Below are 72,089 nucleotides of genomic sequence, written 5' to 3'. Positions count from 1 at the left end.
CACCCTGGCCACGTCCCTGACCATGCCCGCTACATGGAGTATGCCCAGCTGTGGCACCTCTCACCTTTCGTGGCCTCCCAGCCATGGCACAGATGGAGTGGTGCCGGCACAGATGGAGTAGTGCCAATGGGAGGTGTACACGACAATTTTCCTGGGCAATTGGGGTGAAGGGGGTGGGATACAAGATGTTAACAGCACCCCACACTCCTGCCCCCCCAGAGCCCCGCGCACACTCCCACCTGCCATCTGCTGCTGACTGCCTGCCTGCTGGCCACGTGCCCTGCTATTTGGTGCCTGCATGTCAGCCATCTGCAGGGGTCCAGTTGCTGTGACCAGCCCTACTGGAACAGAAGACTCCCGACTGGTATTCCATTGCTCCACAGCCCAGCCCCAGGACCTAGTTGCCCACCCACACCTGCCTCGGGGGTTGCCATGTCCGACACAACACCATCTGGCACCACTGGCAACCCCCAGCCAGAGAGGCAGAGGGCTACCAGCTTCAGTGCAGCAGAAGTTGGTATCCTGGTGGAGCATTTCCTGGGGCATTATCATGCCCTCTTTGGAAGTTCACGTGCCGATAATGAAGGACGGAAGGGGATCTGGAAGGACATTGTGGCTGCCATCAACGTGGAGGGGGTGGCAGCCCGCGACATGCAACACGTCTGGAAGCGATGGGAGGACTTCAGGTCCAGGACCCTCAGCAAGGCCCGGCGCCTCTTGAAGGCAAAGCATGCAGAGGGGTGCCGGGTCCGCCTTACCAACATCCAGATGAGGGTCCTGGAAAGCATAGACCCAGTGCTCCAGCTCCAGATCCTTCAGAGGCAGACCCATCCGGAGTGGAGCGGTACGTGTCCATGTGTACTGATTGGAAGCTGTGCATATTGAGGTGTGCTAGGAGTGTGCAGGTTGGACATATGTCTTGGTAGGTCCATGTATGGATGTGTATGTACAGGGACATGAGCCTGTCGCATGTGAGTCCAGTCATTTGTGAGGCACATCAATGACGTATGTGTTGAAATGCATGCTGCCCAAATGCATGTGTGGGTGCACACATGTTTAAATTTCTGTGTATGTACTGTGGCCTGGTTGTGGTTTGACACATGGATGCTGGTTCCACCTTCATGTATGTGCACAATGTGCATGTGTGTGTGTGTGTGTATGAGACATGTGTGCCACTGTGTTACACCATTTATGCATGTGACGGCGACATGTAGGAGGCTGATTAGCAGTTGTGACTTGGATGCTGATGATTTCACTGCGACAGGTGGGGTAGATGTAAAGATGCATGTATGTCTGGTGGCGTGTGTGCATGTGTTCGGCACTCCCCCTGTTGCATGTGCGTCAGGCCATTCTTTGGATGCTCATGCTGTTGTATGTGTATGGATGGTGTTGCTTGCTACAACATTCCTGTTCATTTGCGCATCTGTGTGGCTTCAAATGATATGTGTGTTGGGGAGTGTGATGCCATATGGGAAGTTTGACACTGCCACTCATGTGCAACTGTCATGTGTGTATCAGCCCATTGTACAGTGCCCTGATGCCTGTGTTTTATCTCTCCCTGTCTGCAACGTCAACTGATGAATAGGGCGGTGACAATGCTATGGAGCACAGCAGCAGGGATCCCACCGCCAGCCGGAGACGCAAGACCCAGCTCCCCTCCCATGTTGTCATCTCGTTGGGGAGTGAGGAGTCTGGTGCCGCGTCCGCGGCCGCAGCTTAGCGGGGTAAGTCCAAGAGGCGGAGGTCGGAGGTGGACTCCTCGGCAGCCGAAGGGGCAGCTGAGACCCCACAGGGGCCTATTGAGGAAGATGGCACGGAGTCATCCAGGTTGGTGGAGGCTTTGGTTGAGGAGGAGGCCATGGAAGGCCCACGCATGGGACTGCAGGGGGGATTCCACTGGTGCTGGTGGTGCAGTCCAGGGGAAGGGACAGGAGGCAGCACAAGCGGCAGGAGAGGTGCCTGTGTGTAAGCCTGTCCCCGATCCTGTGACTGCATCATCCCGCACCAGCAGGGATGCCTTCGTCCACACCCGTTTTCAGGGAGGGGATGCACGCACATCAACTGGCCTTCCTCTCCCTGCGGATGTGGCAATCCAGGACCGTGTTGAGCCTGCCCTGGCTGGGGTGGTGTTGCGTGTGCGTGACATTCGGAATGACGTACAGGGTTCTCGTGAGGACAATGCACATCATTTTGGATGCCTCGCAGACTGCGTCAACCTACTAGGACGGGTCACCAGTGCTGGGTTCCTCCGTGTGCTGGACCTTCTAGCAACCCCCCCTCAACTGAATCCCCTATGTGCCAGTCGTCCTCCATGCCATCTTCCTGCCCAAGTATCACCTGGGAACCCTGTGGAGCTGCCCCTGACCCAGCGGCCAGGCTGGTGGAAGACACATCCCTGCCACAGTCAGGAGTCAGAGGTCCAGCAGGGGTGGCCACCCCAACAATTGAACCCCAGCAGGAGGAGGACGTGGAGGCAACAACAGGCAGGGCACATGCACGGCAGCAGCAGGCTCAAGATGGGAGCGATGATGGCTCGCGGCCATCAACATCAGTGGGGCAGGCATCGGCCGGAGGGCAGGAGGACCCTGGATTGGGAGTGTCTTCCGTGTGGCAGCGGTTGGGCCAGCAGATAGATGCAGAGCGGCGGCGGACGGAAGAGGCACGGCTCACTATGGTCAGGGTGGAGAACTCCATGCCCAGGGCACTGAGGCGGGCTGAGTGCCTTGAGGCAATTCGTAGGGAGTTTGAGGTGGACATGGCATTATCCCTGCGAAACCTCGGGGCCATGGAACAGGCCAGCCTCCAGGACGTAGAGCAGGAGTTTGATGATGCCCTGGCCGGGGAAATCAACAAGTGAGCCGCAGGACTTTCCAGCCGCCATTGTATGTACTTAATTAGTGTTAGGTTTCCTTTCTTTTTTTCTTTCATTTGGGGTGCTTGGACTATGCCCCACCTTTATGTATATAGTTGTTTATTAGTTAGGGTTTTTTGTAGGTTTCCTTTGAATTGTTGGGCTCATGGACCCTGGATTTGTACATTGTATATAGTTGAAGACTGGATGTGACTTCACTTTTTTATTATTTCCCATAGAGCAATGGATTTCTCTTTCTTTCTCCTTTGGATTTGGGTTGATGGACGGACACTTGGAGCAATTTTCATTTGTATTTATTTGGATTCTGCAATGATATATTTTTTTTTTCATTTTTTTGGACATCCAGCCTTTTGTTTGTTGTTATTTTCTTTTATTCCATTGATTTTGTATTTAATACATTTGGTATCCTCTCATTGGTTTCATGCATGTCAAGATGTGGGTTTTCACATTCACTTGCACCCATTGTGTGTGTGTGACAGACATGTACTGATGTGCATACTTGCCATTTGGGATGAATCATCTAATGGGGATTTCAATGTGGGGTGGACGGAATACTTGGTTTGGTGTTTGGACTGGGGTGGCGTGGGGAGGTATTTGGGTGGCCATAAGGGCCATGATTGTGGATCGTGATGAGGTGGGTGGGGTGCAGGGGGACATGAGTCGGGGCCAGCTGGCAGGTGGCCGTCACTGCTGGTTGGGTGGGGGTGCATGGGGACATGAGTTGGGGCCTGCTGGCAGGTGCCCGTCAATGCTGGGTGGAACATGTGTTGGGGCTCACAAGTGCATGGTGCCATATGGGCAGCCTGCAGGGCATGCCCAGGGTGGATGGGCTGCCTCCAGGGCATGGACAGGGGTGTAGGGTAGTCCCCTGTGGTGTGGGCTGCCTGTAGGGCCTGGGGAAGGGGGAGGGGGCACACCCGGGAGGACCCACACTGACAAATCACATTTAACACTCCCCGCACACCCTTCAGAATACACGTACCCCTCTCGCGCTAGTGAAAACGCATGTAAAACTCCATGCAAACCCCTCAGAATACACGTACCCCTCTCACGCTAGCAAAAATGCATGTAAAACTCACCACGCACCCCTCAGAATACACGTACCCCTCTCGCACTAGCAAAAACACGTTTAAAACTCCCCAGGCACCCCTCAGAATACACGTACCCCTCTCACGCTAGCGAAAATGCATGTAAAACTCCACGCAAACCCCTCAGAATACAAATACCCCTCTCGTGCTAGCAAAAACGTGCGTATTAGTTCCCGTGCACTCCCGAAATGCACGTACCCCGCTCGCACAGAGCCTATCACGTGTGAAACTTCCCGCGTACCCCACAAATACACATACCATACTCGCACAAGGCCTATCACATGTGAAACTCTCTGCGTACCCCACAAATACACGTACCACGCTCGCTCAAGGCCTATCATGTGTGATACTTTGTGCGCACTCCCGAAATTCATGCAGGCTGCCCATCCACCCTCCCCATGCCTCACAGGTAGCCCATCCACCCTGGCCATGCCCCACAGGCAGACCAAACCACAGGGGGGACTTTTTCCACGCTATTTACCTGGCACGAGCGGGGTTCGTGTATTCTGAGGGGAGCAAAGGGAGTTTTACACACGTTTTCGCTAGCGCGAGAGGGGTATGTGTATTGCGAGGGGTGCTCGGGGAGTTTTACATGCATTTTCTCTCGCGCGAGAGGGGTACGTGTATTCCGAGGGGTGTGCGGGGAGTTTTACGTGCAATTTCGTGGTTGGGGGCTGTATGCTGGTCCACTGGCCTTTGCGCTATGTACTGGATTTGTGCGCTGTTCATGGCGCACAGGGCGGGGTTGGGGGTGTAACTGGTGCTGCTGCAGGGTCGCTGCACCACTCTGTGCCACAGCTGGTTCTGGATGTGGAAATACATGAATACACTGTGCGCTGAAATGGGTTTTGGCGCACACAGCTGGCGCAGACTGCCGCACGCGCATACTGTGCACCAGCTGTGTGCGCCACTTGTGCGCTGATTTCTATGAATTACCCTCTTCATCTCCACAATATTTTGCTTTGCTAGCAGTAGCATTGCAGAGTTAAACTTGTTACACTCTGCAAGTGTGCACAGCAAAGCAACATCAAAAATGTTTCTTTCTTAAGAGTCAACATGACATCAGATGGACTGCAATATGCATGAAACATGTTAGATATGAGTCTTCCCTTTAAGGCTGCTTTCACATTCTCCTCAACAACACCTGTACAAATCTCATTAAGCATTTCTGCATACTCTAAGTCTGTAGATTGCCTCATATTAATGGTAAATTCCGGCAAGGCTACCGCTGAACTTGTAATGTGGCCCATAGTAGTCAGTCTTCAAAACCTCTTGGATTTCCAAGTGAATGAATGCTAGCATCAAGTTAGACATCGGGCCTCATTACACGGTAGGTGCTAAGGGATTACCGGCACCGGTAAGGTCACCGGTGCCGGTAATCCATTAGCGCCCTACTCCGAGGTCCCCTGGTCTGACCAGGCGTTAAGGATGGGACCCGCTGAGGGACTTCAGAGCTAATAACGGTACAACTGCAAAAGACAAAAATAAAATAATTCCTTTTTCTGTGCAAGACAGTCTCACTGGACAATCAATATATCCAAGTACTTTAAACTGTCCTCTGTCACTGTTTGCTTCAATATTTCAATATGAATAGCATTCTGCTACTTCATATAAAAAAGATCCTCCAACGCTACAGATCAATTTGGATAATATGTATCAATCAAGTTTGTTTTCAGAATCTCTGTACTGTCAGGTACTACTTCCGCTAACTGCTGAATTTCACTCAAAGGCTCCAGTACCAGATTTCTAGTAGTAGCTGGGCCAAGACTTAACCAAAGTACATTAGTGTTAAGTCCATACAGAGGCCAACTAGTTAGCCAATCTGCAGCGTCATAGCTACCACACTCTCAATGTGAGAGCATCTTCAGACCAAAGCTTAGTAGTTTTTGAATAAAACATTTATCTGCTGATAAATCTGCCCACACTTCAGCTGCATTGCTCTTTTCAGCTGTTCTCATGTATGCTGTAACATAATGAGCAACCGCTGGTGTATCATCAGCAATATACTGTACATCAGTATTTGCATTCCAAAGTTGAGCAATGACAGGTTTGTAATCATTAATGCATTGGCATTGCTTATTTCTTTTTAAATGATATGTATTTCTTGGTGACTTACCCTTAGCATGGTATTGAATAGAAGACATCAACCTATTCACTCAACCAACTGCTGTAACAGGCTTTGGAAAGCCAAATCTGCACTGAGTGTAGTACTTGTCTTTACTTTTGTATTTTCTCTGACAGTAATTTCCACATGAGTGCCTTTGAAACCTTGCTACCTTGCTACCTTGTTTCATAGACCAGCATTCACATGCTGAGCAGGAATGGATCAATTAACATATTTTTCTATGAACTCCATCACAAAGCATATGCTCTATTTACCAAACTGAGGAGCATCTTTAATCCACAAAAGCATATGTATATGTGGAGCGCCACAGGCCGGGTACTCTTTCCTCCAAAAGAAACTGTTGCACAGTGCCTAATGGACCATTTTATTTATTACATATAAGATATACAATTGCTAAGGGTCCATGGAACAAAATTCTTCTGGTGTCATATGTTCCATGTCTTCTTTCTGTGGATTACTTTCACAAATCCACTCTGCAAGATAATCCCAACCATACTGAGTGCAAATTAAAGTCACAAATCAAGTTGGAGGGCCCATGTTTCTGATCATGCATCTAACCTCAGAGTGTCTCCTATACGAATATTCCTCGGTTCCTCTCATTGTAGCAAGAATATTGGTAAGTTTACCCTCTAAAACATCATTTTTTCTTTCACCTGTTGCAGCATCTCACATGCAGAAATATTTTGAAATCTAGTTCCGGTCTAAACTGTCACCCATGACTTTACGTGAGTGTAGAGGATGAATACTGCAATCTTCATACAAACGATTCCCTTCCGCAACAGATAGACGTTGAAACTGAACTTCACTGATTTTGTTTGTTGAATGAATATCAAGCATAGATAAGTCTGGTACAGACTGCCTTTGTATAAATCATTGTGCTCCAATAGAAATACCAATGCATTATTCACCTTTCCAATATCTATAAGCTGTTGCCAAATGCTCTTATCTTTAGCGGCAACACCATTTACTAAAACAAACAAAGAATCTGCAATGTCACGGTTGACTCGAATGTTCACATTTTCTTCCAAATTGAGAGGCAAATACACAACTTTGCCTCTCACACCTTGCACTAATGATTTTTTTGCCAAATTTGACATCTTTCTTTCCAATCTAACAATAACTTGGAAAAGATGAACAGTTTGCAATGCAATCACTTTAAACATGTTCAATTTGTGAAGCACAACAGAGATAACAGGCACTACAATGTAATTCAAGACACTTCTAGGAGGAAACCTTTGATTATATATCCCCACACAGCGTCTACATACATAAAGTGGATCACTTGTTTCAAATCGTTTCAAATCGTTCTTCTACAATCAAATACAGATAATGTTTTTTCCAAACCTCTTCTACATTGTCTTTAATTTTCTCCTCAATGTACACTAATTGCACTTGAGAGTTATAAAAAGTGTGTCGACAAGATACGCAAACAATGACAGGGCTTTCAGTAGAAGACAACTCAAACATTGCAATACTTCTGTTGTACTTTTGAAGAATCAGATCCTTTGAAAGCATAGGATCTTCATTTCCACTTCCTGTAAGTGTTCCATCTTTGTACACATACTCCTTTAAATGCATGATATGTATAATAGCACTGTAGAAACTAAACTTTCTACAGTTCCAGTGAGAAGTGTTTGATTTAAAAGTGCAAGAGACATACTTTGGGGGTAATTAATAGAATTCAGCGCTCAAGTGGCGCACGCGGCTGGCGCACAGAGTGCGCGTGCGGCAGTCTACACCAGCCATGGCTTGCAGGCAGCCCATTACCCCAGTCCATGTCTCACAGGCAGCCCATCACCCCAGTCCATGGCCCACAGGCAGCCCATCACCTCAGACCATGCCCCACAGGCAGGCCACATGGCACCATGCAGCCAGGAGCACCGACACATGTCCCCCCCACCCCCATTGACGGGCACATGTGAGCATGCCCCGACTCATGTGCCACCACCCCCCAACCAGCCCCATTGATGGGCACCTGCCAGCAGGCCCCGATTCATGTCCCCCTACCCCCATCCACCCCCTTTGACAGGCACCTGCCATCAGGCCCTGACTCATGTCCCACCACCCCCCCATTGACGGGCACCTGCCAGCAGGCCCAAACTCATGTCCCCCCAACCACCCCCATCATTGACGGGCACCTGCCAGCAGGCCCAAACTCATGTCACCCCACCACCCCCAACCACCCCCATTGATGGGCACCTGCCTGCAGGCCCAACTTGTGTCCACCCAACCCCCCAACCACCCCCATTGACATGCACCTGCCAGCAGGCCCCAACTCATGTAGTCGCACCCCGCCAATTAACGGGCACCTGCCAGCAGGCCCTGACTCATGTCCCCCCACCCCCCACATCCACCCCCATTGATGGGCACCTGCCAGCAGGCCCCGAATCATGTCCCCCCACCCCCCAACCACCTCCATTGACGGGCACCTGCCATCAGGCCCCGACTCATGTCCCACCCCCCCCATTGATGGGCACTTGCCAGCAGGCCTCCACTCATGTCCCCCCACACCCACAACCATCCCCATTGATGGGCACCTGCCGGCAGGCCCCGACTCATGTTCACCCAACCACCCCCATTGATGTGCACCTGCCCACAGGCCGTGACTCAAGTACCCCCTGCCCCCCCATTGACGGGCACCTGCCAGCAGGCCCCAACTCATGGCCCCCCATCCCCCTAACCACCCCCATTGATGGACACCTGCCAGCAGGCCCCGACACATGGCCCACTAAACAACATGTCCTAACAAAACAGACCCATGGCCCTAATGCCAACCCAAATCCCCCTTTCCCCCCAGTACAAGCATGCAACCATACACTGCACCCACTCCCAAATTATCCATGCCATGACAGTCTTTAAAGAACCACCATGCCCATGCATAAATGCACAACAGAGCCGCACAGTGGCAACACATGACTGCGGCAATGTACATTGAGACATACACAAAACCAATGATAGTACACAACACCAATCATGAAGTTCGAATAAATGTATTAAAAACATAATAAAATAACATAAAAAAAATCAAACTTGCAAATTAATAAATAATGAAAGCTATTACCAAAAAAAATAGAAAATCCAATGAAAAACAAAAATCCACAGCATGAAAAAAGAAAAGTGGTCCATCGACAATGTCACCATGAATTAAATAATCAAAAAAAGAAAACCATTGATCCATGGGAAATGTTAAAAAAGAAAGTATGTACAGGTCTTCAACTATATACAATCCAAGTCCAAAGGGTACATGATCCCCAAACCAAATGAAAACTACAAAAAAGTCCTATGAATAAAAATCGATATACATGAAGTGGAGCAAAGTCTATGAACTCCAAATAAAAAGAAAAAACAAAGGAAACCTAACCCTAAAGAACTATGTACAAAGGTGGCGGACAAGTCCAACGGCTCACTTGTTGATGTTCTGGCCCAGGGCATCATAAAACTCCACATCGATGTTCCGGACGCATGCCTCTTCCCTGGCATCGAGGTCTCGCAGGGATGCAGCCATGGTCTCCTCCAACTCCCTCCGAGTTGCCTCGAGACACTCAGCCTGCCTCAATGCCCTGCGCATGGAGTTCTCCGCCCTGACAACAGTGAGCCGTGCCTCCTCCGCCAGCCGCCGCTCCGCATCTATTTGCTGACCCAAGCACTGCCACATGGAAGACACTCCCAATCCAGGGTCCTCCTGCCCTCCGGCCGATGCCTGCCCCTGTGATGTTGCTGGCCCCGAGCCATCATCGCTCCCACCGTGAGCCTGCTGCTGCCGTGCTTGTGTCCTGCTTGTCGATGCCTGCACGTCCTCCTCTTGCTGGGGTCCAGTTGGTGGGGGGCCACCCCTGCTGGACCTCTGACTCCCGACTGTTGCAGGGATGTGACCTCCACCAGCCTGGCCGCTGGGTCAGGGGCAGCTCCACAGGGTACCCAGGTGATACTTGGGCAGGTAGATGGCACAGAGGATGACTGGCGCATAGGGGGTTCAGTTGAGGAGGGGGTTGCTATACGATCCAGCACACAGAGGAACCCAGCGCTGTTGACCGTCCTAGTAGGCTGTTATGGTCAATGAGGCATTCGAAATGACGTGCATTGTCCAGACGACAACTGTGCACGTCATCCCGAATACCTCCTTGACACATCGCCACCCCAGCTAGGACAGGCTCAATCCAGTCACGGATTGCCACGTCCGCAGGGAGAGGAAGGCCAGTTTTTGATCGCGCATCCCCTCCCTGAAAACGGGTCTGGAGGAAGGCATCCCTGCTGGTGCGGGATGATGCAGTCAGAGGATCGGGGACAGGTTTACACACAGGCACCTCTGCGGTGGCCTGTGCTGCCTCCTGTCCCTGCCCCTGGACTACACCAGTAGCACCAATGGAATCCCCCCTCCAGGCCCCATGCGAGGGCCTTCCACGGCCTCCTCCTCAACCAAACCCCCCACCAACCTGGATGACTCTGTGCCATTTTCCTCCATAGGCCCCTGTGGGGGCTCCGCTGACCCTACTGCTGCTGAGGAATCCACCTCCAACCTCCACCTCTTGGACCTTCCCTCGGCAGCTGCGGCTATGGACGCCGCACCAGACTCCTCACTCCTGGAAGAGATGACAACGTGGGAGGAGAGCTGGGCCTTGCGTCTCCGGCTGGCGGTGGTATGCTTGCCTCTGTGATCCACAGCACTGTCTCCACCCTCTTCATCAGTCGATGCTGCAGACAGGGAGAGACAGAAAACAGGCAAAAGGGCAATGTACAATGGTCGGATACACACGTGACAGTTGCACATGAGTGGCAGTGTGAAACTTCACAGATGGTATTACACTCCCCAACACTCATATCATTTGAACCCACACACATGCACAAAAGAACAGGAATCGTGCAGCAGGCAGCAGCATCCATACACACACACCAACATGAAAATCCGAAGCTTGGCATGACGTCACAAGCAACATGGGGAGTGCCGAACACATGCACACACGCCAACAGACAGACATGCATCTGTACATCTCCACCAAACTGTCACAGTGCAATCATCGGCAACTATGTCACATCTGCCAATAGGGTTCCTACATGTCTGTGTCGCATGCATTCATGGTGTATCACTGTCGCACACATTTGAAACACACACACGCACATGTATGCCGTGCACATACATGAAGGTGGAACCAGCATCCATGTATCACACCCAAACCATGCCATAGTACATACACAGAAATACTAACATGTGTGCATCTCCACATGCAGTTGTGCATCATGCTTTGGAACACATACACCATTGATGTGCATCACACATGACAGGACTCACATACAGCACAGTCATGTCCTTGCACATACACATCCATAAATGGACCTTTTCAGACATATCTCCAAGCTGCACACTCCTGACACACCTCAACATGCACAGCGTCCAATAAGTACGCATGGACACTTACCGCTCGACTCCGGACCGGTCTCCCTCTCAAGGACCTGGTGGTGAAATGCAGGGTTAATGCGTTCCAGGTCCCTCATGTCGTTGGTGCTAAGGTGGATCCGGCACCCCACTCCATCCGCTGCTTCCAAGAGGCGCCGGGCCTTCCTGAGGGTCCTGGACCTGAAGTCGTCCCAGCGCTTATGGACGTGTTGTATGTCGCGGCTTGCCACCCCCTCCACGTTGATGGCAACCACGATGTCCAGCCAGATCCTCTCCCACCCATCCTTGTCGGCGCATCTTCTTCTGTAGAGGGCATCATAATGCACCAGGACTTGCTCCACCAGGATGCCAACCTCTCCTGCTGAGAAGCTGGCAGCCCTCTACCTCTCTGGCTAGGGGTTGCCAGTGGTGTCTGATGGTGTTTCCCCCGACATGGAAACCCCCGAGGCAGGTGTGGGTGGGCAACTGGATCCTGGTGCTGGGCTGTGGAGCGTTGACTTCAGTCGGGAGTCTTCCGTCCAGCAGGAGTGGTCACAGCAACTGGACCCCTGCAAATGGCGGATGTGCAGGCACCAAATGGCAGGGCACATGGCCAGCAGGCAGGCAGCAGGAGATGGCAGGTGGGAGTCTGCTCTGGGCTCTGGGGAGCAGGAAAATGGCCTTCTGGGCAGGAGTGTGGTCTTCCGTCTGTTGTCTTGTGGCCAGCTTGATAGTGATTTGGCATGTGAAAAAACAGTGTGTCAGCATGTAATTCAAGGAAAGGACCTTAGCGCGTAAGCGCATATGTGACATGATCCACGTGTGCATTTCCCTCGTCACGGGTACATAGTGATTCAACACGTGAAAAAACAGAACATCCACGTGTTCATGCGTGTAATTTGAGGAAATGGCCTAAGCATGTAAGTGAAGTGACGCGTGCGGGCGTTTCCCTCAGCACGAGTTTAAGGTGAGCGGGGCCAGCAGTTCACTGTACGTGCCTTTTGTGGAGTCCGACGCGTGTGTTGCTACTTCTGGTTGCTTCACGCACCATCACAACTTCACAGTGGATCAAGGACGTATCTCTTACTTTGGCGGGGGTATTGGCTACGCGTGTTTTTCATTACCACGCTAGTCAGGCGGTGAGTCGCGCATGGTATTTTTCATTCAGTGGGTCTTCCTGTGTATCGCGTACCCATTTTCGAGGTCATAGTAGCCTGCGTGTCCCACGTGTATGTGTTTTTCGTGTACCTGGGTGCCACCGCGTACTGCAGGAGGTTAATTCCACACACGTGGGCTACCTGGGGTTGCATGCACGGTTTTGGGGTGCCTGAGCATTGCGTGACTCGTCACTTTATCACCAGGGTCACATACAGCCTTGCAGGTGCACAGGGGTGCTGTTAACATCTTGTATCCCACCCCTTTCACCCCAACTGCCCAGGAAAATTGTCGTGTACACCTTCCATTGGCACTACTACATCTTTGCAGGCACTACTACATCTGTGCCGTGGTTGGGAGGCCACGAAAGGTGAGGGGTGCCTCAGCCGGGCATACTCCGCGTGGTGGGCATGGTTAGGGACATGGCTGGAGTGACCAGGGAGTAGGGGGACTCCAGAGTATCCAGGGTGGCTGCAGAGGGGGGAGAGGCAGGGGTGTGCCACTTCGGCATGATGTTGTGCCACGTGTTGGTGCAGTCATGCCACCACCCCCTGTGGTTCTTGGAGATGCAGCTCTTGCATCTGGCACTGGCTCCCATGTGACCCGGCAGTCCGTTTCATCGACTGCCACGGGCCCAAGGGTAGTGGTAGCTGCAGTTGCAGCTGTGGACACCAACATCCAGGCTCAGGGTCGGCCAGCGCATGCTGCGTTGGCACATGAAGAGTCCCAGGATTATTTCCAGGAGGTCAGGAGGCACACAGTACGTGCACACAGGGCTGCCCTGACCAATGCACATCCCTGGGGCCGTATTATCATCTGCTGCCCCGAGCAGCCAGGTGTTGGCAAGTGCATTGGCAGATGCAGCCGACACCACCCCGGTTGTGAGTCTACCATCCAGGAAAGTCCTGGTCAATGACCTTGGCATAGCAGATGTTGCAGCACAGGGTCCAGTCAAGGGCACCCAGCAGCCACTGACGCAAGTCAGGGCTTCCGTCCTTGTTGCACCTGCACTCCCTCGGTTCAATCCACCAGCACCACTGCCCCTACTGATCAGGGCGGTATTTGCCAGTCAGGGTCCGGACTACTGACCAAGAGGAGGAAGGTTGCAACTGCAGCACAGCACCCCTGACACGGCTACGGCCACCGGCACATCGAGGAAGAAGCCTTTCTGCAAGCAGGAACTGGACTTCCTTGTGGACTACATGTCGGGACATGACCGTGATATGCTAGTGGGCCCGAATCATCACACTACAGCTGCTCAGCATTTGTCCCACTGGAAGCATGTTACGGAGGGTGTCAGTGCAATCGTACATGAGGTGCGCACAGCTCAGGAGTGCAAAATCGTTGGGATGGCCTCCGACGCTCTGATAAGCTAAAGTGTCCCTCTAATTATAACATGACTCTGGTGACTGGCAGTAGGCCATCACCTGAGGAGGAAGATCTCATTTCGCACGAGTCAGTCGCTGCGGAGTTCATACCGGAAGAATTTTACGAAGGAGTGGGAGAGATGCTGGACGTTGATGCCCCGTCCAGTGAGTGTTGTCACGTGTTTGTCCAGACCATGTGTGGTTTGCTTGTGTGATGTGTTGTGCTTGACTGCCACTACATGCTATGTGTACATGGTTCTCATGTGGGAGTCATGCAATGCTTCACTGATGCATGCCTGCTGTGCAGCATGCTGGACATGTAGAGCAGACAGGGACTGACCTCATCACCACACTTGTACCCTACTCACATGCTAGTCACCCGGCTGCCCCTCCGGTCCATGTTCCAGCTCACTGGCCCTTCTGCATATAGCCTGGGGTGTCTTTCCACTCAACACTGGGTCTATGTCATTCCATGACTGACGTACATGTATGTTCTGCCTGCATGTGGGTACTCCACGTAGGCATGCTCCCTTGCCCCACCATCCCTGCACCCAATTTCAGCATGGCACTGGTGGGAATCATGTTGGACTACTGCAATGGCCTGTTCAATGCTCCTGTGTACATGCACACTTCCCCCTGCCAACCTGCCAGACACATTCAGTGGGGTACATCCTTTGTCCTTGATGCAGGGTGTCTCGTCTAGGGTTGCATATAGTAGCTGCCCGCCAGAGCGGTCAAGTGAGCAAAAGCGTGACTTGAGCACTCCGAATGTGTGCTCCACTATGCCCCTGGTTGCAATATGGGCAGCGTTGTATCTTACCTGGGGTGGTGTGGTGGGGTTCCGTATTGCATCATCATGTGGTTGCTCAGAGGGTAGGCACTGTCCCCTGGGGAGGTCATAATGGTTGTGATTAGTTGGGTTTGTGTATTTGTCTGTGTGTGACATGCATGCATGTGCACAGACATTTGTACTCACCAATGATCCATGTGTCGCCATGCTTCCCAGCTTCCAGGTCGCGGCTCAGGGCAGACATTCTGTATATGAAACTGTCATGGGTAGACCCAGGATAGTTTGCATAGACAGAGGTGATGATTCCATGGGCATTGCATACAATCTGTATGTTGATGGAATGCCAGTGCTTGCGGTTTTGATAGATGTGTTCAGTGGCCCTAGGTGGACGCAGGGCCACATGGGTGCAATCTATGGCACCGAGCACTTTGGGGAAGTATGGCACCCTGTAAAAGTCCTGGACCACGGCCTGCCTTTCTGCATGTGTTCTGGGCATGTATATGTGCGTGAGGACTGAGGGGTGTGCAGTCATGATTGCCAACACCTGGTGTAGGCAGCGTGACTGTGTGGCCTGTGAGACACCCCCAACTATGGCAGTTGTCCGCTGAAATGACCCAGTGGCCATAAAATGCAGGACATTGAGCACCTTTTCCAAGGGGTTCAATGCTTGGGAGCACAAGGTGAGTGATGTAAGATCATCCTCCCACTCCCTGACCAGGATGATATGGGGTGGAAACCTGTACCTGCCATAGACCTGGTCATCAGGCATCCCAAAAAGGCTGCTCTTGGGCAAAAAAATGCGGGCCCTGGCTATTCTCCTCCTCCTGCGGTGTCCCAAGATCAGTGCTTCTAGAAATGGTTTATCATCGTAGCTGTATTTACGTGTTTGTTGTTTGCACGCACTTTTATACTGCGCAGGGACACTTCCGCCTGCCTTCGTGTGGCGGACGTGTTTCTACCTGTGCATGTCTTTTGGCGTGCGCTGGTTTCCCGTATTCAATTCCATGAATATGTGTTGTTCGCCCGTGTGTGGGCGTTCTGTGTATTTCCCAGAAGTACTTCCCCAGTTACACCTTCATTTTCACGCGTTGTTCCCCATTCCGCGTGTTCCGCCCCCATTTTGGTGTGTGCCCTTTCGCTGTGTGCGTCGCACACAGCGTTCGGGATGTTGCAGTGACGTGTGCGCTCGTGTGCACCATCCGCCAATTTGGCGCACATTCCGGGGAAAACATGCGCAGGGCCTTCCATGAATTTCACGTGTGCGTTTGCTTTTTCACGCTTGTGCCAGCTTGCGCCACTAATTTCGGCACACATTTCTTCCATGAATCAGCCCCTTTGTGTTTTGCACTTGTACAGTTTAACTAGAAGGTATCTCATTTTAGTATGATGTGCAGCCAGCATCTGTATATTATATGATGAAACTGACCTTTAGTCTACTTTTATCAAGACAAGCTAGAGCGTGACCCAGAAGTCCTGTTTTTTCACAAACTTCACAGTCATCTATTCTCTGTAGCATCTTGATGTGTCTTTGAAAATTATTATTTTTGTGCAACACTTACAAAAATCTCTTTAAGAATTTACAAGAAAATGTATCTATATTGCACTAAACATTGCATATTCATACCTCACAATGCTTTTTAGGTTTTATTCCAGACTGACCTAAACTTTCCATTTCAGTATTATCAGACTTTAGGATTTCTTCTTTTTTTATAAATCAAGCCTTTTTGGACTTCAAAGCTACATCCACTCATCAATAGCTAGGGGAACATTCTTTCATTGAATGTAACTCTCCTCATTAAAAAATGTTTCTGTTTGAGAAGTGTGTTTCCACTCTCCACAAAACACGTCAAAAAAGTTGTCACGTGTAAGTATATGAACTCTTTCTATATTTGTATGGAATGGTGCAGTCACCTTAAGAAATTTCTTAGGTTTATTCAATACAAAAATTAACAATTTTCTTTTCATATGAAAAGCTTTTTTAATGATTACTTCTACCTGTTTCTTTTGCAAAAAACATTTTACCACATATCTAGATTTTGGTTTCACACTGATACAAATATTTTTTAAAAATCAAGAGTGGTACATTTTCTTCTATATATCTTTTTTCCTCTGTTTCAAATTGATAGCTCATTTGCTATCTTTTCTTCTAAAAATCTGTGAATTTTTACTAGCAACTAACAGATTTGTGATAAATGTTTTCTTTTCTTACTTTTACCAAAAACATTCTCGGTTCAACCTATTTGAAATTGCAGATTTTTAAAAGTATTATCGACAACAGGTATTGTAGTATTATCTACAGTATTTGTATATTCAGATTTAAGAACACTACTTTATAAATATTATATTTTAAAACTTGACTTTCCTGCATATGATTCTTTCTTATGGCACGTTGTTGTTGCTTTCTTGAGTGCATCTTGCAAAAAAGCTGTAAAAGAAAAAATGGGATGCTATAGGTCTGTCATTGTTTCTTTATATTTTCAATATAATATGAATTATTCTTTATATAAGATACATTTCGTATATAAAGGTTTTTAATGTAATACACTGTATGGGTATTACTTGGAAAGTATGGTTTTCCATATTTAATTTCAGTGTTTTCTGAAGAGGGTTCAATCAGCAGTACATGTTATGCTATGGTTGTGAATGAAATGAAATACATTTTCCATATCAAATGTCCTTCCTTCTTTCTCTATACGTATGACCTGGCAATTACCTTAGTTGGTGCATATCTTTCAGATCATATGTGCATCCCTTATTATGATTTCCAAGGCTGTAAAACAAATGGTTAGTATCATCTATACAATTACCTCAGGTTTCATGCAGTTTTACCATCTTGAAAATGTACTGTTTCAACCACAAATGCATCAAACTCAGTTACCATCCATTCAAACTCTACTTTACTCATCTTATTTACACTACATGCAAATCTTCACACACTTTCACCTATCTTGTAAGGCCGATCTATAAGAGATATATCTGACTATAGGGCAGAAGGCATTCCTTCACCATAAATTTGAAGGAAGGGCGCATGGTCTTCTCCATTTACATTCATTCATCACATAAAACTTAAGGTTCAAAGTGTGCATCTTAGTCCTGAACACAATAAACATGGTATAAATTAGCATGTCTTGTTAATTTACATTCATAAAGGTGTGGCAAAATAATCTGCAACATATCGTTGGCTTGATGTAACAAACTGCCATTCATTAATCTCTGGTGTGTCCTCAATTCATGAGGAAAGTGGTGAGGTAGGAGACATTGAAGGTAATGCACTGCCACTCAGTTGCTCCACCCAGCTCCAGTTTTGACACATTAAAAACCTCTACTTAAAGACTGTAGTTCAACTCCTGGCACACATCATTGAGTAGGCCGCTGGTCACATGACCAGAGTCTGCCACTCACTTACTCCTCCCAAAACCTATTAAATCAGTCCTCCTTAAGTGTCCTCATCAAAGGATATGCAAAGACAAGGGCCTCACCTGTTTGTACCTGTTCAGGCCTGATAAGGCCAATGGCCTTACCCACTATCCTGCATTTTACCTACAAACTAATTGTTAGTACTGCTACTCAACAAAAAACATCACCATGTGCGTGCATCCTCCACTGCCCATCTCGACTCTCACTAGGGTTTGAATGGCCAAAATGATACCCTAGCGAACCTTATCAATAATTCACTTGCCCCGATTTCAGTGAAAATTTCTTCAGTAATAGCTGATATTCTGTAACTATAACTTCAGAGTACAATTCCCAAACCACTTCTAAAGAAAAGAAATGCTCACTGGAAACTTACCAATTGAAATTAACTTACCCTGTAATGTGTCAGAATCCATTAATTACCACAAGTAAAATAATAAAATTTGCCAACATCAAAACCAAGTTAGCATTTATCAGCTGCTTTTTGTCTGCATTTATCAGCTACACTTGTCATATTTAAGGCCACATCCAACGTTATCCACCAATCTAACACACATATGAGATCATAGTGAAGAGCTTGCTATCCAACTTAAAACCACAAACACAGCAGCTATATTTTTCAAGGGTAGAGGTATACTGCTTGTTTAATAAAATTAATTATCATGCGCCCCTTTTTATTTTGCATCTCCCTATGTCAGTGCATTGTCTAACAGCATATGAAAATACATAGCATGATACCCAAATAGGTTCCTGCCCTTCAAAAGCACACCATTTCCCAGCAAATTGTGAAACTGCCACATATGGTTGGTGATTATTATTGCTAAATTACTACCAACAATTAGATGAGAGTGGAAAAACTGCAGTATAAAAGAATGCCTCATGTACACCTCTCCTCTAAGTGCTTGAGTAATGTGGGATGAGATTGAGCAGCTCATATAGGGTAAATACAATAAGAAAAGTAGAGTTTCGCTTGGTTGTGCACATCTTTCACTTCAAACATGCATCCATTATCATGAATTCTTAGGCTGCAAAGGAAATGCTCACAATGATCTACACATTTAGCTCAGATTTCATTCAGCCCTAGAATGTTGAGAATGTACTATACAAAACAAAAATGCACCACAAACTGAAAAACTCACCCATTCAAACTATATTTTGCACTGCATGCAATCCATAACACACTTTCTCCAATCATATGAGGCTAATTGTACAAAAGGTATGTCAGCCTACTAGACAAAAGACATTCCTTCACCAGAAATTTCAAAGAAGGGCGCGTGTTCTTCTCTCTCAACATTAATTTATCACTATAAACTAAAGGTGCAAAGTGAGCATCTTATGCCTGAGCACTGTAAACATAGCATAAATTAGCATAATTTCTTAATTCACATTCATAAAGGTGTTGCACGGTAATCTGTTACACATCTTTGCTTTGATGTACCAACCTACCATTCATGCATCTCTGGTGTGTCCTCAATTCAAAAGGAAGGTGATAAGAGAGGAGAGCTGCAAGATAATGCCCTGCCACTTAGTTGATCCCCCAGCTCCAGTTTTTACTCCTTGCACGCCTCTACTTAAGAACTGTAAGCAAACTCCAGTCACAGAGCATTCAGTATACTGCTGGTCACATATATGGCCCCTGCGACACCCTTGCTCCTCCCACCATCCATTTAAACAGTCCTCCTTAGGTGTCCTCATCAAAGAGCATGCAAAGTCATGCACCACACATGTTCAGCTCTATTGTCTGTTAAATTATCAATGTTGGTCCATTACATTTTCATTGAATAGAGATGTGGTGCTACCTACTAAAAGCCAGAGGAATTTGATATATGATAGGTGCACTCAAATTTCAATGCATCTGATGAAGTTTGTTGACATGTGGACAGTGATCATCTAAAGAAATGGAAGTTTCGACATCTGAATCTGACATTGATGTTTAAAAAGGAGGTGGATGTGGGATGAAGGACTCTACAGTCTAAAATGCATTGAACACTCATGTTTTCACCCATTTTGTCTCCTGAATAAAACATGGATTTTATACAACACTAATGTTTATTTACCTAGATTTTGATTTGTGACTAAGAAAAGCAATGAAGTTGTTCAAATACATTTTTGATAATCGCAGCATTATTTGCAAGGACACAGACAGCACCAGGGGACCCTTCCCCTTGGTCACAAGTTGCACATAATTGTGTATGCACTGAAGGCAAGTCCCTGGACGCTCACAACAGAGAGAATACAAGCCACTAGGGAAGAAAGGCCCAAGTCGATTTTGTAAGGATAGCAAGTTTTTAATCTCACACACAGATGAGAGCAACAGCAAAGAACTATGCTGCTAAGAACATTCTGTCAAAAAGTAGTACAAGTAGAATCTTATAAAACAAAGCATCATCATACATGACGTAATACATAGGGTAAATTCATGTGTGGCTGGTTGGTGTGCAGGATCTGCAGCCACATAAGGGATGCCAGGCCGTTGGTTCCAGCTCAGTCCATCCGTTTTCCATCACGTGGGTGCTGCAGTGATCATCTTCTTTTCACGTCAAGGGTCAGAAACCAATTTAATTATACTCCTAGCATACAACTATTTTATCACTCATAGTGTGCACTAGGGAGGCTGTAAAATGGGCACAAAAGATGTTCTGGGGCACGCTAACATTCACACATAAACACTCACTCCCCTCCGCGCCATACGGCTCCAAAGTCTCCACCCTTGTTTTGAACTATAATGTATCCCTCCAGCACCTGACAATACAAATCACACGATTGTCACTTCAACAATGTGCCCTGTCCATCCTCTTCGAACATCCAAGGACTTTTTACTTTGGGATTGGTGGTCAAAGGGCACCTGATGCCATGAAATTCAGAGGTCTTAAGTTTTAGTCAATTATATGGGCTATAACTCGTGGACGTCCGGGGATGGGCCAGGTCATGCTTTGGCCAGTGTGAGATAACATACACACCAGGTGCTGGTCTTTGATGGCGGCCTTGTAGGCCACATTCCTCTCCAACATCTTTGCAACACTGTTAGAACAATGAATAGGTGTTGTGTCAGTTGGGGTTGTGGGCATGGCTAGTTATTTCTCTTGTCTCGCACTTTGGGCCTAGTGTATGCAATGCCACATTTACCATGCAGGCTTTCCCTTCTACCTGTAGTTACTAATATCTGCTGCTCGCACCTTATGCTGTATTATGTGGATAGACTATATTTAGTTGTATTGGAGTACAGTCCTTTTTTATTGGGGGGGTGGTCCTCTCACTGTCATCCTTCCCCTCTGGCCCATCATAGTGCTTCGAATGCATCTTGCCTCCCTCAAAAGCACCTAGGGGTGTAGGGCAGGTCTGCCCCCTTCCAAACATTCCCCCTTTTGTTACTTCTACAGTAACAAACTCTGCAATATCTCTGCACTCCCGCTCCCCTGTTTCTACTTTCACGTATGGCTAGGTTCCCTTTATTGGCACCCAGGCCCTACAGACTGACCGCAAACTCTATCCCCTATGTGAGTACTCTTCAAGTGAGCAAGTCATTTAGGTCCATCCCCCTCCCCCACAATGTCCACCTAAACCTCTGTGTAATTTTCTGGGGGGTGGAGAAATGATAGTGTGGTATAGATGGTTAACTTCATCTCCATTTTGGATGGGGGAGCATTTCATACTTAGGGCCACCTTGTGGGATATCAGTCTTTACTTCAATATCTTTTGTCTTGTGAGGTGCTTTTAGAACCCCAATTGATACCATCATTCTTGCGCTATTAGGTGCCACATTGGCACAACATCAAAGGACCAGCTGACAGATGCAGAAAATAACCAGGATGAACACAATGATGGACATTAACATGTTCATGATAGCTCTGAGCCACAATGGGGCCCTACTGAATGCCAAGGTAAATAAATAATGGTCCTGTACTCCGACCTCCATCTTCATGCAAAAACCCAGGCCATAGACAGTTGCGATGATGTGAGATAATGATGAGTTCTCTGCATCCTCTGGAGGCACAAATGTGCAGCAGGAATTGCCAAACTTTTTGCAACCCACACCTTCCATTGCTGTTAACATGTGCAACACATAGCGGTTTTGCAGCGTCATAAGTCTCAATGCAAGCAGCTCAACCTTGATCACAATGAACCCATTCTCTGTGTTGTTTGTGAGCTGGACCAGCTCCCATTTTACAATCTGAAACCATTTGATATTTGTTGTGGCCTGCACTCCTGGCAAAAGTAAAGATGCAAAAAAGGATTCTGTGAGCTGAAGAGCATGTATTCTTCTGGTATTTCCGCAAGCAATGTAGAAGAATTTTTGGATATGTAATTCAATCTTTTCATCCTCTTTGGTTGTTGAAAATGTCCTTTTCCTGGCAGGATGTGGAGCGTGTGTGTGGGCAACAGACCCGTACCTTCATTTTCGACTGTTGGGACACCAGTTGGTCTCTCGGCGGGCAATGCTCCCCCTTCAGCTGTTCTGGGATTAGTGATAGCACTCAGTGCAATGTGCGCAGCGAACAACAGACCCTCCATGATGCTGGGAGGTGCAAGTAAGCTTGTCAGCCACAGACCCAGTATTAATCCATCATTGCCGGTGTTCCTTTCTTCATGTCTGTGATAATGAGAGTCTTATTGCAACGTTAATTCGAGCCAACAAAGAATATACCCCTGCTGAGGAAACAGAGTCTATATTCTTATTCCTTGTGCACTCGCGCCAGCTTTTCCATTGTTGCAATCCACATCAACTTTGTGATATGAAACACTTGTGTATAGGCGCGTTATAAATGCCATATCATATCATATCATATCTGTCCAGATTTAGACACAGAATTGTCCACTCGTGCTATCATTTCATTGCTATATTTTACCAGTCGTTCTGCCAAGCAAGGTAGCGTGGTGTCCTGCCAGTTATTATTGACATGATTATGTCCTTTCATCATCAGATATGGCAGCTCCACGCACTTAATGTCTTTTGAATCGCTGCAGCACTGTACACAATCTGGACCCACCATTTGCAGTTGCACAATATGAGCCTTGAACGTTCCTTTTATTCTGCATTATGTTGGGATGGAAATGAGTATATCCCATCCCTCTAAGCGATTTGAGGTAAGGCAAATCCCTTATGAGATAGTGTGGTGTATCAGGGTCCACATTGTGTGTCTGAAGCACTCGTAGTTTAAGATGGCTAATTATTTATTGAACCGAGAGGAAGATAGGGCAGCCTTCTTTGCCCCCAGAGGCAGTACCGACAATGCATTTAAGAATACTCCAGGCATCACAGAAACACTACGGCAAAAATGTATAAGGCTTGAAAGACTGTCACGCAAAGAAATTAACAAATATTGGGAAATAGCCTCTCTCACGAACTATTTAGACAACTCCAAAATCCCAAGAGGACTAAGAATATTGATTTTTCCTAACTTTATGAATGAGGATGATAAGGACTTAGCGGACCAATGGGAAGCTAATTTACATCAGAGTTCTAAGAATATGATAGAACTCCTTATAACGCATGTTAAAAGAGAACATGCAAGGGTCACTCAATAGATTGATGAATTAAAAGAGGAGATAAGTAAGGTGTCGAATCCAGAGGCCATAAAAAAGAAAAATTATGATAAAATACATGAAATTCTCAGTGAATATAGAGATGAGATCAAACTCCGAAAATGTCGCAAATTCTTTAGGGATGACAAAGATTATCATGAGGATAGGGTATACACATTCCAAACCAAGTATGATGATGTTTCTATCAAATCTCATTATAATACTCCTATTGCTTCACCTATCAGTTCAGTTCCAGACTCGGAAGAAGAAGCCAGCACTCCAATTAGTACACCTTCGGTTACTCATAATGGTTTTTTGCACCAAATAAGAAGATACAAATAGGGTGCCCTAAAAACATTCAAACAAGTCAGGTTTCAAACAAAACCTATATCTACTTCAACTCTGGTCAACATGTCAGGAGCAAGGGGGGAGGGGGCAAGGGGGGAGGAAGCAAGGGAGGAGGAAGGAAGCCCAGAGGGGGACACAAGCCCAAGAGGTATACTCACTCGGTCCATCACACGCAAGCAACTAGGTAGATAGACACTCCAAACCTAGTCCTTAATTTATCTCAGAGAACACTCACGGAAACTGAAATATCAGTCCTAAACAAAGGACGCTCTTTTGCACCTACATCAGATAGCAATTTTATAGAATTTCAGATCGATCTATTCAAATTTGTACGAAAACTCAAATAAAAAAATTCTTTGCGACACAAGTTCGCAATTATTCTTCAACACCACCTCAACATCCCATCAGCATGCACACCATGCAACATGGAGCAGACACCTGAACTCTACTTTCATTGAATACAGAAACTCCTGTTAATGAAACATCTTTCTGTAGAGACTTAGGGGTACATGATCATTTGCTTGAAGTTCAGGAGCTTAAACCCAGATCAAGATTCACACCGAACCTAGGTACCGAGAATGTTATTGAGGCTTTTTACCAAGCCGTTACACAAGACATCCACAAACACATTGACAAAGACAATTTAGGACCAGACATAAATTCTCCAATTTAACACAGCAGGAAATTATTGCACTCAATCGACTAGATCTGACCATACCATTACTATCAAGGAAGCGGACAAAGGGGGCAATGTAGTAGTACTCAACACAACAGACTACATTGATATGGCCAACAAACATCTGGTCACCCCGAATTGCTTCCGATATCTGAAAAACAATCCCACTAAAGAAGTTGTTAAAAACATGTTGGATCTCATCAATGAGTGGCATCAGCTAGGATACTTGACAGATGATGAAAAGCAATTTCTTAGTATCATTGAACCAACGATGCCCAGCATATATTTTCTGCCTAAAATTAATAAAACCTTTGAGAAACTACCAGATGTCAGGCCCATCATGATTGAGATAGGATGGGCCACTGAATGACTATCTATATATCTAGACAACGCTTTAAAACAGTTTGTAACCCAAATACCCTCATACATCAGGGACACCACTCATGTTCTTCAAATGCTAGAACAAATTCAGTAGCAACCACATTATTTATTGGCAACCCTTAATGTACACGAGTATAGATCATACTTCAGCGGTCGCAACTTTAGATTACACATATCGTAATGTATCAGCCTCACATCGAACACATATCTCAATGTTGAAAATGTTTTTGAAATTCACACTAAACAACAACATTTTCATATTCAATCACCAATATTATTCCCAAGTCAATGGTGTGGCTATGGGAGCCAAATATGCCCCCTCGTTGGCAAATTTGTTCATGGCACAAGTTGAAGAAAGTCATATCCTTTCCCATGCCAACTACAAGTCCCATATTGTATTATGAAAGAGATTTATTGATGATATATTCATGATCTGGTCGGGGTCTATTTCAGATCTAGAGACATTTTTTGCACATGTAAACAACAATGCTTTTGGCATACGTCGAACAGGACAGTTCAGCAGGGAACAGATTGATTTTCTTGACCTCAGAATCTATATAGAAGAAGCCACAATCAATGCCAAAACATATCGCAAGCCATCAGAGGTCAATTCTACTCTTTTTCAACAAGCTGCCACCGTTACACCACGATGCAGAATATCCCAATGGGAGAATACTACAAGGCACACCGAAATTGCAGTAAAGAGAGTGATTTCAATAAAGAATGCAAACTTCTCTCTATCAGATTCTCACAAAGAGGATACTCAAATGAATGTATAAAGAAAGGTCTTAGTAGATATTGCAGTATGAACAGAGCTGATACTTTACAACCCAAACAGTGTAAATCCAACATACACAACACCATAGGCATTATCACCAAATACACAAGAGATTCTAAATGTTTATATAAATTACTTCACAGACATTGGAATATTCTCCAATTAGACAAGGACATCATTCCTTTTCTCACTGACAAACCGAGATTCATATTCACCAGATCAGAAACAATTAGAGATAAAGCTAGTCCTTCTTTTTTCCAAATACCAAATGATTTATCCAATGCTAGGGCCACTTGGTTGGCACAAACTAAAGGTTTTCACAAATGTGGTCATTGCTCCATGTGCAAAAATGCAGACACTAATATCACCAAATACACAGATTTCAATGGACATGAGATCCAAATTAGAGACTTTATTAACAGTAGATCCATGCATGTAGTTTATGCTATTAGGTGCACATGTGCCCAAATTTACATTGGATCTACCATTAGACAATTACAAATCAGGATATGGGAGCATTTGTCAAGCCTAGGTAGCCAGGATCCAAAACTGCCTCTTGCAACACATTGGCAATCCTTGCATCAAACTGACAATAAAGACAATATTCGGTGTGAAGGCTTGATGAAGGCTAAATTGGGGAAGAGAAGTGGTGATATTGTATTAAAACTCAGGCAACTAGAATCTAAATGTATCTGTTTATTTCGATGCACACAGGATGGGCTTAATTCAGACAGCGAGATGCATGTGTTTTTGTAATAGCAATTCATTTTTGGCATTATTGTAATTCGATATAACCCTCACTCAGCTCTGTTGTGTGCACTCTCAGTACAAATGTATGCTTATTTTCCAAACAAAATTCGAGCACACTACTTATATTATCACAATTGTGCTATTTGAACAAAACTTATATCGCTCTTCTATGTAAAATAGTTTTCTGCCACGCTTTAACAAACAAGTCTGTATAAAAAGAACATATTTTAAAATTACATTGTTTTTGCCACTACAGTGTCCATGTTACTGTCATGATGCCTACCCCCGGAGCACCAGGCCAGGCCCAGCACCCCCGAGAGCAGGCATCATGTCCCCGGGTAAAAGCCCAGCGGCCCCTTATAGGGGCTCTTTGGACTCTGTCCTGGCGCCTTTGGCGCCAGGCTCATGTTGGACATCAGTCCTGGTGCCATAGGCGCCAGGCTCATAAAGGAAGGTGTTTTGTGCACTTACCTGATGCAGACCATGCTGCAAGATTCAGGCCTCCCTGAGACCTGAAAGGGACTATTTTTTCATTGGGACTATTTTGCCACTCGGGCGTGGCCAGGGAAGGATACTTACCTGGAACTACTTTGGGGGCTATTTAAGCCACGCCCAGACAGTAGCTCACGCTTTGTGTTGTTCTGCATCCAAGCAGCTGAACGCTCACCGTGTCTGCTCCTGCATCTGGTCTCCAGCCACGCCCGCCTCGATCCTGGAAAACCTGTAAGGAAAGAAGAGAAGAGAAAGGTGAAAACCAAGAATTTTATCAAACTTCTTACCTGCATCTGGAACCTTCACGCCAGCGTTCCTGAGAAAAGACTTTCATTTAAAAGCACTGCGTTGCTCGCTGTAGCACCGCGCTTCACTCACCTGTCCTCGGGAGTTCTTCTGGCTCCACCGCGACTGTCTGCACCGGTCGCCACATCTCTGCGCCTAGGGGAGAGAAGAAGAGACAAAAGGTGAGCAGAAGGAACATATGAGGAAAGCCTCATTTTCCGCCATAACACTTACCGGTCTTCTGTTGGTGGATCATTCCTCATTTCGGGTCGGCGCCGCTTCGTTGGCAGGTACCGCACCCCGGCTTCTATGGGGAAAGGACAAAAGACATTACTGGAGGAATATAAAGACATTAAGAGGGATCGCCCCCATCGCTAACTCACCTGAGTTTACCATCGGCAAGTCAATCCCTCAACGCATCGCCTTCATTCTGCACCTGAAATAAAGGACAGATCACAGGTTAGGAAGGCAACAGAAAAGAAGGCTCAACACTTGAACTTTTGTAATCTTCATACTTACGTCATTACGCTCGGAAAAGTCAAGTGGATTTTGCCAGCGCCATTATGAAAAGCAGTGCAGTAACTGGACAAAAACGCGCCCCTGCACCAGAAGCAGGATGGAGAGTTCATCCTTTCAAACCATAATGTGGGCTTCAACCGGGGATTTCGGAGGAAGTTAGAGAAGAACGAAGAGGGGAAGGGGGGAGCAAGCACACTATTCTGCAGACTGTTAATCCCCTTTCTCATCTGCAGAAGGATATTCCTACGGGCCAGACAAGCAAGATTTAAGGGTTCTGTTCAGTCGGTGTTCCGAGTTCTGCGCATCATGTTCGAAGAGGCCACAGCAACCCAGACTAGACCAGCACCTCTGTGGGAGTCAGGTGAGCGTTACAGTTACCCTGTTCCAATAACCAATCAGATATGGGCTGCTTGTACAGTGAACAACGTGAGCACCAACTTTAAGCACACATATACTTCAACTACGCTCTACCTCATCCAGCTACACTTCCTTATAGAGCAGGCATGAATTTCACAATGCGCACGCGCTGAATGACAACACTATCCATTCGGCACGTGCATAATTGGCATTTAGTATGGTCCCACAGCAGACCACTGAGACACCAATGGTTTACATTTAAGTGTGCAGTGATAATTAAACAATTTCGTAAACACGTTAATTTTGTTGTGATAAAACGTAACACCAGCACGTGCACAATTGACATTTAGTTTGGTCCCACAGCAGACCACAGACATATCAATGGTCTACATTCAAATGTGCAGTGACAATTCAATTATTTCCTGTACACATGATTTTTGTTGTGAAGAAACGTAGCACTAGCACTCTCCATCACAATAGGCATAACCAAAGTAACACGCATGCGCGAGAGAACAGTCTTACTGTCCGGGCGCATGCTGACAATCAATATGAACGGTTCCACAGTCAACACCAACGGCTTGGATCCATTACTGCTTGGACGTTGTCCGTGGCAGCAAGAACACTGCTGACCATCTGAGGGATTGAGCCCACATATATAGGTAACTATGAGTATCTTCAGAGCACCATATGCATATCAGAAACGCTTCTTTCTTTTTCTGAATTCACGCTATGTTACTTAACAGGTATCATATTGGGTATGAGCATTTGGGCAGTTAGTGGGGAGTTAGCTTATAGAGCTACACATGGAACGTATAATATGTGCATCAGACTGTTGTGGTATGCGAGACTGCTTACATGGCATGGGGCACCGTAGCATAGCCTCATGGAATGTTAGGGGACTCAATAGTTATATTAATAGTTATATTAAATGAAATAGAATAATGTCATATTTGAGATGTCAGAAGATTGACATTGCACTCCTTTAAGAGATGCACCTCACAAAGGACAAACAAATTGCTCTTGCTAGGAAATGTAGTAGCACAACTTTAGGCTCACCATACTCAGCGTTTGCAAGAGGGGTTTTGAAGTGGGTGGAACCGTTGGTACCATTTAATGTCCTCACGACTTTTATGGATGACGGTGGTAGGATGATTATTATCCAGGGGCTTGTGGAACAAAGAGAGCTCTGTATCAATAACACGTAGGCACCGAACCATGATACTGCAGCCTATTTCTGCTTGTTATACCCCTAAATCACCGAATATAGGGATAATACAATAGTATGGGTGGGGGGGAGACTTTAATTGCATGCTGAACCCAAACCTAGACAGGTCAGATGATAAATTAGTACATCCAGGACACCCAGCCAAATCCTTGAATATGTTATTGCGAGCATTCCAATTGACTGACGTATGGAGAGCCCTACACCCGCATGCTCAGGGATATTCTCATTACACTGCCCCCAAAGATCTATACACTAGACTAGACTATGTATTCACAGGTGACGAGACTCTAGGTGAATTTAAGTTTAAGGCAGTGAAATATAGAGCACAGGTGCTGTCAGATCATCCTAGTGGTTACATGACAGTCCCGCCCCCCTAGGGCATGCATCTCGACCTGGAAGCTTAGAAGCGAGTCCCTCAGAAGTATTCCGGGAACATTCAAGAGAGGGGGTAAAATACTACTTCAAACACAATGCAGGAAGTGTATACTCAGCTGGCACATTGTGGGAAGCCTTTAAGGTAGTGATTATGTGGTTGGCGATAACTAAAACAAAGGGTATGCAAGCTGTGATAGAAATGATTTATGTAAAGCAGAAATGAAGCTGGAGGCCATAGACCGCTGTGGGGACTTATCCAGTGATAGGGCCCAAGAAGTAGCCCGCCTGCAGCAGGAATATTCGGTACACTGAGAAAGGTTAGGCAAGCTGAGCTACAAGCAATATGTAGAAAGACAACATGCTGAAGGTGATAAGCTGGGACGCTTGTTGGCCTGGCTATACAAGAGTGAGTCTAAATGAGAGCTGATATGTGTGATTGTGGGCAGAGATGGGGAGGCTTGTGTAACACAAGAAAGTATTCACAAGCACTTTTTATGATTATTAGTTATGTGTTGAGACATCAGTGGTACAATCATCAGAAATAGATGAGGCCCTGGCACAGATAGATCTCCCCCAAGTTAGATGCATAGTCAGTGGATAGGCTGGAGGCCCCCATAACCATAGTAGAGCTGGAAGCCACCATACGAGAGTTGCCAACTGGTAAAGCCCCAGGGACGGATGGATTGCCCAGTGAATTCTACAAGGAATTCATAACAGACGTGGCTCCCCCATTGCTGGCTATGCTGAACGAATCTCTGGACAATTGTATACTGCGCATGGTTGTGAGAGAGTCTATTATGGTCGTGTTACTAAAGCTCAACAAGCCTGATACCGACTGCGGATCTTACAGAGCCCTATTGTTGCTCAATCAGGATGGGAAAATCTTTACAGCTTTGATGGCCAATAGGCTTAAGCCAGTAATATTCAAACTTATACACCTGGACCAGACAGGATATGTTCCAGGCAGAAACATTAGGGGTAACCTGAGGAGGCTGCACCATGTCAGATCATACACAAGTCAGTACAGTTCGATATGCTGTGGCCTCGCTCGATGTGGTAAAATCATTCGACTCGGTCAGATGGCCATGGCTAATAGCAGTGTTGCGTAGTTTTGGCATGGGGCCAACGTACATCAAATGGGTACAGCTGCTGCATAGCAGCACAGAAGCTAGAGTAAAGACAGCAGCCCACATTTTGGATCAATGGCAGTTAGAGAAAGGCACCAGACAGGGCTGCCCATGGTCTTCTATGCTATTTATACTGGCCTCAGAGTCGTTGGCAGTGTATCTTTGGAAGGAATACCATGAAGCAGGTATAGTCATACAAGGCAATAGTGATTGAATCTCTCTATATGCGGACGATATGCTTCTATACTTATAGCACCCAGAAACCAATTTACACTATATTGTGGATGTGTTCGAGCGTTATGCAGACCTATCTGGCATTACGATTCATGCACAGAAATCATGCTTGTTCCCTTCAGCGGCATACAGGGGGGATTCTCCTATTACACTACCTGTGCTACGGATAAAGTGTGAGCTAAATACATTCAGATGCCTGGGAGTAGATATTTTCCATGACCTCAAGGCAGAATACTTACAGAACACACTGAAGGCGGTGGAGAAAGTGGAAAAGTCCAAAGTTTTCTGGGGCAGATTGCCACTCTCACTGATGGGAAGAGCTGCTCTGTTAAAAATGGTAGTGCTCTTGAGGCTTCTCCATTTCTTTACTAATATCCCATACAACATCCTTAAAACACTTTTAACAGGCTCAACATTATATGTCACAGCTTCTTATGGCACAACACAAAGTTCTGGGTAGCGTACTGAAATTGCAGAGACCAAATAAACAAGGAGGCAGAAAATTTCCTAATTGTGAGGCATACGTATAATAGACAAAAAAATCAGGATGGAGAGATCCGACAGAAAACAGAGAAATTCTGTGTGGTGTGTTTTTATTTTGCATCAACACAGAGAGTTATGGGTGACTAGACAATTTATTTTACAGTTCATTCGATAAGCACGAAAGATAAGTGAAATATAAAGGGACAAGGTTGGTTGTGGATAGTGGTAACACAGATAGGTGTCGACCTCAGGGTTATTGAGGTCAAAACTTCATTCTGATGCACATTTCCCACAGATGGAGGGGGTATAACAACCCTATAAGGCAGGGAACCATGCGCCTGAAACTTGCATTGGACCAAGGCATAGTTTACACATGGTGCACACAACAATATTTACACATAACATACACGAGGGGGATGGTATAGTTGTGTCACAGGGATCGACACAGGGTGTGTTTCGGCCAAAAAAGGGGCTTAATTAACCCCTGTCTTTGTGCTGGCCTTCGTCAGGAGAGGCACCTGTGGCGGTGCTGTCCGTTGAATCTGTGGATTAAGCAGAACTGTAAGGATCTCGGGTATTGATTGACTAAGTACTAAAAGTATTCAATGCAGGCAAAGTGGTGCCAAGACGATACATCATGAGGTGTATCTAGAGAACAGCTTACCTACTACTGTGGTAGCAGAAGGTTGCTGTTTTGGTAATCCTTGGAAAATGCAGGATTGCCGGTGCATAAATGGCACTTGGTGAGTCGGCTGTCGTTTTGTACAGGCCGACGTCTCTCAGGATCCCGCGGGGCTGGAATAGGCCAGGAATGGTCCTATATCTGAGAGGGGACAGAAGAAAGGGTACTGGATCCCAAACTGAGCGTGATGGACAGTATACCGTTGGTGATGGTGGTCCAAACGTGCTCATAGGTGCTGTAAAAAACACGCCTGCTGACTGTTGTGGAGGCCGTGTCCTAGAGTTATTAAGTGCACTGTCAGTGCTGGTGTGTCCAGGATGGAACTCGGTTGCTGAAGAACCTCCAGGGTGACAAAGGTGCTCACGAGAGAGTGAAAAGCCTCAGGGCCACACTGCCGGCAAGAGCAGCTGCGGTCATAGGTGGTACACACAGCGTGTGTAAACGCAGTGCTGGGCAATCGAGTGCTATTGTAAGCTATGTGACGGTGCCTGGGATAAAAAAGTAGGTGGGAGTGGAGAAAACGTGAGGCATTAGTGTGCTCCTAACGGTAACTTGCCGCAGTGATCTCGCAGGTGCTTTACTGGACTGGGACCTCTGAACGCCGTGGTTGCTGTATGGACAGGCGGGGTGGCTGTGACTAAAAAGCTATCCTAGGGCTGACAAACAGCCAATCGGGAGGCGCTGTGGCTTTGAGGCTGGACGCGGGAGCCAATCGCGTGGGGCTAGGCGTGATGTCCAATGGAGCTGTACAAAACTCACAGGGCATACCTAACCCCAAAGAAGGTCGCTAAATTCAGCAAGGCAACAGAACAGACCTGCCCGAAATGTGGAATGATTAATGCGGATCTGGTGCACATGTTCTGTTGGGGGGGCGGGCTACACAGACACAAGCGACTGGACATTCATACCAATATATGTAAAAGTCTGTAAGTTATGTTGTTGTTAAAAATCAATAAAATACACTTAAAAAAGAAATATTGGAGCTCTATATAATTAGAGAGCTTGGGAAAAGTAGTGGTTGTTGGTATAGCTTGTTATTTTAGTTTGTTTTGTTGGTGTATTTTAACATGTACGAAGGAGGCCCAGGAGCGGTGTTTGTGACGTGTGTGAGTGCATCAGGTGAATGTGTAGAGAGTGCATGAAGAAGCTCTAGAGGGAAACAGAGGGAAGGGGGAAAAGTGAATTGATGGTTTTTTCTGTGAATTTATTGACAGCATTGACATGTACTAAAGAAGAGACTGAACTGTGTTTGTTCTAAATGTGTTGAACGGTTTTCTGTTTTTTTGTTGTTGACTGTGGCACAATAGAATAGGCATAGCCAACCCACCAGACACACCCTTGGACCATATATGTAAGGCTTTGCCATTGTATTGTGAGAACATTAAAAAGTACCACAACCAATGGCTGACTGAGACTTAAGGAGGGTATGCCCCATTCCTCGTTAGAGCAAGGATCTTTTGCCAAATATGCACTGAACCACATGTCTACCTTCCTGACAGCAAAGTACAAGGGGAGACCATGACAAAATAGGAGGGAAGTATTTAACCTCTGGAAAATGTTCGAGGAAACAGTATTCGTTGGGGGAAAGGGCGACAACAAACAGGAGCAAGGAGACTGGCGCAGGGGAATTGGGGAAGAAAGGGGAGACTAAACAGGGGTTACACCCCCAAGCAATGCACCCAGCAGAAGGTTATACCAACCCGACATATGTGTCAGCAGGCACTATGGTGGATATGCCGAGCACTGCCCCACCTGGGCCTGTCACGCTGGAGAAAGAGGGGGTTCAGAAGAGTAGATGGCTCACCAGTACGGCACGGCACCCTGCTCAACACACTGATTTCCCCCCTCACAGAGCCCTCTGGGGTGGCAGTCATTAAATGTGCAGCACATACACACAACACAGATGAAATCTCACAGGGAAAAGCTGCAGCATATCTCCCAGTACCCACATCTGCTGAGTACGTTTTAACCACAGTAAGTGCCAATAGAGATACAGAAGTATACACATCTCTCCCTTTTGCACAGGTAATTGAGCTGTAGCATAGAGCACCCCCAGAAGAACAGGATATATGGCTCAAACATGGGTGCTTGTAGTCACCCACAGACCTCTTATGGATACAACCGAGTACAGGGAAAGGATTGATGTGAGTAGAGTTATTACACTGTTATTACATTGCATTACCCGTCTCACAGCTTGAAACAACACATTGCGGTAGACATTCAAAAAGAATGGTTTATCCACAATTTTCAGGAGCAGCTCTCCACTATGGTTGTCCAATGTGCCACGTGGCAAGTATTTAGTACAGGAATGTCCCTCAGAATATTGCAAGGAACGTTGCCCCGCCCTTTCAGCCCATTCCGTGAACTGTACATTGATTATACAGACATGGGGGAACGATGCAATTGGGCATGATATCTGATTGTAGTGGGGTGTCCATTTTCGTGAAGGGTTGAGGCTGGCCCATTTGCCCACCCAGATGCGAAGTGTGTTGTTAAATTCCTCAGCAGAGAGGTGTTCCCCGTTGGGGAGTGTGTGATGTTTTAAGATCAGATAATGGCACCCACTTTTTCAATGAGCTCTTCAAGGAAATAACTGCCCTGTTAGGGATCAACCATTGTATATGTTTGATTTCCCACCCACAAGCAAATGGGGTGGTAGAGAGTCAACAACCTCCTTAAGAGCAGACTATCCAAACTATGTAACACCCTAAAAAATAATTGAGTGTATTGCCTGCAACTGGCTATTTCCCATCTGTGCACACAGCCCACCAAGGACCACCACATGTCCCCCCATGAAATAGTGACTGGTAGGTGCATACAGACAACCCTATCACCTGTGAGGAGAGCATCAGATGCTGTTAGAGCAGCAGCAATCCTGGGGTAAGAATTCAATCAATATCTTTCCCAACTGACATGTGTGATGGGAGGTATTGCAAAAGAAATGGCTCTGCCAATCACGGAAAATCAACTGCCCCACAAACTGACGCCACACCAGTGCAACCACTGTTACCGGGTGAACCGGTCTATGTCCGAAGTTGTGCATGAAAATGGAACAACCCCAGGTTCCATGGGCCTGACGAGGTTGTGTTTTCCACCCCCTCACAAAATAAAGGTGAAGGGCTTAGATATTGGAAAGACCTCTCAGACATTTGCAGGGCCCCACCCAATTCAACACTAAGTGCCTGATCACGACTTTGGCAGTAACGCCGACAGTATTACCACCGGCGGTATTAGCCCTACCGCCGAACGCTAATAGCGCCGGATCACGAATTTGGCGGTAATGTAATTCCTCATTCCCCATTGAGCCCATTCGGGAATGCCCCATTCCCCATTGGGCTCAATGGGGAAAATTTACGCTATTACCGCCGGCGGATTTCCCGCCGGCGGTAATAGCGCACATTTTCTGCGGATTTCCCCTCAGCCAAGAGCTGGGGCGAAATCCGTCGAAGTCCTGATTTGGCGGACCCTTAAATCCGGCATTAATAGCGCGACCGCCGGATTTAAGGGTTACCGCCAAAGTTGTGATGAGGCCCTAAGTGTCCAGAAAGAAAACAACACAACTACCTCAGTTTACGTAGATTCATGCTAATGATATTAAGTGCATGTGAAGTAATACACGGTACATGCATTGCAGATAGAGCACCTACTTAATTTAAAAATCTCTTCCTCCATCCCTGCCTTCCCTCTACCACCCCTTCCCTGTTTTTTCTAAAACTCACAGGAGTAACAATTATGGCGATGACGACACTGAGATACTCTTCAATTGTAGATAGACAGAGATAGACATAGGGCCTCATTACAAGTTTGTCGGTCCAGTAACTACGGTACTGGTAAGCTTGCCGGTACCCTAGTTACCGAACCGGTAAACTACGGGTTCTGCTCTTGGGTGCCTTTTCACCCGCCAGGTCGGACCTGGCGAGCAGACCGGCACCCGCGAGCAGGGCATGGCGGATGCACTGGCACCATTTTGAATGGTGTAGAGTTCAATAGGTGCACACCTAATTAAAGAACATATATTTTCCTGATAAATAAAACCTTGAAGATTCAGGGTGCTGGGGAGGAATACAAGCCCTGGCACGGAGCTTGTGCAAAACATGAACAAGGAAAAAGTGTCTAAAGCTAAATACAGTCCCGTCCCCTGCACACCATTAAAGCTGATACACAATCAGTCAAATTTCTTTGAAATGTTTACTTCAAAATGATGAATATTTACAAAGGCAAACAACTTAACAAAATAAATTCAGACCAGAAACTTCTGGTTAACATTTGTATCTCAAATAGTCAAAGGAAATTCAAAGAGGCCATCATGGGACAAAGAAATATACAAATACAATCTTCTTGTAGTAAACTGAGAAGGAATATCCAAGCACAATATTCTTGTGATTAACTGAAAGGCTCTACGTGTTTCGAGGCACACCCCCTTCTTCAGGAGCAGAATGATCTGTAATAATATAATATACATTAGGAGACCATCAGTTTCAAAATTTCAATGAATCATTTACAACCAACACAGAGAAAGTGTCAAAATTTTAAATAGAATAATACATGTTCTAGGCTGTCTACAACCACGCACACTGATTCTAATAGAAAATATACAAATAAAGTACGGAGATACATGTATATGTTGGGACCATTAAGCATGTAACAGGTGTGACTCCAAAAAAGAAGATGAATTGACTTTGAGCGAACACTCAATTGAATAATATACGAGTACCTGATCAATAAGGAAAAAGAGGTCAGCAAAACTCGGTTCACAAGGGTCGTCTAACTCTCATAGGTTGTATCGATGTCCCTCAAGGGTATATAGCACGTGAGTTGCCAGGTTAATGTTGAGATGAAAACACTGCTGGATGAACAGGATGTGTACAAAAGATGATTATCAAACACTAGACCAAAGTCAAGGAACAGTCATTTGAGATTGGATACAGTGCTTACCCAAATGTAAGTCAACGAACACTAGGCAATCTGTCCCGTGACGCTCGTGTAACTGACGGAGTACTATCCCTCTGGAAAGATCAACCAACTGGTGAATCTACAAACGTATGTGTACACCTTCACTGTGAAAAGGATTCACCACGAACAATATGGACCACTAAAAGAAAAGTAAAGATCGGACTCAACAGTCATTAATGTATAAAACCCTCCACAAAGTAGGGAATGTGAATAAGACCAATCTGGCGCAGTTCCAGCGCTAATGCTATTGCCCCCTCATGGTCCTAGCAATACCAATCCTTCCAACCATCGCAGTACACCCACTCCAAGGGCAGAAAATAGCACTAGACTAGTTGGCATGCAGATGTAAACAAAACTTTCCTGTATACAATGTCCTCGTATTAAAGGATCAAAAGAGTTCAAAAGTACCCCATCTGTTCCTTTAACTCACCTTGACATCAAAATCACTGCCTCAAAGGATCGCAACAGTCTGTACGGCATAGCCTTTCCAAAGATCCACCTCCTTTTAATATCTGTTTCCTGTCATGTGACAAAGTCACGTGATAGGGTACTATAACGGCATAAAACGACAGCATGAAGAATGCGGTCGCCAAATATGCATTATTCACAACGTTAGTGAGTTTGGAGAACAACAGAACAACAATCCCTGTGTATAAAGCTAAAGAGGAATCGGTTTCAAACACCTTGTAGATATTACATGTCACGTGACTAGGTCACGTGCATGGGTACTTCAGCTGTAGATAACAGCTGACCCAAACTCCTATCGTTGGAAAGCCCGTCATCAGAAATAGAAGGGGGAAAAAAAACCTGTATGATGTTCTAAGGGATGAATAATTTGAAGACACCTTGTAAATAATACATGTCACGTAACCAAGTCACGTGCATGGATGCTGCAGCTGCATACAGCAACAGATCCAGGCTCCAGTTGCGGCAAATCATGTTATCAAATGAAAAATAATATAAAAATGTTTTAAAACAAGACTGGGGACAAATGACAAACTAGGGTAAATAATATAAAAGAGTAAAACAAAACTAGGGACAACTGGAAACAATAAACACCTAATAGCCTTCCAAAGGAAATATTTGTCAGGGTACTCTATAGTAGAAAGAAAGTGTACGTCGAGCATTAAAATTCATTGAAGCAAAAATAGAAACAGGTGCTAAAACTCAAATAACCAAAGACGGAATAAACCAAAATAGGGGATACATAATGAAAAGTAAAGTTCCAAGATGGAAACTCAATGGAAAAACAATTAAGTAAACCAACAATATTCAGGAGAGGAGTCAAAACCTGCAAGATGTGAATGAGCTGACATAAAATAGACGAAAAAGGAACAATAAATTAGGATGAACCTATATAGAAAAGAAAAAAGAAAAGAAAAGAATCCAAGTGCCTAACGTGATCAGAAGAGTCCTATTCGTACAAAGCAATTAAGGGAAAACTCTTCATTAAGACATTTTGGTGAGATAGTGTCCAAGGCATCTATCCAAAACATCTCCCTTTGTGCAAGGGTCTTCATGTAGTCACCTCCCCTGGGTGGTCTCCTAACCACTTCCAAAATAGTAAATCTGATATGTGCTATTGTATGACATGCTGATGTAAAATATCTTGCAACAGGGGACTTCTCATTGTTTCATCGAATGTTAGATTTATGTTCCGTCCACCTCTCTCTGCCAGACCTTGCGGTCTGTCCAATTTACATTAGGCCACATGGGCACTTGATGCTATAGATTACCCCAATTGATTATCAGGTTGCATCATTTCTCCATTTAATTTTTTTCCCAGTGTGAGGGTGCGTAATGTAATCACCCTTCGCCACATAATTGCAGTGGCTGCAAGTTAAACAGGGAAATGTGCCCTTTTTCTTGGTTGCTAATGTTAATTGTGTTTCTCTGGCTCCACGAAAAAATTCAAATAAAGTGGGGTCATGATGTAGGATGGGGCAATGTTTTTGGACAATTCTTTTAATGTGGAGTGACTGTCTGGAATATTTAGAGATGCAAAGTATGGAAAGTATGGAAGCATTTTCTTTTTTAGGTTTAGGGATCAGTAGCATCCGACCTCCCGATTCCCATTGAGCCCTATTGGGCTCAAATGGGAATGGGGAGCATGTTTTACCAGCTCCCGGAAATGGGCAAATAGCGAGTCCAGTAGGCCGTAATGACCCAGTAATTGCCCATTCCTGGTTGCCGGTCAAGTTCGGCAGCAGCCTGCCGGTTTTACCGGCAAGGCTACCGCCGAACTTGTAATGATCCCCATAATATTAGTGGTACCAGAATGTGCAGATATAACTGCACCCTCCATTTTGTTTATAGTAATGATGTTTTTATTGGGGAATACGTTTTATATGGGCTGGGCTGTCCATCTAAAAGAAGGGGTGGGGGCATGAGGACCTGGAACATGAGCATACCACCCAATACCACTGAATTACCTGTCAAAATCACTGAATTACTTTCAAATGTAACTGCACTACCATGCAATGCCACTAAACTGAGCCTTGTATGCCCAAAGGTAACTGAATTCACCCTGAGCCCCATACCCTCCACTGTAATGACACTGAGTTCCAGCCTGAGCCCTGACCTGAATGAATGGAAAAATGAAAGTGCATCATTCAATCTCGCAGAACCAAACAATATACCAAAAGCAGGACCAGTGCATAATGTGATCCTTGCAAATAGTAGCAGCTCCCATGCAACTGTATGTGCAAGCAAAATGTTCCAAATACTACTGCCAAATGTAAAAAAAATTCTTTGTGTAATGGAAGCAGTGATGTAAATATAACTAACAGTAGAAACAGCAGAAGTAAAGTAGTGAAAAGACATGCGCTACGTAGTCACAGAGTGAAAAGACAAGCACACCAACATAAATATGATGCATACCGTGGTCTAGGCCTAGATACAGTAGAAGATATTTGTCACCCGGAGCACTGGAACAGTTGGTATTCTGACATGAGTGCAATGGGAAGACGAACGACCAATGGGAGTTGCTACGTCTGTCCCTTAATACTGCACACATCTGGGGCACCCAAGGTCTTAGTACCACAAGAAGTACCCATGACAGAGACCCAATGCTTAATTGATCTTGCACTATATAGGATCAAAGGCACTTTCCAGGCACGCAATGTCCACATAGAACTCATTGATCCTGACCCCCGAAAATGTTAAACCAGTTCCACTAACCCCAACTGACTGAAAGATCCTCATCTGGTGATCGAAGGGGCAAGATATGTCAACAACGTGTGGCAGGATACAACACATGCATGCAAAGCTGAAGTACTTTTAGGGTTGTCCGAAAACATTATAGCACTCGTGAATTGAATTGATTGTTTATTTGTATAGCGCCCATACACAGTGTGTTTCAAATCACTTCAAGGAGGGAGGGAACATGGGGGAAAACAATGACATTCTTACAAGTCCTTGAAACAATTAGAATGTGAAAAATAACTATCATAATCAGCCTGGCGACATTTCAGGTAGTGCAAGTGCAAGGAACAATTAAGGAGAAGAGGGGAAGGGAAGAATGATACAAAGCAAGAAGTAACATTACTATGCCCGACGACAATTGATGTAGTACATGAATAACAAGAGGAGAGGGAGGGGGGTGTGGAGAGAGGAAGGAGGAGAGGAACAAACAAGCGACTATCATAATAGCTCAGACGATGATTTAGAATAGTGCAGGAGGGGAGTAGGAGGAGAAGACAAGGAGGTAAGGGGGGAACAGACAAGCTGCAATTAGAGGTCTTGGGACAAATGATAGTAGTAAGTGCTAATGGACATACAAAAGGGGGAGGGGAAAGTGGCTGCAAAGACAGGGGAGAGGGGAAGGAGAGGGTTGGGAGAGAGGAGGAGAGGGGAAGGTGGCTGCGATACACAGATGGCTGCAATTATTATGCCTGTCAGCAATTGGGGTAGTGTTAGACTTTAACAAGCGAGGGGAGGGGATGTGGAGGGGATGAGAGGGCAGGTGACTGCGAAATACAGGCGGATATGATTACTATGCCTGTCGGCAATTGGGGTAATGCTGGACTATAAAAGGGGAGGGGGTGAGGAGAGGGCAGGTGGCTATGAAAGACAGGCGGCTACGATTACTATGCCTGGTGGCAATTGAGGTAGTGCACAGGCACACTCACAGGGGACAAGGGGGTGGATGGCAGGCACAGGCACACTCATGGGGGGCAAGGGGTGGATGGCAGGCACAGGCACACTCATGGGGCTAGGGGTTTGGAGGGGGCACAGGCACACTCACAGGGGGCAAGGGGGTGAGTAGGGGGCACAGGCACACTGACAGGGGCAACGGGGAGGGTGGGAGGCACAGGCACACTCATAGGTGGTCTGGGGTGGATGGGGGCACAAACACAGTTGAGGGGGCAAGGGGTGGGTAGGGGCAGAGGCACACTCATGGGGGGCAAAGGGGTGGGTGGGGGCTACAGGCACACTCATATGAGGTGTGGGGGTTGACAGGGGCACAAACACAGTTGAGGGGGCAAGGGGTGCATAGTGGCACAGGCACACTCACAGGGCCAAGGGAGTGGGGGGCACAGGTACACTCACAGGGGTCAAGGGGGTGGGTGGGGGCACAAGCACACTCAAGGGGGACATGGGAGTGGGGGAGGACAGGCCCACTCATGGTGGGTGATGGGGTGGCTGGGGATCCACAGGCACACTCGCGAGGGGGTAAAGGGGGACAGTGGGGGGCACAGGGACACTCACGGGGGGCAAGGGGGTGGGTGGGGGGCACAGACACACTCACAGGGGGCAAGGGGGCGGCAGTGCAGTGTACCATGTTAGACAGGGGTAGACAGGGCCTTAGGAGTGGGCCTTGTGAGGAGGGCCGGCCAAGCCTGCCAGCCTTCCCATTGGCCCAAATGATCAGAGCAGCAGCCAATCCCAGACCCCAGCAGCACCATGCCTATCTCTCCCATGCAGGCAGTGAACACAGCCATCTTGGAATAGCAGAATCAAGCAAAGAGTGAATAGGGCAATAAACGACATGATAAAATGGAGCATTATTTAGGCTCCCAGATTGTCATGGTCATCGGGCCAAGAACACAGACGGGGCCCGGATGGACACTGTCCTAGCGCCTTTCACGCCAGGCTCATGAATAACAGTCAACAAGAACATTTGTTCGGGACAATAAGGCTCATGAATAACAGTCAACAAGAACATTTATTCGGAACAAGAATGCTTTTATTGTGAAAATAGCACCTCATTTCGGATGCAAGGTACATTTAACATGGGAACTTCCATCACTAAAGCAGCCCCATGTGTATTCTTGGGTGGGGCTGCTATTATTGGTTTGCCTTGCACGTGCTGACTCACTAGGAGTGGCACGGTGTGGCAGGCAAGCCAGGCCTAGTGGGCGTGCCAACGATCATAGCTATATATGCTGCTCCAATCCACGAGGCAGACGCATCGTGTTATTCTGCACTTACATGCAGCGTAAAGCTCAGCGCCGCCTCGGATTAAATTTACCTTGGAAATCCTGATTCCTGCCTTTATACTTACCAACTGGGGAATCTGATCTAACCTGTGTGCGTCTTCTTCAAATCTTATAGAACGCCGACATCTTCATCTTGGCACCGCAGCTCACCTTCAAACCTTCCGGAACGCTGAAATCTTCTTCTTGGCATGGCAGCACTACGCACTTCGTCCGTGACCACAGCACCTGTAAGTAAAAGTGAAAGGCAAGGTTAGGCATTAAAAAGACATTAAGTATAAGGTCGTGCTTCCACCGCTCCTTGCGCTAAAAGCACCTGTGCAGGCAGAGTCAAAATAGCAAATTACGTCGATTTTCAAGCCGCCATCGCGCGCCGTTCGTTGAAGCACAAAAGTGAGGCGTTTGACCTTTCCAGTTGTCGCCACCACGAGTGCAAGAAGAGTCATAGGCTGGTGGGAGAGGTGAACTGAAGCCGCTCCGGCGGTCACATCAGTGAGGGGGAGAGAAGAAAGAAAGTGCAGGATGAAGGGGCCAGGAGTGGGCCTTGTGAGGAGAGCCAGCCTTCCAATTTGACAAGATGATCAGGGTGGCAGCCAATCCCGGACCCCCAGAAGCACCATGCCTAGCCCTCTGGTGCAGGCAGTGAACACAGCCATCTTGGAATGGCAGAATCAAACAAAGAACGAATATGGAAATAAACAACACAATAAAACAGAGCATTGTTTAGGCTCCCAGATGTGAGGAACTATAGGCTGGTAGAGTCAAAATAGCAAATTAGGTCCATTTCAAGGTGCCGTTGGTGGCCGCTCATTGAAGCCCAAAAGTGAGGGGCTTACCTGGAGCAAACCTGTGCACAAACAAGGACATAGCACATCACCAAATTAACTTGGATTGCTATTGAGAAACCGGTAAAAATACATCAAGAAAAGGCGTACAAACTGTGTTTTTATAGTGAAGGAACTCTCTCTGTTGGATAAAACCACTGGTGTAACAGAACTATCCGAATCCCAGACATCAGAAACGGCACCACAGCACTGATGGACTTTTATTGGGTCTGCTGCCAGCAAGCATACTTGCACCTCCCGCCTTCTTGGAGGGGCTACAGTTTGCTAACAATGCTACACTCTGCCCTGCTAGTGGTGCCAGGAGAACACCTGAAGGTGGGGACCCCAGACTGATTAAGTGCCCACTGTGCCCTCAAGATTCGAAGCACCGCACACCATGCCACCACCAGACTTTTGCATCCTCCCTGAGAAAGAGTGTTATGACCAGCTGCGAAGAAGAAGAACATCCTCAAATTACTTATCTAAAGACTCATCCAAATTGCTTGCACAAATAACTGATGAGTACGAGCTCTATAATTCAGCAGAGACCTTTTTCGCAACCCTAAAACCCAGCATCCAAACACGAGCCAATGCAAAATGGCTCCAGATTGTATGATGGGTGCTGATCCAGCTAGCTAACGACATCGAACAAGGGTTCAACGTCATAAAGGTGGAACTGAGGGCCCTTAGACTAATGAGAATGCAAAATAGATATGTCTTGGGTCTCCTAACAGCCATGGAAGGAGGTGTTTGCAAAAAGGTCGGGAGTTCATGTTGCACATTCGCACCTTCCGAAAATGCTGAAAATGGGACATTGTCACACGTCATTGTAGCAGTACATGAACTAGGGGTGAATATGAAGAAAGAAGCTGGTGCTCAAGACGAAAATTGGTTTACCATGGCCTTCAGCTGGGTCCCATCGTGGCTTGGAACATTAGTGAAAATATTGGTGACCATTATTGTGTTCCTCTTAGTGATTTTCTGCACGTGCCAAATGGGTCTCTGGTGTTATCCCAAAACAATGCCTAATAGCGCAATGATGATGGTCACTATTGGTAATAATAAAGTACCTCATGATAAAAAGGAGGTAGAAAAGCAGACTGACCAGACTGACCACCCCATCCACCACATGGCCCCACTCCAGTGCCAAGATACCTTAGGGTGGCTGTGCGCTTAAGAAGTTTCTGTAATATAGCATAACATAACTCCCTATTGGAGATATAGTAGTCAACCTATACCACACCACTATTGTCCCTCCCCCTGACCCTGAAAATTACTAAGAAATGTAGGTTGACTTGGCTGGGGATGCATTTACATGACATGTACACCTGAGCAGTATGCACAAGCAGGAGATAACTTAAGAAATGTGTGCAGAGCCTGGATGCCAGTAAAAGGAACACCAGCATGGGAGGAAGCTGAAGGGCAGGCTAACAAGCATAAATATGGGGAAGGAGAATGTGTTACTGTAGAAGTAACGAAAGGGGGGAATGTTGGGATGGAAATTAGTATTTCACACCCCCTAATCACTTTCAGGTAAGGCAAATTCCCTAAGAGATAGTGTAGTGTATAAGGGGGGAGAAAACCGCACTATGAAGCTTGGTGTGAAAGCAATATTGCACGAAGAGCAGATGCATGGCATTAGGAGACACATAGAAAGAAACGCCATTTTGTAGTTATGACAAAAACACAGGCTTGTATAACTGCACTGCACCAGCTGAGCTCCATTGAAAGATTTCACTAGACCCGCATCATTATGGCAGAATTAACCCACGTGGCCAATTCTCACGGAAGTCCACTTCCCCCATGTCCCTTCACTGTTGCAAACATTTAGTATCGTTTGGAGAAATGTGCCCTGCAAGTGTGTGATATACCCAGCCAGCCCAAAGCCAACCCCAGACCACTGATCCAACCCCACACATCTGCATTCTATGATAGCCAAGAAACCCCCTGTCCTCGCACAAATAAAATGTCCATAAAAGATCTAAGCATGCGCAACTGTTTTACCTCCCAGCATAAAATACATCCTTTGTAACGCAAGGCACAGGGAGGGTTAAATTAAAGATCAAACCCAGGGTGGAGACATTGAGTGCGAAAGTTGCAATATCAACAAAGTTCAGAAGGTGTGGGTCAGTGTGACTGTATGTTATGCTCCCTTCCCCCTGGCACCAATTCCTGAGCCACTCAGGTGCATGCCACAGAGATATAGTAAGTAGGATTAGCATGTTAGTGTAGAAGCAACATTGTATTTTATGAGTGCCCCGTCCATCACCGAACTCAAAGATGAGCCCAGCTGGCTGAACCACGTGGAGTCTGACCGACGGTGGAAGAGCCAACCAATTGTAGCCTGGCATCCCCTATGGAGCAGGGCCATATGTAGGGTCCCACCAATCAGTGGCAGCAGATTTTACTGTATGTGATGACACTACACAGTCTTTTAAGTGTCTGCGTGTACTAGGATGCGCCAGAACATTCTCATGCAGCAGTGTCCTTTGCTGATTTTTGTATTCTGTAATATTAAACCTTGTTATTCTTGTAAACATATCTCTTGGCTTATTTCCCTAGAGGGTTGTGTTCACTCTGGAGTGTGCAAAAAAGGGACTTGCCTTCTATAGCGCAAGATGGATTAGGCATTGTGCCTCTAAAATTGGGACTGTTTGCGGCACTAACACCTTGGGAGCCCATGACGCATGTGGAATGAGTGAACACACATAACAGCTTCCATTCACAGCGTTTCTCCTGACACCAATCATGTCAGAATACCATGAGTTGGTGAACTTGGTATGATGAATATCCCGAATCAAATCCATACCCAGCCCTTGATACGTGTCATACTTTCATCATACTTTTCTTTTCATTATTCATTATTCTATACCTGCTTTCAATGATGGCAAATTTACTAGTGCTATGGGAAAAAAAACATTATATTGTTTTGCAGTGGTAGACAATCTCCTACTTGCTGATAACAACCTTTTCACTGTTTTCCCCACTAACGTATTGTGCTTATTAAATTCATGAAATTAATTTCCATTATTATTGTTAGTGTAAACATTAGTGCTAATATATGTAACGCCATTCATATTATCAACATGTATATGTATTGGCCCATTTGGATATTATACAATACTATTCCCCTATCCCCTCTTTATAAGGACCTCCCCGTATAACATCCTCCACCAATGCAATCCCAACAGTACTATCTATATCACACAGAGACCCACAAAAATAGTCAAGCCACAATAATAAACATAGGTCTTTATCCTCTCATTTGTACATTTACACCTTGGGTCCCTACTAAACAAATTATTAACATTAGTCAGGTCCATCTTCTTTCCTGAAATGAAAACACTGACACAAAGTACAACGAAAAGGAGAGATGTACTTTTTACACATAAGAAAGAGGAAAGGAAAGAGAGAAAGAGAAAGGGAGTGAAAGAGAGAAAGAGAAAAATGAAAAAGAAACAGGAAAGAGAGAGAGAAAAAGAAAAAGAAAAAGAAAAAAAGGAGAGCAAAAAAAAGAAGTAAGAAAGATATGGAGCTAGCAGCTAAGCTTTGGCCTGCCACTGAAATGTGCTACCGCACACATATTGCCCCTGGAAAGGCTGGTAAGGTAGATGGGGTACAGGTACAGCTACACCTTGTTTTAAAATAACTGATGTACCAGTGTACTCTCTTGAGGTGCCCTATGAACGTCAGAGAGGTGGACCCAGAGGTGCGCCCAATAGTTCAAATCACCACCTCATAGGACCCTTGGGACGGAGGATTATTCCATTTGTGTGTGAAATTGCAGACGTATATGTGGTCTCTAGGCAGCAGTGGTTGCGTTGTCATGCAATTGGCATCTGCCACCAAAGTAGTCTCACCATCCGCTGACTCTGTCATCACAATCCTGGGAGGTGCAATCTGTCAGGAGACACATATAATGGCCCTAGTTAGTTTGGTCAAATATTATTTGAAATCATCACCTAGCACTGCTGCTGCCCTATGTGTGTATGAAGCCCTCCATCCAGGGGATATGGGAGTATGCATACGCCGGGCAATGACCACTTTGTGAGGTGACAAATGTTGGTCTTTGCTCGGCTGCATGTGTAAATTGAAGAGGGCCAATTGCAAACAGTGCACCCAGTTTTTATTCAATGTGGTACACAGTTTGGATAACTTGCTATTAAGGAGCCTGTTTATTCTCTCCACAATGCCATTGGTCTGTGGGTGGTATATCTAAAACATCTGGTGCTTGATGCCAAGTAGTGCTGTAATGTGCTGAAATAATGCATTGAAGAAATGTGTGCCATTATCTGACCCCAAAAACCTCACATGCACCCCATTGCAGGAAGGCTTCCCACACAAAAAAGATTTAGCAGCACAATTGGCATCCGGATGTGCACATGGCCCTGCTTCCACCCACCTTAAGAAAGGACAAACCACTACAATGAGGTTCCTAGATCCATAACAACACTCAGCCATATCAGCGTAATCTATGTGTAATTCATGGAACGGCTCAGTAGGGCGGGGCAAGGTGCCCCGTAACATTGGCACTGTTATCCCTGTACTGAAACTTTGACATGTGGTGCAATGTATGACCATTTTTGTAATGCTCTACTTGGTGTTTGCGTAAACCAATCCAACTGGATATCTGCTGCTATATGATGCTCCAAACTGTGAGATGGGTAGTGTAACAATTCAAAGGCTACTGCTGTCAGCTCCTGGGGCATTGCTGTCTTCTAAGAGCTCTCTTGCCTCCATAACAGATCTGTCATTGATTGCTTACAATCTCTCTTTGACCACAACTTTGTCTCACTTTCAGGTGCCCGTCCTTGTAGTTCAATTCTCTGGGATATGGCCAATGCTGTTTAAAGTGCTGGATGTTTGCTTGCCAGTGGGGCGGTCACAACGTACTCAGCAGTTATTTAATTTGGCCGATACGCTGGATCAGCGGCTGCGTTCCCCATTGAAATTGTGTCCGTCCTGTTAGTGTGGGCACCGCACTTGAAGACCGCCACAACAGATGGCTGGGTAATGCTCCTATCAGTATTTCCAGCAGTGCTGAGTCAGAATATATTGTGACATGGCACCCTTGAGATGTTCTCAAAGCCTCAATAAGCACTATGAGTTCTGCTGCCGGTGCAGAATAATGCATGGGCAACCTTTTCATGACCAGCATCTTGTACTCTCCTTCCTCAAGTCGTACCACTACTGCCCCTGTCCATCTTTGCCCAATCTCCTGATCAATTGTGGAAGACCCGTCAACAAAAGTACTCCACCTCTGTCAATGTACAGACCATTGCTTTGCTTTGGGAATGTCGTCCTCCTCACCCTCATATGTGGCACAGTTATGCATTGTTAAGTGCTATCTGGTAGGCATGTCTTTTAAAAAGGTAGCAGGGTTCACTGTTTTGCATCTAGCCACATGAATATGGGGTTTAGAAATGATGATCTCATAGGTTGAAGACCTTTGTGTAGTCACAGTAGATTTGGACCTTTCAAGAATAGCAAACAAAGACTAATCCACATACAACGTGACTGAACACCCCGTTACAATTTTGGAACTTTTCTCTTTTGCAAAAGCAGCCACTGTTAATGCTTGTTCGCATGTAAACTGCCCGTGCATCACGGTATCCAAAGTACAGCTATAATAGGCAATGGCTTATGGCATATAGTGGTATTCTAAGTCAATACCGCTGTCATAAGCTGGCCATCTGAATGTGAAAACAAGTAAAATTCCTGCATGTAATCTGTGGTGGCCAGTACAGGTGCCAAACTAATGACTTCTTTTAAATCGTCAAACTGTTTGATCATGTCTCCCGTCCACTGTAACTTGTGGTCCATTGTTTTTTGTGCTTCTTTGTGCTTCCTTAGGAACCTATAAAGGTGGCCTTGTGTATTCTGCATAGTATGTCATATAATCTAGAATCCAGGCCCTGCAGTAGTTACACAGACCCAGAAACTTCTGCATTTCTTTAGCTGAGGCGGGTCTGAGGGTGATGTGTACTGATGCTGCTCTGGTAGTATTCTTCTACAGTTGACTGATATGAACTTCCCCAGATAGAGCACTTCCTTTTGACAATATTGCATTTTGGCCTTGCCGACTTTGTACCCATTAGAGGCCAGAAATTGTAGGAGTGAAAGGAAGCCCTTTGGCAGTGCAGTTCACTATCACTACACACTAGCAGATCGTCCACATATTGGATAATCATGCTAGGCATCTGATTAGTCCCAAGATCGGTGTGCAGTATTCTGTTAAGTATGCTCAGGCTCTTGCAGTATCCCTGCGGTAAACTGGTATGTCCGAACCACATCTGGCCCTGTGTAAATGGCGTGAGGTACCTTGACACAGGATGGAGTGGAATTGAGAAGAATGCATTTTTCAAGTCCACTAAAGTAAAATACATGGCACCTTTGGAGATGCTACATAAAAGTGTTGCAGGATTGGGAACGACTGCAAATTCTTTCTGTACCACATCATTTAGGGGGTTTAAATCCTGAATCATTCTCCAATTGCCCATGTTGATTTTTTGACAGGGTATTTCGCTGTGTAACATGTAGACGTAGATGGGACGATGATCCCCTGGTTCAGTTGGGCCAGTATTGTCTTTCTAATACCCTCCTCTATCTCCCTCAATAATGGATAGTGTCTTAGCCTGGGCAGCACTGCACCTGGCTTCAGTGTTATGACACAGGGATCATGTCTTTCAGTAACCCTACATCCTGTGGATTTGTAGTCCACAACTTTGAAGGTGCGTGTTGTAAGTCTTCGTCAAAAAACAGGTGTGGAGTTAATACTGCCATCAGGGGGCACTGCACTCTTCAGTACTGCGGTACTGTATCATTATGTCATAGGGAATACAGATCTCTATGTATTATTTCCCCATCTCTGTCATTATTTGCAAACAATTCATCATCCGTCATTTCCTTTAGCTGCACTGTTGGATGTACACAGAGCACTGTGCACCACTCACATTTGTCCCTGTCAGTTCCTAACATGACAACCCTCTTGTCATAAACCAACAACCCTTGCAAATCCAGTGACAATATAATTCCCGCCACCACCTCAGGTGACACTGATGGACGAAAAATAAAATTCAGAGGGCACTCGCCAACACTGTTTGGCAATCTAGGGCACTGCCTCCATGAGCACAGTAATACCATAAATAAACATGTCTGGGTCTATGGGAATCCCATGGACCACCACCTCCCTCGTCATTATGTGTATTATCAACATCGTCCTTACAGCACACTCCCCAGGCGTGGAGTTTACTATACCATGATCTTTAAAGGATATAGTCATGTTTAACTTGCTGAGCAGGTCCATGCCCAGTAAATTGACAGGGGTATTTTCAGAATATAGTGAGGGTGCCCATACTACCTTCCCTCCCACCTTTACGTCCAACTCCTCAGTGTATGGAAGCTTGGAAATAGCCCCAGAGAATCCCTGCGCATAAAGATATTTTCTTGATAATAGAAAACATTCTTCAATGATACATGATTTATTTGCACCAGAGTCCACCATGAAAATTAACTGCTTGTTTCCTATCTCCGCCCCCACTAAAGGTTGCTCTTCAGGGTGGATGGTCATCAACAAGACCGGACACGCAAGTGCTCCCTGTGGGCTGTCCTAATCAGGATATGTGTTTGTTCCAGGGAACGAGAAGGGGTTACCCCGCATCACTCCTGCTCCTCCAAAGAGAGCAGTAACTCCACTTGGTGACCTGCTCACTGGTGCGGCACCTCCCTGCTAGTACTGTGGTGGATGCTGTACTTGCATGTCAGATGCTTGAGGCTTTTGGTTATATGTTTGGTGTTGCCCATGTAAATACACTTGGTTCTGATATCCTTGACCCTGTTGTGAATACCTTAATCCTCGGGGCCCTTGGGGCACTTGGCCCTGTTGCTGCGGCCCATAATTATACTCCACTGCAGATCTGCTTCTGCATTCCTTTGTGAAATGCCCCCACCTCAAACAATTCCAACATTGGGATGGTCCCATCAGGTCTCGGCGGTTTGCCAGTCTGCCCATCATCAAATCAGGGTTTTAAAGAGGGTCCTGCCCATGATCCCGGAAGCCATGTGCCCCCCTGTGGTGGCAGCATTGGTCCTCTCACGGCTGGACTGTTGTAACTCCCTGTACTTATCCCAACCAACGGGCCTAATCCAACGGCTCCAGCGTATGCAAAATCTGGCAGCCAGATTAGCCTCTGGCTCCCCCTATGGTGCCCATATCTCACCGGTGCTTCGCCGACTCCACTGGCTACCTGTGGCACAGCGAGTTAAGTTTAAGTCACTGTGTATTGTTCATCGAGCAATCCATGGCTTAGGAGCGGAGTTCCTTCAATCAAAATTTTCCCGATATATTCCGGAACATAACCTACGCTCTTCTACAACCAACCTACTTACGGTCCCCAGGTTTAACCGGGAAAGACTTGGCGGCAGAGCCCTTTCTATTGCCGCAGCCAAGCTTTGGAACACCCTTCCATCATCGCTAAAATCTTCTGCTAATCATCTGGCTTTCAGGAAAGCTTTAAAAACCACTCTGTTCTAGCTTTCTGCTTATATTTTTTTTTCCTTAGGTCGCAGCTTCCACACCAGCGCCATGATGCCTCTGGGCGACTGTGCGCTTTACAAATGTATATAACATAACATAACATAAAAACTCCTCGACTTGTTAGGTGCTCTCTGTCACTTCCACCTGTACTGACGTTGATACAGGCACCTGGACAGCAACCTTTTTTTGACAATTTCTTCTCCATCAATTTCGCTTCCTCCCCCTGCCGCCTTTGGACTGTTTCCCTTTCCCGCTCCTTGAATAAATCTAGCTGGATTCTCATCATCACTCATAGTTTACTGCATCGGGGACTGTAAATTAGGGTTATCGAAGAAGGCCCTCCATAATGCGTCCCATACCTGGCTCTAACTCCATTAAAGGGTGCTCCATCTTGAGCATTCCCCAGGGTTACTCCTGGGTATGCGGCCTCAACCGACACATCCCCAGCCTGGTCCACGAATATAGCAACCATCAATCTCTTGAGGTCCCCTATCACCAGGGGCACCTCTGATGTTTGTTTTTCAAACTCATATATCCATTACCTTGCTCCTGCTGTGAGCTGTGGGAAAGCCTTAATCAAATTGTTTTTATCCATCTGGGGTCAAGGCACATACTGTGTCCTCCCTGTCCCCTTATCTTTGAGGGGCATCTGCATCTTCACCCTATTTTCCACACCCTTCTCTGTGACTCCTCTTCTCCTTACCAACACCATCCGGTCATCCCAGTTCTTCTATCTGCCCCCCAAGCACATACCTCCTACTTGGGCGCTACTCTCAACCACCTCTTCACCCCTTCCTTCCTCCTCGCTCTGACCCTCAGCAAAGGCATTATCATCCTCTTCCTTCACATTCTCTCTCAACACAGTATTCTCCTCTCCCAGGATTGTCCACCCACCCGGGGTTTCTCTCCTTTTCAACATCTATATGTCTTATTCCTTCAGTATCCATCCTAAGCAGCACTTCCCCTGATTTCCATCCTCCCGACCCTTCTCTCGATGCCCCTATATCCCTTACTGCTCTTGGCGATGTCTGTATCCTTCTCAGTTCTGTTAGCAATCCTGTGAGCCTATCCTCAAACTCCCTTGACCTGAAACCCACGAATGCTGATACTTCAGGCAGGTGAGTATATAGAAGTGGGGGAGCAGTAGCCTGTGTTGTTATTGATGCTGAAGGGGACCTTACCACAGCAGAAGCCCTCCCTATCACGATGGGTAAATACATTGGATTGGTGTACCCTTCTGCAGGATATACTGTCAAGGGATATAATCTCCTGCACTGCACTGGCACCTTGCCCTCTCCTTCTCCCTTCCTGCACTTCCCATCTTCTTGCTTCTGTGCCTCTACTCCATTCCCTTGATCTTCTGTGCCTTCAAACATATGCCAGAGATCTAGCATTTATTTTCTCTTCTGTAGCTGCTTCCCCTTAAATTGTGCTACTAGAAATGTGGACATGTGCTCCAAGGTGCTCTTTTTGTGTGAGCCTCGCCCTGGACTTGGGCAGGGCATCCCTCCTCCTCCTGTCTCCGCGATCCACTGCCTATGATATTTCTCCACCTTGTCACGATACGTATGTTCTATTGGTGTTCCACCCCCCATGCTAGTGATATCTATCTCTTACTGACCCTGCAAAGTCCTGGTAACATGATGAGCATGCTGCAGCTGTTTGTAACAACAAGAAAAATCAACCCCCACCCTTTTCTGTCACACTTCCTTTCACACACACACACCACTCCACAGAATCATCCAATATCATGCAACACTGCGACATACACAATTACTGCCACTCTAGGGCCCACTCTTTATTCAATGAAACACAAATATAATGCAATAAAATATCAAGCTAACATAACATCCACTATTTATTCTAGGCCTGTTATGAGACCAAAAGTTTTATTTCTATATTCCTCCTTTAAATAATATACTGTCTTGTGGTACCACCTTCCCTCCCCTTGCGAGGAGGGGCTCCCTCCTTACCTTTGCCTTACCTTATAATGCCTTACCTAATAGTGCCTTACCGAAACATTCTCTTCATAGTACACATTTTAACAACAAATAACCCTAACTTCACCCATGTCGCTTCAATGACCTCGCTCTCCACATACTCAAACCTTTCACACTTTTCCATGCATCTGTCCCCTACTTGTTATCGCCTACAAGAGTCTACTCACATGTGCATGGACACCCAAACTCCTCTGTCACGATGTTCCAACATGAGCCTGCACTCTCCTCGGACCCGCACCTTGCTTCGAAAATCAAAGAGGACTTCTCTTAATATGGCTCCTGCTAAACCACTCGAAATGTGTGTTTTTTCGGGACTGGTAACTGTAGGTGGGTGCAGCACCATCTGGAGAAGCGCCCTGGAAGCCTCCGCAAATACAGGGAGCGCTGGTATCACGTCGAGGTCACCATCTGAAGGTAAGTCCCTGAACGCTCACACCAGAGAGAATACAACCCGCTAGGGAAGAAAGGCCCAAGTCAATCTTGTAAGGATAACACATTTGTAATCCCAGACCCAGATGAGAGCAACAGTAAAGAACTCTGCTGCTAAAATGGTTCTGCCGAGAAGTAGTACAACCAGAATCTCATAAAGCAAAGCATTGTCATTCATGACACAATATATAGGGTAAATTCCCAGGCAGCTTGTTCTTGTGCACCTATAGAGGATCCGCCTGCCCCATTAGGGATGCCAGGACATGGGTTCCAGCCCAGTCCGTCCGTCTTCGATTATGTGGGTGCTGCAGTGTTCATCTTCTTGTAACGTCGAAAGTCACTAAACAAATTAATTATACTTCTACCATACAACTATTTTATCACTCATACAGTGCACTTGGTAGGCCATAAAATGGGCACAAAGGAGGTCCTGGGGCACTCTAACCTTCTCAGACATATTTCAATCACTCCCTCTGTGCCATCCGACTCCAAGGTCTCCACCCTCATTTTGCTATAGGTTATCCCTCCCAGCACCTCGCAATACAAATCACATAATTTTTGCTTCAACAATGTGCCCTTTCCGTCCTCTTTGAACATCTCAGGACTTGTTACTTTGGGGTTGATGGCCAAAGGGCACCTGGTGCCATGGAATTCAGAGGTTTTAGGTTTTAGTCAGTTATATGGGCTATAACTTGTGGTCACCCGGGGATGGGTCGGGTCATGCTTTGGCCAGTGTGAGATAAAATACACACCAGATGCTGGTCTGTGATCACGGTCTTGTAGGGCACATTGCTCTCGAACATCTTTGCAACACTGTGAAGTGGGAGAATGGAAGACCAGGCTCCCGTCCTTCCCCTCTCGCGCCTGGCCTAAAGGATCACGGCCCAGGCACCCGCCACGAGAAGAGTTTGCCCATCTACCAGACGACCAAATACCCTGGTACAGGAACATACGGATGTGTCCATCTGCCTGCCCAGCAGCCCGCCCTGTCCATGCCGACACCTGCGGCACGGATCAACTAGACTAAAACCTACACGTCGTTAGAGATGCCATGACGACCTAGCCAACGGTCAGCACACCTGTGCAAATATACACACCGGACACTCCCGCACCAATCTACACGAAGAATATACTCAGTGCTATGACGTAGGCGACAGACATACTCACGGACGTGCATCTTTATTATTTTCCACATAGGCTCTCAACATGCAGAAACGCAAGACGCATCATGAACCCATCTAAAGAGCTTGCTTACGCTTCTCCTAAAACCAGGTGCCATAATGAGAAATATAACGAAGACACGATACTGGGGATAAGACAATATGATACTATAACCTAAAGCGCCTGTGCACCAAACGGTTCCACCTATACACCAGGCCTAAGTAGGCCGCAAGCAAGAGCTTCCATGGACGTTAAAAGAACAAGAGTCAGGTTGCTGATCCTGCAGAATGAGCCTGGCGAAAGCAGACAGCCAAGGTCGCAATGTTGCAAACCCACATTCCGAAAGCGGACAATCAAGGGCACGATGTTGCAACCTCGCACGCCGCACACCAACGTCAAAGTCACACCTGCAAATTAAACCAGGCATACAGTGGAAAAACAATATTAATTGTGCAGAATTCTGTCTCAAACACGGTCCCACCTCACGTGACCAAGCCGAACCTGACAGGATGCCAAGGCCAGAAAAGGCGTCTGGATCCCTCGTTACAAGACACAGGCAGATACAATTAAAAGGCTCAATGGACATCTGCGACAGTGGGAGTAGTCGGCCTTCCAGCTTATGAATAAGTCCTCACATTGTCTGCACGTACTCATAGTGAAACATTGTTGCAAATGACAGGTGCACCGAGAGCTGGGAACAGCGATGGTCCCAGACTGGGAGGCTCGCGAGCGCACCAATCAGAACATGGGGCTCTTATCACTGACGCCATTAACATTAACCAATCATCAGGGGTCTTTCTGTAACAATTCTCATGTATCTAATTGTAGGGACAACCCAGATATATCACCTGACTAACCCTTGACCACTAACATTGTTCTCTATACGTATGCTATACTAACCCTACCACTCGAGCAACCAATTAAGAGTGGCGATAGGTTTTTTGCTAACTTTCCAATGTGACGCAAGTAGCGCGTCATGCTGAGGTAAAAAGGGCCTGCGAGCCCCACGATTGTGTGTGTGTCAGGACGGACGCGTACGATCCTTGACCCATCCCTGCCGTTTTTGTCTAATAAACAGCAGAGTCACCTTGCTTCTTGCGTGTGTCTCATACTCTATCTCTTTTGGGATATACGGGAGGAGTTGGGGCCTCCCTGCCCGGAGGTCTGCGGACGGCCCGGCCGACCCCGGCAGAATTTCCCCCCCGACAACTGTTAGAACAATGAAGAGGCATTGTGGTGATTGGCAGTGTGGGCTGTCCTTATGGGAGCTCGGGCATATTTGGGGATTTCTCTTGTCTCACACTTTGGGCCTAGTGTATGCAATGCTGCATTTACCATGCAGGCCTTCCCTTCTACCTGTAGTTACTAATATCTACACAAAATAGCAATGCTGCTCATGTTTTATGCTGTACTATGTGGATAGACTGCATTTAGTTATATTGAGTAAAGTTCTTTTGTATTGGGAGGTGGTCCTCTCTCCGTCCTCTCTGCCCCCTGGCCCATCATAGTGCTTTGAATGCATCTCACCTCACTCTAAAGTGTCTAGTGGGTAGGACGGAGCTGCCCCCTTCCCAACAGCCCTCACGCATACTGCATGATATTTCTTCTGCAAATCGACTTATCTACCTCTATTAGGGTTCAATACAGCCTTTCTATTATTCCAAACACTGTATCGCTTCTTCCCTTTGTTTTCCTTTACTGTATATCCCCTGTCTGGCAATTGTGTTATCAATTGATGTGGTCTTCCTCATATGTGGACTTACAATGACTATTCCTTTTGAATCTCAGAAATTAGCCAAACTGCAAAATCACTTTCATATGTCTTGGGGGATGGCTCCACCTATGCAATAGAGAATTTCTATCTATTGTCTTGAGAAACATCAAATAATCAATGTTTTCTGCATTCATATATAAAGTAAACTGTAAATACCCATCTTGCATGTTGACCCATTGAATAAACTCCTTTGCTCTATGTTTGGTAACATTCCAAATTATATCATCTATAGTGTCTTTCCATTAAACTATGTGTTTTTTGTAGGATTTTTTGAGTTATAGAATAGATTTTCTTCAAATCAGTTTATGTACAGGTTCGCCACACATGGGGCTACGAGGGCCTTCATGGCTGTCCTTTGTATTTGTTTGTAGAGTTCCCCTTGGAATTGAAAATAAGTATTTTTCAAAGCCATTTCTGTGTTCCAATACATACGTTCCTTTGGCATAAATGGCATAGAGTGTTCTTTTTCCAATGTTAATCTAACTACTTCTAAAGTAGTTTGTTGGGGAATATTCTTTTACAGTGATATTATTTCTAAATCAATTAGTAAATTCACTTTTGATTCAAATGAGAACAGGTTATACCACCAGTGCTAAGGAAGGGTCCAGTGCTTGAAAGGAAAGTCTGCCAGCATGGAGAGGCCACGCCAGGGTGGGACATTAATGGAGTCATTTTACTAGAGGGCATCCAGGGAGAGGGAGATGTTAGAGTTGACCATGAAAAAGTTACAACCAGGAGAGGGTACCCACCATTTTGGAATGTCTTAGGCTGTTCACTCATCCCATGCCCCTACCCAGATTTTGTAGACAAACCACCCTGGGACTGACATCCCCAAGAAATGATTTGTGTCACAGCAGCCAGGATTAGAACCTTACATAAAGCATGGAATAGACCATTACACTGTGGAATAAATACTATGGAAGTGGTTGCAACCCCCTTACTATGAATCATCTTTTGCCACCTGAAGAATATGGTTTCACATGACACTTTATTGCAGTGCAGTCTGCCCAAGGTCCACTGCCATAGAGATGAAAGTAAAGACTTCCAAGTATGGAACACAGCCCTCCCCATGTCAACTTCAGAGGCCAATTTGAAGTGACCTACTGCTTGGACAGGGACTGCTTAGTGTTGAGATCACTGGTCATGCGGATCCTGCCTAATGAAGTGACAGCACATGGAAGTGCTCTCTAGCAGCTTTCCTGGCAGGGAAGGACAGATGAAGGACTCACTTTATACCTGGAGATCCTGAACAGAGCCCCCTGCAAACCAAGAAGCAGCAAAGGAACAACTCTGTGATCTATTCTTCACCTTAAACTGCCTCTGTGCCTTCTCAAGGTCTTCGAGGCACTTTTGAGTTTCTGCAAGACCCACAGAGTTGTCGCTGACTTGACCATCACCTGCCAGTGCTTCATCCACCTTCGAGCTCATCACTGCTGCAGAACCGCATCACATCACTGGACCTCATTTAAACAACTTGATGATTTGAAACCACTGGTTGGACCATCGCCTGCCTGTTCATCAGCTAATTCAAACCGAGCACTGCTATAGAACTGCATTGCATTGCTGGGACCCATAGAAATGACTTGAATGTCTCGATGTTGACATGATTCTGGGGAGCACAAGACTTGACTATCTAGATGCCCTTTCAACCAATTGGAATGCACTAATAGGCCATCTCAATGCTGTTGATCCCCCCACCCACCGTCCCCTCTGAGGAACAGAGAAAGTTATCCAGGGTTGTTCTGTTCAGCTGGCCTTGTTTTAAGGGCTCTAGTGGCAAATTAAGACCCCACTACATACCTTTTTTAAGTTATATCCTTGAACTTGAACATTTCTGCTGAAACTATTGCCTGCCTACACCTGTCTTCAGACCCAAAGGGCCCTATCTTCTCAAGGTCTGTATATTTGAAGTCTTCCTTTACACAGGTGGGTTACCAGTGCTTTTACTATGGTGTTTATATGTTCAGTTTAATTAAATAAACCTATTTGTATAGAACCTTAATGGGATATTTCCTTTTTATGGCGTCACAGTACAATTGTTATCTGCATGCTCCTTTGCTAACTCACTTCCCTTTTGAAGAATATAACCTACCCTCTTTACCTTAATGAGGCGAAGGAGGTTTACCATTTATGTTGTTCCTGTTTCACCTTTATGATTGGGATCACTGCTGGTTTAGTAGTAGTGTGGGGCTGAGTAGCAGTTTAGAATCCACAATTTATCCATGTACTCCTGCAGAGCAATAGTCATTTTGTCACGCAGACATCCATATAAAATGTAATATTTAGGATAACATAATATGTATCAGCAGGCTTTTGTACTGCCACCTGAGTTTTGCTCATCTTAGAATATTATTTTTCTTCATTGTAATATAGTTCTATGCTCTTATTTTCCCATGACTCATTCATCAGTGTGGAAGATGTCTCATGACTTGAGACGCACCAGGCTGATATTTATTGTAGCATTCCTGCAACTTCCTGGTTATAGCTTTTAGTCATGATATGTCAAAGCAATCGTCCATCCCATGACTATTGAAAGTGAACAATATATCAGTAGCTTGGGTAATTTGTACTGGCATAGCTACTGACACAATTGGAATCCATTTTTTAATATATTGTATGTATCTATGAGTTAAATAAAGCTCTGGCAGGAAGCTGTAGTAGCCAGTGATCATATGGCATGTCCCCAAATAGCTGAGGCTTGGCCCTGTAAAGTCTGTGCTCAGACATAACCTTTTGACATTTCCTCTAGGTTTTTTAAGTTACAATGTTTGAAATGTGCATGGTAGCAATCGATTGATGCTGATTGTAGAGCAGTCTGCGTTGCTAGCATATGGGTGACATGCAATATATCGGTAGGACAATAAAAGCAGGACATGATGAGTCAAAATGAAACATTTCCTTGAAGCTGCCTATATTTACTCCACATATTCAGCATAAATTAGAAAACCTCGGGTTATTACTTGGTCTCCTGTTGCTGCTTTCAAACAGCATGTTATCCATTACCACATGCATATATGGGAAAACTGCACAATTATGCCCACTTGGAAGGCATTGTCCGTCGGTACCGTTGTCCTCAACAGTACTTGATAAAATGCCCATCTCCAGTGATACGCAGATTTAGTCTGCTCATGCGAGTCAACCAATTGCCAGTCAGAGCGACTCATGGCACCCAGTGGCAGCTGGCTTTGACCCAAAGGAATTGTCGGATACGTAACATTGATAGTAACCTTGAAACAGTCCGGCATATACTGAATACATGCCCTAAACTTATCCACTTGTACAGAGGGATGTATGGTCGGTATGTGCACAATTATGAACACATTGCATCCATAGAGTTTTGGCATTTATGTCTAAATACATCATCTATAAGATTAATTATAGCCTTATATCATGTATGGAAAACAGCAATGCTCCTTATCAGTCCTCTTATCGGAGTTTAACATGTTGATTGACACATGCATGGGATATGACTTACCCTAACCGGTGGTAATGTCTACATAATCAACTATACACATGAATTTTAATCGTAGAAATGTACGATGAAATGTGTGTTATTGAAGCGAAAATTGATGGTGCTTTAATGCAATGAAATTAGTAGTATTTGTTCTCTGTAAGAACTCGTATATGAAATATTTTAGTAATGAAAGTAAGCATTTTTAACTCTGGTTATAAATTGTGATTTGTAAGTGTTATGCGGAAACGTGCTGAATTGTTAGGAACTTCTAATGAAGTATGTGCTACTTTTCATGTGAATGATGCATTGTTGTAAAAGTTATTTTTGAACTATGAACAACAATAAACAAATAAATAAATAAATTACCACATGTTCCATCGAGCGTATCTGCTAAAACCACATGCCAAATAATACTGTAACGTGTGAAATTGTAGCGATGTCCCACAGCCCCACAGTGGGGGTTAGGGTCTGGCGAGGGTGGGGCGGCGCTTTACCGATTGAGATTGGGAACCAACTAGTAAAAACATGAAAGACACTAAACAGAGCGAGAAATTCACTGTATTCTATGATAAAACTTAGGTCAATGGGTCCAACTTTTTGGCCCAGCAAACCAAGAGCTTTTAATGAAGATGCAGGAAATTACTGCCTGGTAAAGGAAGAGGTAATTATTGGTATTAGAACATTCCATCTAAAGAGGGTAGATTGTTCTGTTAAAACAGGAAATGATAAAGGAGAAACAATTAGGCCCTGATTCGCGCAGAATGGCACGCAAATCCCTGTTTTACATGCAAATAATTCCATGAATCAGGGCCTAAATTGTTAGGGCTGCAGACTTATACCTCTGCCAATGCAATTTCTGCAATGGGACTTGTCAACATTCCAATGTTGTAGTTAGTCTTCACAGATCCTACCTGAGTGGCATACTGTGAGTTGTGCGTCATGAACAATGTGTTAAAGACGTGTGTGCAGCAAAGGTGTTTAATGGGATTTATGGGCCAAAAACTCATGGTAAGGCCCACAGGTATTATAATCTGTGTCAAATCGGCAAATATGGTAACTCGCACAATTTTAGGTAAATCCCAACTGGGTATTTGTCGGAAGATGGTTGCGAGTATCCTATATTTTGAGTGAATCCACCTGGAAGGTTGCATGTTGTTGGTGGCCGTATCTTCCACTGCATAGAGACCGACATGCAGTGTTTGTAGTGGTCTGTGAGGAGGAGGCCATGAGGAAGAGTCATAAACCATGGAACCCAGCTGGGGAGGAGCGGTCTAGGCACTGGTGAACAAAGGTAAGCTGGTGGGGGACAGTAGGGAACGAGGCTCTGCTAGCCGCGGAGGAGGTTGGAGTGCCAGAAGTGTGTGTGACGTGTGAAATGCATTGAAGAATATGCATGCTATATAAGGCATTCCTGGCTACACCGGCTCATTTAATCCCTGAGATTGCCAGTGGGCGATCCTCCTCGGCGTTCCAAGTATTATACTGATCATTCTTTACACTACATTCTACAAATTAATACCTGCATGGGCACGGTTACATAGTGTGCGCTGAGCCCTGACACCTGTGAACATTTCCATTTGTCCTTATATGTGTGCACCTGGCACACACTGGTATCGCAGAGGGCAAAGAATGACCAGTGCTTAATTAGTAAAAAAATAAGTGCCAGGGCTCAAAAATATTCTAAAATGCCCACGACAAGTCAGGATGGGCATCTCCCCGCCCATTGTTGCCACCACCCATGGCTGCTCCCCATGCTGGCAACATATATGGCGTTAAAGCTGCAATTCCCAACAGCATAGTGTTCTTGATGGATGTACCCACTATGGCAGATGTGTGATTTACAAATACCAATCAATATACACATAAAATAACATACTCGTTGTGTCTTGACATGAGACAAATGTTTAAGTGTTTGGACACAATTGTCATTTACATTTTGCTCTGATTCTATAGGCGTGGCTATTTACGGTTGTAGGTCATAAGATCGACAACAAAAGGATCGACGGGTCAAAGGATCGACACAAAAAGGATCGACGGGTCAAAGGATCGAATTTCTTTTTTCTTTTTTTTTCACTTATTTTTTTTTTGTGGGGGTCCCCCCCAAACCCTGTTTTTTTCCACTTTTTTCCCTAAACGAAAACCCCCAAAAAATATATAATTAAAAAAAAATTCGATCCTTTGACCCGTCGATCCTTTGACCCGTCGATCCTTTGAATTCGATACTTTGACCAGACACCGCTATTTACGTGACTGGTAAATAAAGTTGCCAAAACACCACATGATAATCAAACTGAGACTGAGACAATAAGTGTAGGGGCTCAGAAATAAGTGCCAGGGCTGAGCCCTGGCAAAACCCCCCACAAATCAGTCAATGGGCATGACCCTTTCCATAATATCGAATGTAGTCCACCACCATATTCCTGTGTGGGATCTTTGCCGTTGGCATGGATACAATTTGTTCCGAATGAAGGTAGGGCCGCCACTTCGCATTGCACGTTCCATTGAAAATAAAGGCACATGGCAGTGATGCTCCCACAGGGAAGGGGCACTCGAGGCCACAGAGGGCATAGTTTAAAAGGCACGCTCTGTAACAGGGGTATTTGAAGAGGGCTCATGTGTGTTTCACCCACGCTCCCAGCCAGTAGTTTCCCGGTTCCCCATTGCACATACATAGTCCTATGGCTTTAACCACTGTCCTATGTATGTGCACTTGTGTAAAGCCACATTCCCACCCAGATATAGCCACATGCACTGGTGCATGCACCCACAGATGTTGCAAGAGAACTTGAGAGTCAGAAGGAGGGAACGCTTAAAATGAGAATGAAATAAATAAATAAAATAATAATTCAGCATTTATATAGCGCTTCGAACCCTCAGGTATCTGAGCGCTGCTTATTATTACCCACGGTGTGTGGTGCTCATTTATCGACCTCTGAAGGATGAGAAGGTTGAGATTGGCCATGCCGGGATTCGAACCTGCGTCAGCAGGCTCTGCACGGATGTCAAAGCGAGCGCTCTACTCGCTGTGCCACTTGACCAGAAGGAAACGTTGATGAAAGGAAAGATGTTGGATAAAAATGTCCTTTGTGATACAGGCAACCTCAGGGAGAGATATGCATTTGCAACGCCAAGGGGGTGGCACCAGCTTGGGATGGTAAACAGGGGCAGCTCTACTGTAAAGGAGGCACCCGAAAAGAGAGACAAAAGACTGCACGGGAGCAGGCACACAACAAATGAAACGTCACAAAGCGACGGCGTGACAGTCCACTGGCAGTGACGCAGTGGTGGGCAAATCAGTCAGAGTGTTCTCAGCTGGAATGTTACGTCACAGGTAACACAACAGTAACCATAAAGATGGTCCCAGTTGCGACCCAGGGGTGTGAGTAATGTGGTAGTCTTAGTGACTTCTTCCCTTCCAAATAGGTACCTTTTCCCCATCGCCCCTTCTTAACCGCACGTGTTTGCCATTTCTCTAAACGGTGTCGGGATCAGCACGATGAATATCAAGATACCACATCACCCTGAGACCCAACAAGCTGATTAAAAGGAATACATCATTGAGCAAAAATGAGGCTCTCTTACATTGCTTGGCATGTAGGAGCGAGAGGGCTACCGTACACAAGATGCACGTGTTCAAGTAATGATCGTGACATGTATGCAAATACTCTCTGATTCTAACCAAGGCACCCTTCGCGGCAGATTGCTACATTCCTTTTAAGCGCTGTCTTTCTGGTTGGAGCCTTAATTACATCGTGTAGATTGTTTAATTATCAGACCACAGTGACCTAGAGAGCACAGCAAATCCCCGAGGAGCCATCAAAGCACAGGCTCCCGTAGGAAGCGCAAGAAGGGAGGCTGCTCCTGGGAGATGGAAAACTAATAATGACTTCGCAACGGCATGTTCCCATATGTAAACAAATAAGGTCAGCTAATAGCAAACTTCCCCACCTTGGCTTATGTTAGGGCAACTCAGCTCTAAAAGGGTGTTGACGCTTCGAATAATCAACAAGGTTCAGAATGTGCATTGCATGGGTGCATGGCATGTAGTGTGGAGCTCGCTGGGAGACAAGTACATCAAAATGATACAGTCTTATAAGTGGAAGGGTCTTACATTATGGATACGGATTAAAAGGAGAAGAGAAGCACGGATGTCGAGGGTTACAGAGCGGTTACAGAGCGGGAATCTAAGGCCTGTGTATGATGGGGCAAGCAGCAATAGAAGTAGAGACAGGAGAGTGGGTAGAAACGGTGTGTGTGTGAGAAAGCGGTGAGAACAACTTTGAGATAAATGATCCTACGTTTAAACAGATTGAATGAAAGCAAAAGAATTATGGAGAGATTTCAATGCAAGATGAGCCTCGATATTAAAGGAGGGTGTTGTGTGCAAATTAAGAAACACATTATAGGGCAACCCTATAGTTAAGATGAGTCGGAGTTATATAGGAAATCACAAATAACTTTTGAGTTGGGTGACAGATTTGGCTGAAATTTTGCTGAAAATATTACACACCTGGGCCCCTCGACGCCCCCCATGTCTGTAAAATTCTGAAAAGATTATTTAAAAAATCAAAAAGTTATTAAGAAAACACTTTTGGCCTAGACCCATTCATTTTTCTATAGACAAAAAAGGTCAACTTTTTTGCTCCATCGCACAGCCAAAACCGCTCGATGGATTTGGACCAGGTTCGAAACAACTTGGGCACAAAACATTGCCTTGTGATTCTTTTGTGTTTTGGGGCTATTCCGACCAGTAATTGTTTTCAAAATATTTGATGGAGAAGGAGTTGCCCCCTTCTCCAAAATAAATATCTATGGAATCTGGGTCTTTATAAATGAAACAGCCATCATCTTTTTTTTTTCGATGCAAGAGATCGGTTATACCCCAGGGTATCCGAAAATAATGTGCAGAAAAAAACCATTTGCAGGTCAAAAAACATGCAAATGCCATCAGGCTTGAGGTGGGGGAGGCAAGAGGACACCAAGTGAAATTCTGCAGCTGAAGAGGGGCTAGGGAACAAGTTAGCTACATGAGGCTCAAACATTTTTCACATACTCTCGGGTATAACCTAGGGATAAGCGCAGCTACACCACATAAAAACTGAAACCGCGTCACAGAAACAATGAGTGTTGTGGGGGGAATTGGAGAGGGCAGGTGAGGAAGCCATCAGGGGAGTGGGGTTAGCAGGCACAAAGAATGGGGCACTTGGCGAGGCTTGGGAGGGCAAAACCTCATTTTTGTATTTGCTGTTTCTCCCGATAACCATAAGTTATAATTACTACAAATGACTGAGGGTATAACCAAGGGTATTTTTAGATCATTGCTAATATAACTGCAGATATAGACAAAAAAGTGATTAAAAAAACAAATTATATATTTTTATAGCTAAAGTTGCATTGGGGGTGAAAAATCACTTGCTATGGCCAGTGGCGTTGATAAAAACCTATGGTGTAAAAAAAAGGTCTGGTAGTGTTCTGAAAAATACAGTGCAAAACATAACGATCTACCAATGGAAATGTTTACTTTTCTTTATAAAAACCTTATTTACTATGGGTGGACATTAAGTCAAGTTTCCTGCTTGTCATTATCCTGGTATGAAACTCCCAAAAAATTATATTTGTCACAATGTTTATTAAAATGGCAACAATTTATGTCCATCCAAGGAATAATACAGAATCAACCAATTAATGAAAATAACATCAATCCAAGGGACAGAACCTTGGAATAATTCCACATAAAATCTAAGAGATGAAGATCAGAAGGGTGTGGAGGCCTTATTGTCGGCACAAGCTCATAGAAAACCAAGACCTCCAAGGTGAATGGGTTGGGGTATAAAAGGGGGAAAGGATAGATTTAATTTAAAACAGACACAAACCCAATGCTTGTTATAAAACCATTATCCCGTATTAGTGGTCTCATAAATCACACAGATTGCTCAGTTAGAAAGGTCAATGGTCAACCATATTAGTCGCTCATTTGGTTGTTAATTCATACATACACTCCAGTTATCACTTTTTTATTTACTTTAAGAGAATATAACAAGATGCCCTATACGTTAGTAATTTGAAATCTAAAACACTTTGTTTGGTCTGCCAAAGTGTGCATGGCACTGTGATGCCTGGGTGGTCCAATTATGAAGATTGAATCCCCAGTTATACATGTTTCGGCAGCAAGCAAAGTATTTAGTAAGGCTGTCTTCATCAGGGCATGTTTGAAGACCCTGCAGAAATATGTATGCATGTATTTAGTGCCATACCAGTTAATGACCTAAGCAATTTGATACCTCTGGGTTGCTCTGATGAGCTTACCCTTAACAAATTCTCCAGACATTCACCCCTCGGGGTGGCTGCAGGCACAGTAGATGTGGTATTGCACAGTACTGCTTCAGATAAGTAGACTCAAAACTGTAGGGGACGTGGTAAAAAGAAGAACAAACTGTAGGGGACGTGGCAAAAAGAAGAAATACAAAATGAAAACATTTTTGGTTGAAAATGAAATTAAACCTTATTGATCACGGAAGATCATGTTGGAAAAATAACTAAAATGAACAGATAAGCCGCCACAGTGGGAATCCCCACATCATTGTATTATCTAGTCCTGGGACCAAGGAAAATAGTCAAAAATAGATGAATAGGTGTGGCATGCATGAGTGAATCCAACCAGTGCCATGCAGAGATAGCCCTTAAAGGAGTGAATACGTTGGATGTAAGTATGGACCTTAAAGCCTGTGCATAGTAAATAAGCTTTATATCAAGAAAATACATATTTTCCGTTGGTAGATCATTATGTTTTGCTACAATGTGTTACCTCAGCTTCTGCCAATAGAAGGGGTTTAGTCTACATTTTGCTGACTGAAATACACAGTGGCCATGGCCGATGGCAATAGCCATTGGTGCGGAAAAAAGAAAACAAAACCCTTGAAATTCAATGAAAAAACGGTAAAGATCAGTTAAAGTGAGAAAAGTAATGCAACACAACCACTGAAATTCAGCGCATTGGGGGACTAAGGGAAGGCTTAACTCAGCGTGTTTCCAATCTGGATCCCAAGAACACATATATATTACAAGAGAGAGGATTCACAATAACACACAAAATGGCGGTATGGGGTAAATAGCATTAGGGCAGATATCCCCTGATGAGCTGAATTTCAGGGGTTTTGTTGTATTAAGTTTCTCACCTTTACTGATCTTTAACTAAAGTTGGTTTATTGAATATAAATATATATGTACTTAAACGTGGTATTTTGATGTCTAACAGCCTCTTTAGATTGCTTTATGGCATTAAAGAATAAACCATATTTAAGCAGCAACAATAATAATGTATTGTTGGATAGCTGTGCATGCATGTTTTACTGTGGTGGCCAGTGTGCATTTGGGTGTGGACTAGTGCCAACCCCTCTTCCCTTTAACAGCCATTTATCGGTGCCCAGCTACGGATGAACCATGATTCAACTGACTGGTTTCCATTTGTTTTGAAACAATTAATTGTAGACTTGGGTCCTTAGATTGTGTTCTGGGCTAATCCCCATTTATCACCATTTCACTCACAGCCTTATACTATGATTATGGAATTGCATGGGTCTAACTAGATCTCATGATTCTTCTAGTCGTGTAGTATGAGGCAAGTGCTTGTACGGATTCCGTTCCCATGGCTTGCAACTTCTGGATCTCCGGATGGTTTGAATCATATCTCCCATTGACCTGAACCACCATAGTCAACGGTGAGGGATTATGGGAGTCATAGTCAACATAGCTGGATATCCATCAGGTTGCAGGTGCCCCAACCTGCACTCAGACAGGGCATGGACAGAGTGAACAATCTGTGAAGCTGGCTCGAAATTGATTCTCTTTTTCAAATGGGGACTCTGGCGAGCAGTTGCGATGGTTTGCGTAAGGTGATGGCCACTCCCATTGCATGTGCAGTAAGGCAACATTAAATCGGTATATACACAAAGAATGATCTAGAACATGTGTAGCTATAGTATCTGAATTCATACCAGGACAGTTCCTGTTGTGCTGTCTTTCGTCTCAAGTATGAACTCTGCCTGCCTAGCACTTTCAGTCTAGGTTGTGAAGGCATCACCGTGGCTAATTGTGACACATTTGCCACTTTCCTTAGTTTTTATTAACTGTTTCTTATCAGGTTAGTTTTAACTTGCATGATAAGCACGCCTCATTACTTTAAGCAATGTGTACTTATGCAACATGTGTCAACCACCACTGAGCGTGAAACTAGGCCTCCTCGTGCTCAGCAGGGGCACCCTGTCACTACACAACACTCAGCCATCTGCCTCGCCCATGGATGGCACATGCATCCAACGGGAACTGCCCAAAATAATCAGGCAACAAATACAACACTTCGCTGATGGATGCTCCCAGCTCTCATCCGACAGAACCTTCTCAAGAGCCTTATAAAAAGCTGTAGCTTCAGAGCAGGCGCTGGCATAAGCTCTGCTATTCCACTGGTCCATCCACACTTGAGCAGAGCATCCAAACATTCTCCACACCTGCACCACCTATTTTATTCGGAACTCTACCTGCACTCACGCCCCTTGAAAGGAAGCACCTTTAGTAGACCCACAACATAGGAGGCATTTATTCATTCATTACATCCTTCAATCATTCATAAATCCACTCATCCGATGCCAGGATAAATAACTTCCAGGCATCTAAAAACAACATAGCAGATGCATAGCAGATGCAGAGCAGATGCATAGCATGCAGGTCTGAGCCCAGTAGATGCACCTAGTTTAGATGCTCAATTCTCTGGAATGTACTTTCCACTGTACGCTCAAAGTTCACCTGGCCATTTTGGGTCATGAATCAGTAGCACATTTCACCATGATGGGCATGTCTTTGTAAAATGTTTTTAAAAAGAGAAAAGCACATTTCGCACCCGTGGAAGGGCCATTGGCCAATCAGGTGGCTGGAACAGCAGGCCAGAATATACATTCTCTGCCTGTTGTTCCAGTCACCCAAAGAACCTTCCCCGGGTGGCACCATTTATTTTGTTATGTTGGAGGAAGGGAGACAACAGGTAGCCTCTGCCTGTTGCCTGCTCACCTCCTCCCAACCTCAAAACCAACCAAACCCCTTCCACACTCTCTCCACATCCCAATTCCCCACTCTCTCCCCCTCCCAACTTACCTGCGAGACCAGAGCTTTGAGCTCCGGTCCTTGCCCTCCTTCCGAACCCGGCCGCCACCATAGAAATGGAAAGTGGGAGTGAGCCCCTTTTTCCCTATGGTGGCAGCCATATCTTTTTCTTTTGTATTCCCCCTCTCTGAAGATGGGCTGCACAAGAAACGTGAAACTCCGGAGGGGGAAAAGAAAACATTTTTCACCCCGAATAAACCCTGTGGTGCAAATGGCTTACAACCCCGGTGGGGGTCGGACATGGCCAGTAACGGCCCAGAGCCCTTGCCGAGGCCCTTGCCTCACTCACACCTATCATATCTCGGGCTGGCGGGCCGTTACCGGCCATGTCCGCCCCCCAGCTAGGGGATGAAAGCCATATTCTATCCCTGTTTGAGGGTTAGAAATGTTGACAGGACTGTAGTGCTATAAACAGCTGCTATCCGGGTAAAACAGTAAGTACAAAGAAAGGTCAGAAACACAATTAAAAGTATATGTAATATGAATTCCCTCATATCGGTTCCAAATAGGCATTGGACTGATTTCAGTTTGTTTTCACGCATTTTAAAACACATCCCATTTGTGAATTGGAATGCCATTTTAAAAGGCATACAATTGCCTCATCTGGTCCCTAATTTTAATTATTGTGCAGAGTGTGTAAAAAGAGCATCTCCGTGTGTGCCTCTATGATCTGTAATATTCATGTTCAGAGGCCCTTTCTCAACAGTGTGCTTCTTTTTTCCTCTTGTATCATCACTTCCCTGGCATCGAAACGGTTTTGTAATCGACCCCAAGTCATTAAAATACATACTCTGGCTAAGAAATATTGTGTTCAATATATTTCAGCAGGCAGCGTGTGGGACATGCATTCCTACATAGGGTGTGCTATGCCATGGTGGCAACAGCAAATACAGATGCAAGGGAAAAAGTATTAATTGAGAGCAAATGTGAAGGCAAGAAAGAAACAAATTGATGAACAGCTATCAACAGAGTGGCAGGCAGAGATAAATAAGGCGAATCAAGTCTAACAGATTTCTTTATCGTTACGGGTTTACCCTGATGTTCCATAAAGGCCTTTATAAAAGATGACAACAACATTTCCGAACCTTGATTTCAGCTGGGTGGTTAAAGGTCGCTCTCAAACCCAAAACTGGTCCAGCAAAGGGCCTGATTCACAAAGGTGGTTATAAATGGGAAGATCCCATTGAAAACCGCTTTTGTAGATCAGGGCCATAGTCTTCCCGTGCATCTTAGTTGAGTTGCTTTTGGATCCGTATTTTAGGGCTTGTCACATCCAAACCTAAGTGAATTGGCTCCCCCGGAACACAGAAGGGGGGTCTGGGGCAAGAGTTTCAGGTCGCCTGGAATGTATGGATCTGATTGTGTAAAACATGTGTCTGTTTTCCAATGTTTATAGTTAAGGGCTATGGGTCGGATTCGCAAATACTTGCATGGGAGCAAATCAAGAGATTCCCACGAGCATCTCTAAATTGCATCTATTACCTTATGGATTCCCAACGCCTAAAACTGGAGATGGCTGGAGTGAGATGCTCAGTTGAGCATGCAATTCACATAGATGCCCCAAACATCACCCCATTTGCTCCAGATTTAGGCTTTGTGTAGCAGGTGCAAATCTCAGATGCTCCTGGGCCAAGATTTTGAGAATCAGGTCCTTGTGTAACGTCTTTACACTTGTATTTTTAGAATGGAGTACGATGCCTTGCAGATAGGCAGTTCACTTTAGTTGAGTCAAGCGAGGCTAATAAGAATGATATGATATTATAGGTTATTTATAACACGCCTAATACCCAGAGGTTTCTAAGCACGGACCCAGGGATCGAACCCGTGGTGCTCAGTGTCGTCTTGGTTCCAAGACGAGCATGTTGCCACTGAGCTATCACCCCGAGACTCAAGAATAACAAACTATTGTCTAAAGGGAAAGCTGCTGACCTGGTTTTGAGAGAGAAAAAA

At 45.5% G+C, this 72,089-nt stretch overlaps 1 long non-coding RNA gene across 1 annotated transcript; it reads right to left on the bottom strand.

Annotated features, from left to right (window-relative positions):
- Nucleotides 1-36,603: 36,603 nt before the first annotated feature.
- LOC138569042 (uncharacterized) lies at nucleotides 36,604-37,863 on the bottom strand. Its single transcript, XR_011303075.1, has 4 exons — nucleotides 37,801-37,863; nucleotides 37,353-37,509; nucleotides 37,132-37,263; nucleotides 36,604-36,858 (listed from the first exon to the last, which is right to left on the bottom strand). It is a non-coding gene; the product is annotated as an uncharacterized lncRNA (long non-coding RNA).
- Between the last annotated feature and the right edge of the window lie 34,226 nt (nucleotides 37,864-72,089).

The sequence above is a fragment of the Ambystoma mexicanum genome, chromosome 2q (assembly GCF_040938575.1).
Source record: "Ambystoma mexicanum isolate Mex_15411 chromosome 2q, UKY_AmexF1_1, whole genome shotgun sequence".
Classification (NCBI taxonomy): Eukaryota; Metazoa; Chordata; class Amphibia; order Caudata; family Ambystomatidae; genus Ambystoma; species Ambystoma mexicanum.
Note: the sequence above shows the minus strand (reverse complement) of the source record. Positions and strands in the feature narration are given on the sequence as shown.